Source organism: Pinus tabuliformis, chromosome 6 (assembly GCF_031772625.1).
Source record: "Pinus tabuliformis cultivar Carrire ecotype Pingquan chromosome 6, CPIR1, whole genome shotgun sequence".
In the NCBI taxonomy this organism is placed as follows: domain Eukaryota; kingdom Viridiplantae; phylum Streptophyta; class Pinopsida; order Pinales; family Pinaceae; genus Pinus; species Pinus tabuliformis.
Window position 1 is genome coordinate 315,738,439 of NC_142292.1, and position 72,089 is coordinate 315,810,527.

Genomic DNA, 72,089 nt, shown 5'->3' on the forward strand with positions numbered 1-72,089 from the left:
GTGGAGGTGGAAGTAGACAAGAAGTTCATCAAATATCACCTGTGATGACCTCATAAGTTGATCCATGTAGTTGGGTTATGTCTACATGTTATCATGAACTTATTAATATAAATGGAATCTAATATGAATTAGAAATTAATAAATAATTATGCATAAATTGAAAATAAGAGTTAAAATTTCCGTGTCGCATGTCATAAATGACATCACAATGAATACATGCGTATGTAAAAAGTCGGTCAACCAGTAAACTTGAGAAACACATCATATAAGAGCACTCCTAGGCCATGAGGCAATGGTGGATACATATGTCAAAAGTTAATTAATGAGTAAACTAGCGACAAATACATCGTCAGATAAGATAGGAGCAACGAAGCAATGGCGGTTGTCTCCTATCATCAAATAAGAACAATGAAAAATGGCGGGCTCATGAGGCAATGGTGGTGGTCTCGTAATTGCTCCATCCAATGCAACATATGCATTGTCCAATCACATTCACATGGTGTATGTAATAGTCTCCCTCGTCTCAGGACTAAGTTGCGACAACTCCTCTAACTTTGATTATAATACCAAGCTATGACTGTAATATTCCTTCTCCATAACACCATAACATTTTTTGTTTGTTTTTCATATATATTATATGTATCTAAACATCAAAGTATGCAAGAGCATGAAGTAAAATTTAATTCACCGAGCATGTTAATAGGGTTCTACATATTTACTGTATAGAAACTTCGAATTATGAAAATTGTTAACAATTAATTCTACCCTAGGGGATTAACTATGGGTTACCCAACCTGGATGCGGGTGACATTCAATGCAATTTATGAAGAATAGGATGGATAGCGGCAAGAGGACGGGCCACCTGGCTGATGGTGCTTCACCCCACACTAGCTTGAGCCAAATTCATGACAGACTGCAAGCAACATTTAATGAACGCTCGGGTCGAGAAATGGCTATCATTTGCCTAGAGATGGACTCCCCTCATCTTGTTGTGTCTCCTTCTCCCCTGCTCCACTACAACTGCCCACCCCAAGTTACTGAACCTAGCTCCTACATAGTTACTGGGTGTCGCTGCAGGTTAGCGACCTGCGTTTATTTCAGTAATGGGAATCACCATTCCCTTTCCAGGCTCTGCTAGTTAATCACCACTGAGTCGATCCTTGTTCCCCTACTCAATTCCTCCGCCATTGCTCCCACTGAACACTTGGCCAGGCATTCCGTCATGGTTCGTCATCGCACAAGGAGCCAAAGAGGAGGGACTCGGGGAGGTAGTACCCGCCCTCAGATGACACCGAATCCTAAGCCCGCTGCCTCCTCTCATTCCCCTAAACTTTCTCACCCCCATAGCTGTGTTTTGGAAAGGTATCCCAATACTTGCAGTGGCCAAGGTCGTGCTCTATCTCCAGGTGAAAGTTGCAAAGATTTCATGGTTCACACTACCACTTTCCCTTTGCCCACTTACCTTACTACCCATTCGACCCAATTCAAATTTTGTAGCAACCTGAACAGACCAGTGATTACTGCTACAATCACCATCCTTTTCACTGAACATAATGAGGTGCAAGCTTCTGAGGAAGAAAGTTTTGAAATGTGACAGACGAGGCTCACAGACACATAAATGGTTGTGACATTGGAAAGAATCTGCTAGACGAGGAAAAAGTTGCTCTGCATGGCCAGACCATGGGTGGGGGTCAACATGCTGAGGGTGGTAGTTCTGGCGCCATGCGCTCCCCAGGTGGAAGAGGGATTGAAGGGTTAGCTCTGCAGGCAGTGGCTGGCAGCTACGGTGGCATCCAACCTATGGGTGGGCCACACGACGGGGCGTCGTCGTCAGAGGAGGATGATCAGACGAAGTATGTGTGTCCGGTTGTAGAGGAGCCCATCCCAGACGAGTTCAAATGATAATGCGTGGTTGCCAGGTGTTGCAACTGAGATCTCCTGTACTGACTAGTCTTTTTTGATATGTTTGCTCTACTGGAATTTGTCTGGATTTATTTTTGTCCTCGTGAAACTTCTCTAGTTTTTGTTTTTTCTGGTCTTAAAGACTGATATCCCATTTGGCTTTTTTTCCTCTATGCGCTGGTTTCCCCAATGTTGGGGGAGTCAAGATATTCTCTGATACACTATGTTAAGCACTGCTTAGGCTTGAGCCTCATTATAGATTCTTGTTTCATATTAATAGATTAACTTAACTTAGAAAAAAAAAAGAAACTATGGGTTACCCAACCCAGACCCTCCCAACACTCCAGAATTTCAACTCTTGCGTAACAGCTCTCCCTTGAGATTAGTGGTTCATCCATAGAGGGGGCCTACTTTGGGCTCAGAATCGGATCAACGACAGGTGGCGTTGGGGGTAAATCAACCATAGTAATCTTGGGAAAGGAATTAGACGGTAACTGCATGAATGATAAAACATTTAAATTGCATTTCTTATTAATTTAAAGTTAAAATATAATTTTATTAATTTTATTTAACAATTAAATTTATATACTCGTCATAATTTATAGTTTGACTGGGCCTAATGGTTAAGAGCATGTGTTTCCTCTTAAGAGGTCATAGGTTCAAAACCAAAGGGGTAGAGTATGTATGCCTTCGTAGACTTAGCAGTCAAATCGCTGCATGGATGTGAATCCCTTGTCCCACAAACAAAGGAGTCTCATACACAAAAGGTGGGTCCTTTTTCCTACAAACAAAGAAGTCTCATACACAAATTTAGGTCCCTTGTCCCACAAACAAAGGGGTCTCATACATAGAAGATGGATCCCTTGTCCCACAAACAAAGAAGTCTCATACACAAATTTAGTATCTTACTTTACCATAATCTTAAAAATAGATATTATTATAAAAAAATATTAAAACAATTAAACAAATGTTACACTACACAGAACCATCGTTTGGGAACGAAAGTCATTAGCTAGCAGCATGAGCTACACGCGAATTTATATTCTAAAACACACCACTCGATTTTATATTCTAAAACACTAGTGCTCTCACCTCACGTTTACTAAGGTTGTCGACGTTTTCAAATACCACTATGAATATTCGAATAATATACTTTTTTAAATTCAAACACACACTGAATCAACAACCTTTTATCAATAAAAATGATACTAAAAGTTTATATGGCTTTTTCTAAGTCAGAAAGTTCGGGAAACCAAGCAGTAGCTGAGGGCCCGATTATATTAATATTTGTTCAATACAACATTGAGGTTCCGAGTATTGTACGAGTAATTGTGGCTACGTTGCTTGGGATTTTCCCTCATATTTGAATAAATTACAGCCGAAAAAATGATAGTGCAATGACAGTTGTGCCCAAAGACAGGGACTTATTGTTGTGTAGCTGCTTCCCTTTTTTCTTTTTTTAATAAAGTTTAACTCCCGATAAAGTTAAAAAGAAAATTATATACAAGGACAGAAATATCAGAGAGGTAAAGAGGCTCTCTCTGTTTTGTCCGTTCGCCATAGGAAAAAGAAATGAGCCTTCCGAAAGGGATGCGGTGTCTCTTAATTTAAGTGAAGGGTCAAATTGAGAACTTGAGACTTAAGTGAAGAGCCTTTTTATTTAGTTTATTAATGGATAGGAGTGGATATCATTTTTGGGTTGGTTGCAACGTGATGCATGCACACTAACCTAATAAAGACTTTTCTAATATAAATACACTAAATCTAAAGCTATGTTTTAGATTTATTTTAATATGAATAAAATAAATACAACTATTTTTATTTTAATATAAATACAATAAATTTAAATGAACGCCTTGGATTAATTAACTTTTATGTTTGAATAAAATAATTGTTTTATATGGGAACGATTAATTCTTCTCGTTGGAAGCTTTTCCAATAAAAATGAGACAGAAAGTTAAAGAAGCCAAGCCAGAGCTGAGGGCTCAATTATATTAAGCATTTCTAAATACAACATTGAGGCTCCGAGTAGACACTTATCAACAACATGTTGTCTGAGCAATCGTGTCTGCGCTTTTTCCACACTTCTACTTGGGATTTTCCTTTCTATTTGATTAACCTACAACCGGAAAAATGATAGCGTAATGGCTGCAGTGCCCAAAGACATGGACTTATTGTTGTGTAGTTTTTTTTTTTTTAATAAAATTTTAACTCACAATAATGCTAATACAAAATTTATACAAATAATATTTTCCATTAACCAATGGAAGAACATTACATGGAAAAACATTAAGAAGTCCCATGTTGAATTACAGTAATTGGAGTAATGTTATAAATGGATTATCTTAAAAGTCACTTAATATAAAATTTTGGAATAATAATGTGGCAATAAGATTAGGTTTATTAAAACCTTAGTTAATATAAAATTAAAATTAGTCAATTTGATTAAAAACTGTTTTCCATTTATTTAGGGAAAAAAACAATGTAATAATTTATTTAATAAAAGAATTAAATAATAAAGAAATATTTTTAAGAAATTTTTATTATAATATTGTATTAAAAAATTGTATAAATTTAAATTTATAAATTAATTTTGAAATAATTATAATATGTAGAAGTTTGTTTGGGGTGAGTCAATTGGCATTGGTGGTTGAAATGAAGTATCACCAAACTAGAAGTTGGACATAATGAAGATGTAGTCCTACCAGGCTTACGAAAAAGGGTTATAATATATTTGAAAAACTAAATATACATGGGTGAATGTATGAAGTTTGGTTACACTTTTGGATGAAATATGGCAATGAGCAGTCAAAATTCATATAAGCACTATGAATTTTGATTTCGAGTAAAAATACAAATTGTGCATCTTAAGAGGCATGTGTGTGTTAAGGTAGCATAACTTAGTCTAAAATGTGTAATTTTTAATATATATCATGATGATGATGATGATGATGATGATGGTCAACGTCCCCTGAGACCAAACATTGGTCTATCAAACCTAAAAACAAATTTTTTAATTTGATTTAAGATTTTATTCCTATGCTCAAAAAGCTTGGAGAGAACCCTTCCGAGCTCACTATAATTTTGACATTGTAAAAGGCTAGGAAGGTCGGTATTGTAACAAAGATTGTGAAACTGAGATCTAATGTGGTTGTACACGGGGCACTCTAAGAGGAAGTGGTTTTCATCCTCGATGTTCCTATTCTCACATATATGGCAGATCCTTTCCATCCATGGCATTTTAGGAACTACCCAATGACCTGTTTCACTATGGAGCTCATGAGAATTCGTTCTAATCTTTGCTATATTAATTTTCTTCTTTGAGCTAGTTAAAATAGAGAGATACTTTTGATCTTCTAGGGTGGGGTTGATGACCTTCTTATAATAACTTAATTTTCTTTTAGCCGCTAAATCTTTCTCACACCACATTTTTTCTTTGATATTAGAAATAACAATATCTTTAATGTTATTTATGTCTTGCAATGCATAATCCTCATTGATCTCCCAATAGTTTAACCAGGCCCTTGTGTCTTTATGCCACCCCCGATTGAGCCTTAGGTGGTTTTGGCTAGAATTTAAAGCTAGCTTAGGAAGTCTATGATCGTCTATGTTATTGATTTTGTGCTTGTATAGCAGAAACCTAATCATAGCTAGGCTCTCAATAGGGGAAAGACCTTCTTAGATAAGGAGAATAGGATAGGGTGTATTACTTTTAATTTTCAGGTTATAAGTTATAAAACGCTTCTGGATTTGCTCAATCTTTCTCCATGATTCTCTGGAGATGCTGCAACCCCAAACCTCACAGCCATATAAGATAACATGAGTGACTAAAGTTTCAAAGAGGAACTTATTTTTATCCCACATTACGAGGTTTGCTATTTAACAATTATTTTCAAGACCAAAATAAGCTTTCCACCCCCCATTAATCCTTTTCTCAATGCTATGGTTCCAGTTGAGCTTGTGATGAATATCAATTCCTAGGTACTTGTAAGAATACACTTTCTCCAAGTTATTATTGTCATACATAAAATTAGTGTAAGTATCCTTCTTGGATTTGATAATCATAACTTTTGTTTTGTCAGTGTTAATAGTCATACCCATGGTAGAGAAAAAATCCTTAAGAAGCTTGAGTTGCCTATCAAGATCAGATGGGCACCTTGCCAAAAGAATAATATCGTCAGCATAGAGAAGAAGGATGATGACTATCCCAGCTAAGATCGTGCCATCACATCCTGCTTCCTCTAAGTAGCCTTCAAGCTTATCGATGTAAATGCCAAATAGGGTAGGGGAGAGGGGGCAACCTTGTTTAACACCGATGTTACACTTAATATCTTTTGACCACCCCTCATTGCTCTTTAGCTTGGTAATTACATTCTCGTATAACCTTATAGCGGAAGCTCTTAACTCGAGAGGAACCTTTAGCTCTTCTAATCTATTCCAAAGTTTGTATCTAGGAACCGTATTGAAAGCCTTTCTAAACTCCACAAAGCAACAAAATAAATTGGATTTATCATTACGACATTCCTCTGCAATAATCCTAAGCATAATGAGGTGGTCTGTTGTTGAGTGATGCCTTCTGAAACCTGCTTGGCCTTTAGCCTGCTTACCTTCACTTTCAAGCCATATGCTTAACTTCCTTTCCAAAATACTACCCTATAACTTGGCTAAGAGAGGGCTAATCATAATTGTCCGATAATTAGAAGGGTTATTTGTATCCCCACTTTTAAAAATAGGGATAATGAGGCTCTCAGTCCAAGGTTTAGGGAACTCTTGCTTGACTACTTGATTGAAATTTTTATTATTTTTGGCAGACACTTGTTTGGGTAAGGTATTTTTCAACTATTTGAATAAATTTAAAAGACAAGAGTACCCTTTTGAAGAAGACTATTAAATGAAGATAGTGACATTTTTTGAATTTTTTTCATTCTGTATATTTTATGATAATGCTTTTTTATTCAACTTCTTTAAGTGTTCAAAAAAATTTCAAGTAATATGTTTAAAAGAAATTGGATTGAAATCTCATATGAATTGGAAAATGTTACACTCATATGCCATTGGATAGAGGATTCCTTCATGAATCCAACATGATAAAGTCCACTCCACCACCTAAGGACAAATTTCCCCTAAGTCCCCTACGGTACAAAATGGTCTTGCACGAAATTTTGCACAAGGGGTGCTGGAATTATAGATTTTAGGACTTAAGAGGCTCGATCATGTGCTTAAATTTCAAATCCAAATAACTGGATTGAGTGTTTAAATTTCAAGTCCAAATAACTCATCGATGGTTTAGTAGATTTATTTCAAATCGATCTAGGATATTTATTTCAAATTCAAATAAGTTAATCGATGGATTAGTTAATCATATATCTAGCCATTTGTGTGGCTAGATATAGCTCTATCAAGCCTTTATAAAAATAAATAAATTAGATCCCATAATTTAGATTTTAGAATTAACAAACATTTAAAATTTAAGTTTTTACACATTTTAAAATTACAATTTTTATTATTATTTGTGTTATTATGTCATATACAAATAATATTAAAAATTTATTATTATTATTATTAAATTAAATTATGAAATGTGATATTAATATAAAAAAAAATTATTATTATTATATTTTAATGTTAATATTAAAAATTTTAATTTTAGATTAATATAATATTATTAATTTTAATAATATAAAAAAAAAAAAAAATTATAATATATACTAGCATAATCACTTTAACAAATGTGGATAATATATGTAGTAGGTATCAAAAAAAGAGTAATTAACACAAAAGGAGTAATACAAGTTGACTCAATAAGTTAATTTTATTTAGTTATCTAATTGTTTTATAAATATAACATAATAAAATATATAATATCTTTAAAATTTTGAAGTAATCATAACTTAAAGCTACTTAAGTAAATAAAACCTAAATAATTTCAATTAGAAGACATAAAGTACTCTATATATCTTTAATGAAAATAATTGAAAAACATTTGGAAAAATTTAAATAATATTTTTATGGAAAATTATTGTTTTCCCTCAAGGTCAATGTACAATACACTAAAAAAAATTGTTGTACAACATCAAAATTAAAAAATTGTTTAAACATAATATTTTATAAATACCGTCAAATTAAGAACTTCTGACTTAAGTGAAGTGTCATTTTGTTTAGTTTATTAATGGATAAGATTGGTCAGCATTTTTGTTGGTTGCAATGCGACGCATGCACATTAACCAAATTATGTTTTTCTAATATAAATATCCTAAATCTAAATATATGTTTTAGATTAACTAATTTTTATGTTACAGGTGTGCTTTAGATTAATTAACTTTTATGTTGGATAGATTAATTGTTTTATATCAACACGATTAACCGTTCCCATTGGAAGCTTTTCCAATAAAAATGAGACTAAAATTTTTGTGTGGCATTTTCTAATAGTTAATGTAATTGAGGGGTCAATTTTATTAATCATTGCTCATTACAATATTGAGGCTCTGAGTAAACACATTTTTCAGCACGAAAAAAAGTGGTATGATGATATGTCTTAATAAAAAATATACAAAAACGTGTACAACATTTGTGATATGTCAACAATACTGATAGGAGAATTATGGAACCATAGACTTCATAAAGACGTATATGTGAGTCTAGACCAAGAAAAATGATACATAGAGAGTGTAGACAAAAACAGACCTATCTATGTGAAACATTGGTCCTATATATAGTCAAAAATAACTACAAATAAGAGAGACATAAGTAGGAGGACAAAAATCTTATCTGATTGACATCACAAAATTGTGAAATGTGTACCCGTCATAGTGAAATCTTGGATCTGGCAGATGTAGCTGTCCATAGTAATCTGCAGTCTCCATATGCCTGGCGGCGATGTGAGTCCCTACTTAGACAGAATGTTTGCTCTTTGATTTTTCCTTTTGGGAATATGGGAAATGGTGTAGTCCGTCCTAGTGCGCCACCAATCCACAATCCTGTTTAACTAACCAGAAAGGTGTATATTTCTAATTCGGCTTTTGGACAGAACATGATCGATGGTGACTTTGGAGTCTCCATAAATGTGGAGGTTTTTTATGCCAAGGAAATTAGAGAAAGCAATGAGACCAACCAGGGCCATAATCTCCACTTTGTTGTTTGTACCAGGACCTCCGTTCCAATGGATATCATATGATTGACCTTCTACAGGAATAATGTGAATCCCACAGGCACAAATTTTTCGTTGGGTTGTGCCATCAAAAAAAGTATATGGATAATCATAGTAATCACTGTGCTTCAGGTTCCTTTGTTGTCTGATTGTGGGTTGTTGTGGCTGAGCAATAGCTTGAAATAGTGAAAGGATGGATTCACAGACAAAATAAATTGGGTCCTTTATGGATTCGAAAATTATACGGTTTTGCTATTTCCAGATGGTCCAAATTGTAACCAAAGGTAGCAGCCTCCACATGTAGCGCATGCTACTCCATGAATAAAAGGCATCGCAAATGGAAGAGGCGTTGACCATATCAAAACCAAAATGTGTAGCCAAGAGTTGCCAGGTCCTATTGGATTGTGGACATTGTAGGAAAATGTGTAGGTTATTTTCAAAATTTATTCCACAGAGTGAACAGATAGTAGGCCCATACCACTGACGCTTCTGAAGATTTTCCCAGGTGAGGTTCCTGTCATAAAATACTAGCCAACTAAAAATAATAATTTTTATAGGGCAACCCGATTTCCATAATGCAGGCGAAAATATATTTTCGCTCGAGTCCCAATTCGATTGTAAAATCTGAAGGTATATGGGCCTGGTGTTGACCACAGAATATCCACCAAGACCTCTCCAACTGATACTGTCTTTGTCCATCGATCAATATATTCCAGAGAATTGTAAGGACCAGGCGACGACATTCGATTGTGTTGCAAGAGCTCCGGGGAGATTTAAATCTACAACAGATTTCCATATCGGGGATCCATCGTCCCATCTTTTTATAAAACTAGCCCAGAAAAAAAATCCCTTGTTGTGCAGATGTCTCAGAAGTGGAGGAGAGATATGGATTCGGCCACTCATACCAGCAAATTCATCAATGCTGATGATGATCTTGGATCCCGAATGGAAATTCCAAATCAAGTTTTTCCGGAAAAACGGAATCAATCTTTTGAACCCCCTCCAGATGATAGAACCACTGGTGGCACCGAAAGAGTTTTGTCTGTACCAATAAATGATGTCGTGGCCATACAAATATTTAGCTCTGATAGTTTTACTCCAGAGAGATTCCCCCGAAAGCGCATTCCACATAGTTTTACACAGCAGCGCTCTTCTGAAAGAATGTAAATTCATTAAGCCCCAACCTCCCATGGATTTTGGGCGGGACAACTTTTCAAGTCTACATAGATGGTATTTAGTCTTTTCCTTCTGGCCGCCCCAAATGAAATTTGCTATCATGCTATTTAGACAGTTGATAATAGAAGTCAGGATATAGAATAGAAGAGCCCAGAAGACCATGATTTGGACCAACACGGCTTGGGAAAGAGTGCTACGTCCTCTGATTGACAAAATTTTGGATTCCCATGATGATATTTTCCTGTAGAAACGTTTGCAATCCACGACCAGTTAGTAGCTTTGTAATTCACAGGTTTCAAGTAAAATCCAAGATATTTGATACCTTGTTATAGACATTTTTGGGCACTGCAAACCCAATCATAAATGTCCATAAACCAAGGGCTCTTAAGTCCCTAAAAGTGTTGTTCCGACCCCTAAAATAACAAGGTCAACTAATTACATCTTCTCCCAGAAGTTCTCCATGAAAAACTACTCAGAATTGGTAAAAACTGGATCATTTCACCTGCTCCATGGTCAAAGTGCGTTCCATCCCACCTAATTACACTCAACAGGTGTGATGCATGTTGAAAAGCCCTTCTATGGGGTGTGATGGGTGAGAGTGGACAAATGGCAGGGTCAATCTGCAAGGTGGAGAAGCAAAGAATCTTCTAGAAACTTCTCCTGTGACACTTGCCTCTCTGCATTCGCCCAGGGATGAGTAAGAGATCATCAATCTCCAAGTGGATTCAAGAACTATCAGAGAGAGGACACTAATCAAATCTCAAAAGCTGACTTACCCCCCTTGCAAACATCTATATATGGATCCCTCATCCCAGAGATCCAGAGGCTGGAATTTTGTATCTTGTAAGGAAGTGCTGCTGGTTTCTTGGTGCTACATCATAGTGTTGGGTGATCTAAGCTTTTCATGAGGTGAAGAAAGGCTTCTTGCTGAGAGGATGATGCTGGGTCAGAACAATTGGTTGTAATCCTCTTTTGTCTTTCTTGATTATTAATAAAGCTATTCAAGTTTTCCTCCACATTCTTGTGTAATTGATGTTGTATGCATTTGTGTGGTTAATATACATCTGGTCCTATATTGTTTATGATAATAGATCTATGTTCTCATATAGTGTTATGCTGCTGTGATTCTACAGGTGCTCTTTGAAGCTGGGTATACAAGGAAGCAAGTAGCAAAAGACTATGAGAAGGGAGAGGAATCAAACAAGGAACCAAGCGTAAGACTGAGGTTGGTCTCCTCTATTCTTCTCTCATCTATTTCTCATAAAGGAAAACAAAAGTGGTTTTAGTGTGTTTGTTTCTAAGGTAGTTGTCACCCTTAGTGGGACTAGCAGTTCTGCATAGACACTAGTTTTCCCGATAACAAAATGGCGACTCCGCTGGGGAGCGAATAGATTGTTGGTTTATCTACATTTGTTTACTTCATAAACTTACAGACGGAGCCTGAAGTTGAGCCAGGTAGCCTTCGAACTGCATTTGTTATGCGAATGCAAAGTAGATGAATGCCGCTTCAATCTATCTCTGGGTTTTGTTTATGAATTGAACAATTGATTTACAAGCTCTCTAATTGCCCTTGTGGTGGCTCTAGTAACCTCTTTAGATCTACCCCTGTGAGTGATTTACTGATTACCATTTGCTCAGCCTAAATCCTTGAACTGAACTACAAACTGTGACCCGGAACCCAGTTAAAGTCTCGTCCCTCGTCTAGCGCACTGTTTGTTCTATGAAATTCAAATGCATCGCACTTCCCAAGTGTAGTAGGTGCGCTGCATTTCAATTTCAGTGTGTTAGAGGTGCGCTGATCAGACAAGACCTTGTTCCTAAATTTTTGTTTCTGTGTTCACTCTTTTCAGATCTATTCAAGAGTTTAGCTGCCTGTGTTCAGTACACCTCTGTTGAAACCCCTTTCCTTGCTATTATTCCGCCTCCATTGTGCAAAGAACTGTAAATGTTTTTGTGTATGTTGAGTTGTTTTCAGTTCTCCTTTACAAAGAAGTAGCGTAATTGTACTGTTGTTTCTTGATTTGAAAGTGTCGCAAGTGTCGTTTTCAGTCATAGAAGAGAATCCAATTCTTCTTGATGGTTGATTACACTATTACTCTTGTATCTGATTTGAATTAGTAGTTTTTCAAGTGTCGAAAGCAAGTTTTCAATTTCGAATAGCAAAGTGTCGTCGCTATCCTCATTTTGTCTTGAAAGGAAACTTGTTAGTGATTGTCACTTTGAAAAATAATTCAGATTTGCGCTTAGCTTTCTTTTTATCATTTACACATTAGGAAGGCTAAAAACAAATACATGCATGTGCATTTGCATTTAGACTATTTGTTGGTCTGATTTAGGACAATGCATATAGTGTGTGCTCTTTGCTCTTTGTTGAAAGAACGCCATCTCTCTTTCCTTAGTAGCTAGGATTTTCATTACTGAAAAGAAGATTAAACGATTGTTTATCATCTTAGATTGCATTTTAGGAATTGTACATCTACATCATGCGGTGAACCTGAAAGGAAAATTTCTTAAGCAAGATCAACTATAAAATAAATTTAATGAATCTAAAAACACTTTGGAAACTAACGCAAAACATTTAGAAGTCTAGGCTAGAGACGTGTTCTGGTGATAACTGTTGCTTTCATTGTTGGTTGGGTGATTCCTCCACTTTGAGATGACAAGTGCCAATACGGACTTGTGCTCCCACGTACCATCGAGTATATATTGGGAGACCACAATAGGCTTTATCCTTTATCCATAGGAAGCCGTGTCTACCGCCCTATCAATCGCAATGCACTGAACATAGCATTCGGGAAGATTGACTGTCGTACCATAAAAAGTATTTTGCAGTTTTGCAATTGGTTTGATAATCCCTCTGTCTAGATTTCCAGAGCAGTCCCTTTCGTTCCTTTTCAGACTCCTTAATAGAAAAGGTCCATCTGAGCACTTGTCACTTCAGGCTCATTAAAAATCGAAGGCGACTAGAGTCATCTTTTGTTTTTTCTCAACTCTTAAAAATTAAAAAAACAAGTTGTGTTAAAGCATCTAAAATTTATTTTAAACAGAATAATTATCACCTTTCCTACGTTAGTCTTAAGTTGAAGAGAATGGAGTCCACCAACCAAGGAATTCCCCTTGGAGGATGTCCTAGTCCTTTATCCTCTTCGGGAGATGTTGGTGCACCTCATATGGCCACATTGTCGCTTCCAGGATTGACAATTGGCTTGCCCGTATGGCTCTTCTCAACCTCTATCGTTTAGAACACCGCGATTCCTCAACAATCAAGTCAGTAACTAAACGATACCATAATTACCCCCCAACCCTCTACTTCGTCCGTTTCTTCCTCTCCTCATTCCTCTTCACTTGATGAAGCTGGTAAAGCCAAAAATCAAGTAACGGAGAAAAAGAAAGAGAAGAAGAAGAAAGAGAAAAAGAAGAAGGGGCCAAAAACCAAAAGGAGCAACCAAGCATCGTCTAGCGAAAATCCACACACTGCACTGACCAGGCCTAAATCACCATGTGTCATTTGCAAAGGGGACCACTATCATCGAGATTGTCCTTGCATCCCTCGGATCTTAAGGGATTGGTCTCCTCGTTTGCACAATCCCGTGTTGTCAACCTCTGATGATCAAGTTCAAAGTACACCGTCAACTAGTGAAAGTGAAGCCCCTGGACAAAAAGGAAAATGTAAATTTCCTTGTAAACTGTGTGAAGGAAATCACGCCGTCCACCATTGTCGCTTCTTAGATGAGGCTAAAAGAGTTTTGGACAACATCCAGTTTCACCGTTACGGCTTCCTCTTGGATATAAGAAGCTCTTGCTGAGTCTATCACTAGTTGAAAATTTGGCTGACACCCCCTTGTAGTCGGCTGAAGCATCTATCATTGAGGCTAAACCATCTGAATCCATACCAGACGAAAGGCAAAAGATCGAGGCGGAAGTTAACCCGGTCTTGCCTTCAAGGGATCTATCTTTAGATGATACAGTCACTGAACAGAATCCTTTGAGTGGAATCTACTAGGCAGACCCTATTTACCGGCTAGTGTACCATTTCGAAACATTGCTCAAATATATAGAATGGTTATGGCCGGTACCGTCATAGATGAAGGGGCTTCTATGAGTATCCTTTCCTCGATTGCTTGGAAAGCGCTTGGTTCACCATCGCTTTTGCCTAAGATGAGAAATCTAATAGGCTTTGACAAGGGAACCCATCGACCATTAGGGATCCTTCCTAATGTGCCCATAACATTGAGTGGGAAAACCATTCACATGAACGTAATGGTAGTCTAAGGACCCCTGGATTATAATCTACTCCTTGGACGAGACTATATTTATTGCATGGGAGCCATTGTCTCCTCACTTTTTAGAGTAATGTGTTTTCCGCATGAAGGAAGAGTGGTCAAGCTCGTAGACCAGCTTTCATTTCCTGATTCACACATAGCAAATAATCATATGCCAACTCTTATGGTCTTTTCACACAAGGAATGTTTCATCAAATCCCAGTCCACCCTCCTGATGAACGCAAGTGATTCAGAGGATATGACCGAAACCCAGGGGGCATGCACCCTAGTCTGCTTCGGTAGGAAAACCTTAGGTATAGGGTAGGTTTCCGCAGAAGATATATGACTAGTCTCACACACCCGTCTGTTTCGGAAAATGGGATTAGACCGGAATAAGATACCTCTGTTAAGGTAAGCCTTTCCCGATAGAGCAAATTTTTTGTCTGCAAATTGAGGGGTAACCTGAAAAGGTAGGCCTTTCTCGATAAAGCAAATGTTTTGTCTGACAAATTGAGGGGTAACCTGGAAACTTTATTTCGCTATACCTGGGGGCATGCAAACCTTTCCATGTGCAAGTGAAGAGCAGCTATTTATTTTTTAAAATTGTAAGTCCTCTAACCCTTTAAACCCATAAGGCTAGTCATTTCCTAACTTGCATAAAGAAAGGAGTCAGAGTAAAGCTTCATAAGGTGCAAGCTCCACAAAAATGGCATCTTAGATGAGACATCCATATTTTAGGACTGGATCGAGTAGTTTTAACACGAAATTCAAGCTCGTTAAAAAATAAACATAAGCAATGAGCAAATTTTCCTCCAGAGTTTAAGCTCATTTTAAAATAAAAAATGAACCAAATTCTGGTAAATAACCGCCGTGAATGTATTACTTCAGCCTCTGAAGCCTTGGTCGTGTTCTCATCATCACCTCCACTCTGTATTGGTCGATCATTCACCTCCATTTGATTGTTTACCCTTTTGAGGAACAACTGCGAAGAGTGATCCTGTTAGCCATCCTTGTAACACTGTCATGATTGGAAAATTCCAAACCTTACCTGGAATCAACTGCTACCCGAATCTATCACTCGTTCCTAAAAAACAAGTCTCCTTTAAGCTCTTTTCAACTGACTCGTAAAATATGAAAAGATTGCCGAGCCATTGGCCTCTCCAGCTTGTTAATGCGACCGGGAGTGTTATCCCTCCTTTAGATTTTAATCTTTTTGGACCTCAGGGGTTATTACACAAAAAGATCGAGCACTTATTTTGTTCGGCTCGTTAAAAATACCGAAAATTCATCCCCTTTGTATTGTTTTATACTTTTTCGGACTCAAAGGATTATTTGACAAAGAAGGATTTTTGGAGTTTTCTTTACGTCCCTTTTCAGACTCTCTAGAAATGAAAAGGACTGAGTTATCTTTGTTGTTAAACTCGTTAAAACCGAATAGCGACAAACTTGTCCATAACAGACAAGAACGAGTTTCACTATCGCTAGGCTCGTTAAAACATAGCGATCGGTTTGCCTGAAGGGTGAATTATAGAACAAGAATATGTTATCCTCCCCAAGCTTTACAAAAATAAAGAGGTACTGGTCAGCAATGACTGGGGAAAAATTGGGAAGAAAACTTGAAAAAACTTTGTTGTTAGCAAGTCGCTCTTGAACATGACACTTTCACTCCGCATCCAAGTCGGGTTGGGTTGTTCCATTCACTGGTCACATCACCATGGTTCCATCACACCATCCACATATGGGGTTAATGCTACCAATCCATCATGTCAGTGTCACCGATATGTTCAAGAGAAGTCACTCCGAGAATTCACCTATGTCTCACCCACTGCAATACATTTACGCTCCATTCTTTCATGATCGCCACCATGAACCTTGTATCACCAGATCATTTTTACCTCCATTAAAATCATTTGCTCCGTTCTGTGTCATTGATGTGGGATTCCCTAAGGCCCTCCTATGACAGATCGCTTCTTGTTGACATCAGCCCATTATCCAAGAAGTCGATTTAGGAACAACCCTTTCAGTACTTTGAAGATTGCATGCCTTAATGGCAAGTTTCTCACTTCCGGCGACAGGTTTACATCACTGGCCTTCGACCGAAAGATTTTGCGTGGTGTTCGACACCAAGTCCTTTATTCACACCACGTGAATTGTACTGTAGTACCTTGAGGGTCATCATCATTATCGGTGATTCCTATCGTGCCTGTTAATAGCTTACATCATTGGCTAGTAATCAGGCGATGTCTTTCCATGTTCGACTCCAGAACACCTCTCACATGGATCGACTTGTACTTTGAGTGAAGATCGAACGAGATTGAAGACCCCAGATCTAGTTTCATCCATCTGGGATGTGATATAGATTCAGGAGAATAAAGACATCAGATGTACATCATTGCTGCACAGATAATCATCCAATCTAAGGGATGATGGCTCTACCAGAATCATCAGTCTACACTTAGACGATTGTCTGTCTCATGTACATGAAAATGAATTTATAAAGTTGAGCATGGGAATGACCGCCTCATCTAGATTATGAAGATAATGTATTGTATTGTATCTTATTACAGGTCTTCTTCCAGCTTGAAAGAACTTCAGACCCTCATGAAAAAGCATGTCACCCGACATCAACAAATTAACGACCTCATGCTTTAGGCGGCAACTGTTATAGACATTTTTGGGCAATGCAACCCCAATCATAAATGTCCATAAACCAAGGGCTCTTAAGTCCCTAAAAGTGTTGTTCCGACCCCTAAAATAACAAGGTCAACTGATTACATCTTCACCCAGAAGTTTTCCATGAAAAACTACTCAGAATTGGTCAAAACTAGATCATTTCACCTGCTCCATGGTCAAAGTGCGTTGCATCCCACCTAAGTACACTTAGCAGGTGTGATGCATGTTGAAAAGCCCTTCTATGGGGTGCGATGGGAAAGAGTGGACAAATGGCAGGGTCAATCTGCAAGGTGGAGAAGCAAATAATCTTCTAGAAACTTCTCCTATGACACTTGCCTCTTTGCATTCGCCCAGGGATGAGTAAGAGATCATCAATCTCCAAGTGGATTCAAGAACTATCAGAGAGAGGACACTAATCAAATCTCAAAAGCTGACTCACCCCTCTTGCAAACATCTCTATATGGATCCCTCATCCCAGAGATCCAGAGGCTGGAATTTTGTATCTTGTAAGGAAGTGCTGCTAGTTTCTTGGTGCTACATCATAGTGTTGGGTGATCTAAGCTTTTCATGAGGTAAAGAAGGGCTTCTTACTGAGAGGATGATACTGGGTCAAAACAATTGGTTGTAATCCTCTTTTCTCTTTCTTGATTATTAATAAAGCTATTCAAGTTTTCCTCCACATTCTTGTGTAATTGATGTTGTATGCATTTGTGTGGTTAATATACATTTGGTCCTATATTTTTTATGATAATAGATCTATGTTCTCATATAGTGTTATGCTACTATGATTCTATAGGTGCTCTTTGAAGCTGGGTATTCAAGGAAGCAAGTAGCAAAAGACTATCAGAAGGGAGAAGAATCAAACAAGGAACCAAGCGCAAGACTGAGGTTGTTCTCCTCTATTCTTCTCTCATCTATTTCTCATAAAGGAAAACAAAAGTGGTTTTAGTGTGTTTGTTTCTAAGGTAGCTGTCACCCTTAGTGGGACTAGCAGTTCTACATAGACACTAGTTTTCCCGATAACATACCCTCCTCGATACGAAATGCCTTGATGTGGAATAATTCAACAAGATAAGTGATAACCTCTCCATTTGTATTAGCGACATGGAAAGATGACTTTGTGTCGTTTATGTGTAGGCTTGTGGCTCTCTGGAATCTTGCTAGGATATTGAAAATACATTCCCATGTAGATCTACACAGCATGGCTGACAGGAGGATATCGTCCACAAAAAGGGAGTGTGACATGGAAATCTCCTTGCAAATTGGAAGAGGCAGATATCTCCCTTGCTGGATAGTAATTTTAATATGTAAGCTCAACATTTCCATGATAAGGATGAAGATAAGTGGAGATAGGGAGCAGCCCTGGCGAAGTCCCCTGGCCGATTTGAAAAACGGAGTTGGCACACCGTTAATGAGGACTGCAAAATTTACATCCACTATATAGGCCATGACCCATCGAATGCATTTGACATCAAGTCCTACCTTTGCCAGAAGGCATCTTATAAATTCCCAACTCACACAGTCGTATGCCTTCTTTAAGTCGATCCTTAATAGGGCCACAACAAGTTTCCTGCAATGCATAGAGTGCAGGCATTCCTGGGTATCAACAACTTGTTGTCCGAGTAACCGTGGCTATGTTTTTTTCACACATTTACTTGGGATTTTCCGTTATATCTGGTTAAATTACAACCCAAAAAATGATAGGGCAATGGAAGCAGTTCCAAAAGACAGGCACTTATTGTTATGTAGCTGCTTCTTTTTCCTTCCTTTTTTATCCTTTTTTAAAAAAGTTTTAACTCTCGTCAAAGTTAAAAAGTAAATTATATGAATCATTTTTTCCATTAAACAATGGAATAACAAAACATGGGAAAAAAGCCTCCCGATGCTAAGTTCAATTACACTAATGGGAATAATGTTATAAATTGATTATGCTAAAAGTTATTTAATATAAAATTTATCAATTTGATTCAATATCAATATATATAAATTTGTTTTGAGTAAAAAGATAATCTAATAATTTACTTAGTCAAAATTTTGCTTATTCTAAATTTATTAAAAAAAAAATTGAATCAAAGTATGGCAAATATTATTTTTTTCCAAGAATTAATTTAATGAAATTTCAATTATAATATTGTATAAAAAGAACTATAAATTTAAATTTACAAATTAATTAGAGAATTAATTACAATACTTAGAAAAAACTAAATATACATTAAAATAAAAAAGAATAATCACTACCTTAATTATGGGGCATTCTCATACATCAAGTGGATTATTCCTTTATTAGAAATAATACTCATGTCATAGATTCATCTAGATAATTTTCAACTCTCCTAAACAATGGTTAACCTTATCAACCATAGTTAATCATGGTTTACTAATCAACGCAGGGCACATTGGCCATCTAATAGCTCAAACACATTGATAAAGTGGTTGATGTAGGCCATCAACATAATTTTCCATTTTTTGTATAGCAACCAGTGCTTTTATAAGTGGAAATTACACCAACTGGCATATATCAACCACTTTAGTAATGTGATTGTGCTAGATCCTATATACTTTTATGCTTTTAAGAGTTACTATTTTTCATAATTACTTAATTATTTAAAAAAATTAGTATTAGATTAATTTTAACCGATAAAATTTTAGATATTTTTATTAAAAAAAAAATTATAAGAATTTTATTAAAATAGTAAAAATAAAAAGTTGGAAATATTGAACAAAGCATATTATAATTCATCATTATAAACATATTATAATTCATGTTGAAAATTCAATTAGTAAAACAAAACTATAAAAAGATTGAACATTTCACCATATGGATTGAGATATGACGATAACAAACCCTACAATCCAACAATTTTTTTTATAAGGTGTTCAAATTTTACCACTGTTGATCTATTCAATTATTGCTTATTAACTTGAACTTACCTCATAAGATCATCATATCCTTAATATAATTTTTGAATCGTTATGAAAATTTAATTAAAACTTAGTCTTCCCACCTAGTATTATCCCAAAACATAGTTGAAAATTTTTTGCATGGATTCCATTTTTTCATTGAAAAGTTGTGAGACTCTTTCTATATAATTACATCGTATGGCGTTCCCCTCTGAAATCAACTCCCCTCTTGTCCATCTGTCATAACCATGCCCCGTTAGATTATATGTTAGACGATTGGAAGGCATTTAGCCATTGGATCATGCAAAGGTAGTTTGGAAAGGAGTTGTTAAACCCTAACCCATCACCAAGTTAGTTTGGAAAGGAGTTATTAAAACCTAACCCATCACTCCCGAATGATTTTGACTTCGCGTCTTCGATCACAGGCAATCAAGGCTCATAGGGGATCTTCCATTCCTCCCGAATAGTTTCAACTTCGCGTCATCAGGAACAGTTTCAATTTCGCCTCGTTGATTGCAAGCAGCAGGGGGTGAGGTAAACCCTTTCCACAACAAAGAGCTCAGCAATGCTACCAAAGGATTCAACACGGCTAGAGTTGTGGGTCATTGTGCATTTGGGACAATTTATAAAGGGATTCTGCCTAATGATGGAGCTTTGGTGGCAGTGAAGAGATCTACCTGCAACAATAAAGGGAAATATGAATTTCTTGCAGAGCTCTCAGTTATAGGACGCCTTAGTCATCGAAACCTATTCCATCTGCAAGGATGGTGTCATGAGAAAGGAGAGATTCTTTTGGTCTATGATTACATGTCGAATAGTAGCTTGGATAAGATCATTTTTCAAGAAGGTGGAGGACCGGTGCTGTCACGGGAAAATAGATGCAAGATAGTGATGGGGGTTGCATCTGCATTGACATATTTACATGGCATATGGGAGAAACAGGTGGTTCACAGAGATGTTAAGTCTAGTAATATAATGTTAGATGGAACTTTCAATGCTAGGATATTTTGGGCTTGCTCGGCTTATAGAGAACAATAAGAGCCCTGATGCATCAAGGACTATTCTTGAATGTGATTGATAATCTTTCAGAGTTTAGTTAGTTCATTTTTCATTCCCCTAATTTGTCATCTCTTCTTGCTTTCTTTGGAATACAGAAGTGCATGTATTACAAGAAACTGGGTCACCAATTGCATTAAGAAGCCAGTTTCTCAAAGCTTGATGATATTACTGCATGGATATTCTCCATTCAATACAGTCTCACCTGTTGACTTATTAAGGGTAGCTAATTCCACCTTCATTTGATGATTCCAAAGAGAGATGTAAAGTCTCCATAATCACTGACTCTCAGATATGTGTGCTATGCAAAAATTTTTAACAGATCCGTTTCCCATTTTGACAAATAAAATTTGATTTTATGTATGAAAAAAATGGTTGAATTTCTGAAAAAAGGTTTGTAATGACATTCAGTTGCATTTCTAACAGGACAGTACAACAAAAATAAAAACAAAACCTATCTGCATGCATGTATATTTTGAGTATGTACCACACCAACAGCAGTGGATGCCTTTAACTTCTCAGGAATTAGCTACGCAATTTCATGCACAAATTGTTGAAATTTTATTGGAGGATTTGAATGCCACCTACAAGCAAAGCACATTAGATTTTAATACGTCTGATCCTGAAAATATTATTCACATGTGCTTCGGAACATGATGTCAAAAACTACAGAGACTCTGCCTACTGGATTGTGCTTCTTTCCATTAATACTTGAGTGAAACTGAAAATTATTCATAGCTAAGACCATATTTGCATTTTTTTCGCAGCAAATTATTACTTGAAAAATTTCCGTGATGCGCAAAATTTCTGAGGTCTGTGAAAGGATTGTTCTAGCTTGGAGGAAAAGGATTCGACTGGAACAAAATATTCTTCCTATAAGTAAATTTTGTTCAGGATTAACTGCCCTTCCAATTTCACATGTAAATAATGGTATACATTCCATTTTGTGGGTATAAATCCTGTACACAATGGAAATTATGCTGGTGAGGAAATGTTGTCCCATTTGTTTTGCGATCACTGGTCTTCCAGAGGAATTTTAAAGATTGCAGGAACAGTAATCACAAAAATATTTCCCAGGTTCCTGTATGTGATCAGAAATTTACAATATTATTGGGAAGTCGGTTCTATCTGTTACTAAGAATGTAATGCAAGGCTAGGAGATTTTGGGCTTGCTCGGCTTATAGAGCACAATAAGAGCCGTGATCCAACTTTAACAATAGGAACAATGGGGTACCTTGCTCCTGAGTATTTATTCACGGGAAAGGCCTCAGACAAAACAAATGTCTTCAGCTTTGGGGCAGTCGTTTTGGAAGTTTCTTATAGAAGAAGAGCTATTGAGGTGGATACGCGACCTGGACAGAGCAATTTGGTTGATTGGGTTTGGGGTTTGCATAGAGATGGGAAGCTTCTTGAGGCCTCAGACTTAAGATTGAGAGGAAACTTTGATGAGAACGAAATGAGAAGAATGTTATTAGACCGACAATGATGTAGGTATTGCAGATTTTGAGTGGAGAAGCTCCAGTTCCTCATGTTCCTCGGGGCAAGCCTAACAAGTCATTTCATTCTAACCTTCTTCTGAGTCTTCAAGAGGTTGTCTCTGATTGTGATCAGAGCCAGGTTTCCAGTTCCTCCATGAGCATCAAGGACTATACTTGAATGTGATTGATAATCTTTTAGAGTTCAGTCAATTCATTTTGATGAGAACGAAATGAGAAGAATGCCGCTGGTTGGACTTCTCTGTTCACATCCCGATCCTGGAGCTAGACCGACAATGATGCAGGTACTGCATATTTTGAGTGGAGAATCTCCATTTCCTCATGTTCCTCAGCGCAAGCCTAGCATGTCATTTCATTCTAACCATATTCTGAGTTTACGAGTTCTGTCTATTTCTTGAATGACTTGAGCTCTACGCTATGGCATGTCGATCCGCTTCTGGTCTAATCACTGATCCCAGGTTGAAGTAAGGTTGCATTGTTTATTAGTATGATTCATTTTTCTACATTGTTCTGTTGCTTCGTGGATTATACATGCCCATAACAGGAAATGCATAATGCAACTTCCTCGTGAAAAAAAAAAAATTAGCTGAGAATCTTTTGAAAGAGGTAAATTTCTTTAATTGTATATTGTGGATGCCAATTTGGTTTTTGCAATGTTCCAGGCAGTTCAAAATGGCCATTCATAAGAGGGTTTCTTTCAATGCCAAGAGATTAGGATTCTTATAGCATACCATTTTTGAAAATTGGTAGAGGTTGGTAAGCTTGAGTCTCAATTTGTTTCAGCCATTATTTTACTTTTTTGTTGGAGGTTTGACACAAAAGATTACTATTTGAAATATGTTATCTATTTTACAATTGATGAATGTGATAAAGGTTGGCTTGAACCTTGAACCTTTAAACTGTATTTCTTTTATCTTGGTTTCTATGGGAGATCATGTGCAGAGGAGACACAAGGAAGGACCATCAGTGGAAGAGGTATGCTACCCAATGTAGATGCTTATGATTAATTTGTTGTAGATAGACGTTTATTTTCATTGATCAGTTTACAATTATTTCCTTTGATTAGTAACATTATTTCCCCTCGAGGGAATAAATTGGCCCAATTGGCCAAAAGAGAGGCATTGATATATCCAGAGATATATTTTCCGACCATTTAACATGTACACAATTACATGCTATATCCTCTTCTATCTAGGATATTTTGGCAGGTCCAACATTGTTCAATATGTTTTAGTTCCATCAAATTTTCCTGTTCTATGCACAATGCTTCATGTTTCCCTTGATTGCAATTTTAGTCTCCTTCGCTAGCAGTTCATTTTTGTTGAAGTTCCTCCAGCACTTAAATTTTCATTTATATTATATGCTTCAAAAGTGCTCTAGTCTTGTCCTTTATCTATTATCAGATTACGATCAGATAGGTCACATTACCTTTTATCTTCCACAATGTTGGGCTTGTACAACACCTCTGTTTTCTTTGTAAGGAGACACCACCCAATTGGTATTGAAAAATTCTGACCTTTTGCATTATTGGTTGATGCATCGTAAGCCTAAGGCTATAGTAGTATGTGCTTCTTCTTCCTATGTAATGTTGCATCTTCTTTGTCATTGCACTAAGATAAGTGAGGGGTGTTCTACAGCCCTGTATGAGGGAGATGTGTAATACCAAAATCAATGATCTAACTGCTGGCATAGACAGTGTTATTAAACTATCAATATTTATTGTATGTTTCATGTTATTAATTGCAGTATTTTGTTAGTTGTCAATACACTGATTACAATTTTTTATTTTTGTGTTATAAATTGCAGTATTTTGTCAGTTGACATTACACTGATTACGAATTTTAATTTTTGTGTAGTTCAGTTGTTATTAGTTGTGAGTTCATTGAGAAAGTAACATTGAAGGAGGAGAATTGATTAATGCTAAGGTTATTTATCTTTTATGGATGGGCTTAAATGAAGCAAATTAAATCAGGTGCAAACTAATGATGGTTTATCTTTTGGGATTTGTTTTATCTCAAAGGCCGAATCTAGCCCATGAAAAGGAAGGATATTCTCCGAAAGAGTGCATTTGTCATTGAAGGCTTTCATTTTCCATTCAAAAGAAGTGATCTAGCTGTTGGCATAGACAGTTTTATTAAAATATCCATATCTTTTGCAGGGATTGGATTCATTACAAGTTTGCAAGTCCCATTGGAGAGATTGGCTCTGATTTTGCTTTTACAGGCCCGCTTCTGTGAATGTTAGAGAGGCAACAGGTTCTTGCCGGCAATCAACAGCTTCAGCAAGCCAGCCACCCACTTTTCACCTCAGGTTTGACTGTTTCTTCCTACCTAAGGTCTTGTGTGTGTTGATATATAAAAAGAAACAATCAGGATGCCTTAAGATTTATTTTTCATGTTAATGTGGATCAGTAATTCATTACTAGATAGAATTTACTTCTCATCTACTATGGATCTTGACCTAAATGTGCTTGCAATTCATTGAGTGTAGTGGGCAAGCCCTTATTGTCTATGGGGGATGTGTGCACCTTTGTTTGGGGCATGAGCCAACTCTCATGATTGTGGCTGGTCCCTGCCCAAGATGTCTTAAGATTTGTTTTTCATGTTAATGTGGATCAATAATTATTTATCAGATAGATTTTATTTCTCATCTACTATGCATTTTGACAATAACGCAATTGCAATTATTGAGTGTAGTGGGCAGGGAGCCTGGCAAGGCCTCATTGCCTATGAGGCCTGTGTGTGTCTTCGTCTCCGGGCATGGGCCAGTGGTTGCATGGAAGATCCTAAATTCCTTCATAATGAGTGCATTATTTTGTGTAATTCCTTTGGGTAGGTTATTAACAAAATTTCCTTTGTTGATTTCTTTTAATTGTCATGTAGTTCGGAAAATGCAAATTCTTTCATAATGAAGGTAATACTCTGCATATTATTAAGTAATTGTGTAAATTGAAATGTCTGCAACTTGTATAGACTAGAACAAATACTATTGCAACAAGAGGAAGAATAGTTGAGAAATGATTCTGTAGATGCTACCATGGAAGGAACTACTCCTAAGGCAAAGAAAACTATTGGAAAAATTAAGGTTCAATGTATAGTAGCATCTGGTTCTTTCCATGGTTATTTTGTATTGACTTGATATGGATGCATTAATAATAAGTACAGTTGATTTGTTTTTATTCCTTATTTTCTAAATGGCACATATCTCGTTCTTCTTGAAAGGTAGTGAAAAAGAAACAAATAGATGTAGAGAATAGAGATCTGTTGTGCTGTTATAATTTCCATCAAAATTTCTCCATTAGGTAGGTTTGGGAGCTCTATGGTTGTTTGATTGCACTTGAAATAAAGCAAGTGAATGTAAAATACCTCATGATTCAAAAAGTCTAAACTAAGCTTTCAATACATTATTTTTGATGCAGTGCATAAAGTCAAGTTCATGCCAGATATGCCATCCAAATGCAGTTTTCAAACTTGTAGGTCATTCTTTCTAAATATGGAGTCCCTACGCTCCCGTTCTTCAAATTTACAATCCACAGTTCTGGCTGGATGGGAAGCAGTGAGAAAATTTTGCGTTATACCCCATCCTCCTCTGCATGCCACATATTCTCAGCGTGATCTTGTTTATGTGTAAGCTAGTGTAGAATACATACGAGAGGTGTCTACCCTTATAAAATCAGGGGCGACATCACTTCGCAACAGCACATCAAATGAAATGATACAAGGTGTGACTTATCTTCTATAACATTGTAGAGGTTTTAGACCATCTTTGTCCATGTTTGGCTATTAAGAAAAAATATTCAGTCACATAGCACAATTTGAACCTGTCTATTACAGGGGTGTAGGTTATTAATAAAATTGTGTTTGTTGATTTCTTTTGATTGTCATGTAGTTCGGAAAATGTAAATTATTTCACAATGAAGGTAATACTCTGCATATTATTAAGTAATTGTGTAAATTGAAATGTGTGCAACTTGTATAGACTACAGCAAATACTGTTGCAACCAGAGGAAGAACTGTTGAGAAATGATTCTGCAGATGCTGCCCTGGAAGGAACTGCTCCTAAGCCAAAGAAAACTATTGGAAAAATTAAGGTTCAAGGTATAGTAGCATCTGATTCTTTTCATGGTTATTTTGTATTATAAAAATGTTTATAATGTACAAACACATATCAAAAACTTAAAAAACAATGAGAATTTTGGTTCTTGAAATTGCTTTCCAGGATTGCTTCAGATTGGCATGTTCCAAACTTCTCAATTTTGCCAAGGCTGGTACAACAAATCCTTCCACTTTATACCAAGCAAGGACTTCAACAAAAACTTTCCAAACCCTAAATAAGGCATTCACAATCACTATAAACATTAACTAACAAGGCATAGCAAAGCATCCCAATGAAGTGTCTCCCCAAAAAACAACAATCTGTCATCACATCAATTGTCCAACCCACAATTCATCTGTCACAAGTAATCTGCTCAAAAAGGAGACTGAATCAAGGTTCCAGTAGTCTGTTCCAAGGAACTATGGTAGGACTATTCTTCGTACTATAAAAAAACTGAACTCACACTAGGTAACAAATCTGCTCCTGACTTGGCAGAGGCTCTGTTCCAAGCTCTGTACAAGCTTATCTAGAGAAAAAGAGTTCAGAGGTCAGAGGTATATTTATGTGATATATGAGCTTCCTAAAAAACTACTTCTCTGAAGAATGTGAGCTACAGGAAAACCATAATTTCAGTGAAAAATGTGAGCTACAGGAAAACCATAATTTCAGTGAAAAATGTGAGCTACAAGGTATAGTAGCATCTGATTCTTTTCATGGTTATTTTGTATTGACTTGATATGGATGCATCAATAATAAGTACAGTTGATTTGTTTTTATTCCTTATTTTCTAAATGGCACATATTTGTGATGTTATAATTTCCATCAAAAATTTTCCATTAGGTATGTTTGGGAGTCTATGGTTGTTTGATTTCACTTGAAATAAAGCAAGTGAATGTAAAACACTACATGATTCAAAAATTTTACAGTGAGCTTTCAATACCTTATTTTTGATGTAGTGCGTAAAGTCAAGATCATGTCAGATATGCCACCTAGATGCAGTTTTCAGTCTTGTAGGTCATCCTTTCTAAATATGGAGTCCCTACACTCCCAATCTTCAAATTTACAGTCCAAAGTTTTGGTTGGATGGGAAGTAGTGAGAAAAATTTGTGTTAGACCGCATCCTCCTCTGCGTGCTACATATTCTTAGTGTGGTCTTGCTTATGTGCAAGCTAGTGCAGAATATATATGAGAGGTGTCTATCCTTATAAAAGCAGGGGCGACATCACTTTGCAACAGCACATCAAATGAAATGACACAAGGTGTGAATTATATTCTATAAATTTGTAGAGGTCTTAGACAATATTTGTCCATGTCTGGCTATTAAGAAAAAATATTCAATCACATAGCAAAATTTCAACCTCTTTGTTACAGGGATGTAGGTTATTAACAAAATTATGATTGTTGATTTCTTTTAATTGTCAAGTAGTTCAGAAAATGCAAATTCTTTCAAAATGAAGGTAATACTCTACATATTATTAATTAATTGTGTAAATTGAAATGTTTACAACTTGTATAGACTACAACAAATACTGTTTCAACCAAAGGAAGAATTGTTGAGAAATGATTCTATAGATGCTGCCCTGGACGGAACTGTTCCTAAGCCAATGAAAACTATTGGAAAAATCAAGGTTCAAGGTATAGTAGCATCTAATTCTTTTCATGGTTATTTTGTATTATAAAATGTTTATAATGTACAAACACATATCAAAAACTTAAAAAACAATGAGAATTTTGGTTCTTGAAATTGCTTTCCAGGATTGCTTCAGATTGGCATGTTCCAAACTTCTCAATTTTGCCAAGGTTGGTACAACAAATCCTTCCACTTTATACCAAGCAAGGACTTCAACAAAAACTTTCCAAACCATAAATAAGGCATTCACAATCACTATAAACATTAACTAACAAGGCATAGCAAGGCATCCCAATTAAGTGTCTCCCCAAAAAACAACAATTTGTCATCACATCAATTGTCCAACCCACAATTCATCTGTCACAAGTAATCTGCTCAGAAAAGAGATTGAATCAAGGTTCCAGTAGTCTATTCCATGGAACTGTGGTAGGACTATTCTTCGTACTATAAAAAAACTGAACTCACACTAGGTAACAAATCTGCTCCTGACTTGGCAGAGGCTCTGTTCCAAGCTCTGTACAAGCTTATCTAGAGAAAAAGAGTTCAGAGGTCAGAGGTATATTTATGTGATATATGAGCTTCCTAAAAGACTACTTCTCTGAAGAATGTGAGCTACAGGAAAACCATAATTTCAGTGAAAAATGTGAGCTACAGGAAAACCATAATTTTAGTGAAAAATGTGAGTTAAAAGGTAGAGTAGCGTCTGATTCTTTTCATGGTTATTTTGTATTGACTTGATATGGATGCATTAATAATAAGTACAGTTGATTTGTTTTTATTCCTTATTTTCTAAATGGCACATATCTCATTCTTCTTGAAAGGTAGTGAAAAAGAAACAAATAGATGTAGAGAATAGAGATCTGTTGTGCTGTTATAATTTCCATCAAAATTTTTCCATTAGGTAGGTTTGGGAGTCTATGGTTGTTTGATTGCACTTGAAATAAAGCAAGTGAATGTAAAACACCTCATGATTCAGCAAGTTTAAATTGAGCTTTCAATACTTTACTTTTGATGCAATGCGTAAAGTCAAGATCATGCCAAATTTGCCATCTAGATTTAGTTTTCAGTCTTGTAGGTCATCCTTTCTAGATATGGAGTCCATATGCTCCCGATCTTCAAATTTACAGTCCACAGTTTTGGCTGGATGGGAAGCAGTAAGAAAAATTCGTGTTAGACCCCATCCTCTTCTACGTGCCACATATTCTCAGAATGGTCTTGCTTATGTGCAAGCTGGTGCAGAATACATATGAGAGGTGTCTACCCTTATAAAAGCAGGGGTGAAATCACTTCGCAACAGCACATCAAATGAAAAGACACAAGGTGTGAGTTATCTTCTATAACTTTGTAGAGGTTTTAGACCATCTTTGTCCATGTCTGGCTATTAAGAAAAAATATTCAGTCACATAGCACAATTTGAACCTCTCTATTACAGGGATGTAGGTTATTAACAAAATTGTGTTTGTTGATTTCTTTCAATTGTCATGTAGTTCGGAAAATGTAAATTCTCCCACAATGAAGGTAATACTCTGCATATTATTAAGTAATTGTGTAAATTGAAATGTCTGCAACTTGTATAGACTACAACAAATACTATTGCAACCAGAGGAAGAACTGTTGAGTAATGATTCTACAAATGCTGCCCTAGAAGGAACTACTCCTAAGCCAAAGAAAACTATTGGAAAAATTAAGGTTCAAGGTATAGTAGCATCTGATTCTTTTCATGGTTATTTTGTATTATAAAAATGTTTATAATGTACAAACACATATCAAAAACTTAAAAAACAATGAGAATTTTGGTTCTTGAAATTGCTTTCCAGGATTGCTTCAGATTGGCATGTTCCAAACTTCTCAATTTTTCCAAGGCTGGTACAACAAATCCTTCCACTTTATACCAAGCAAGGACTTCAACAAAAACTTTCCAAACCCTAAATAAGGCATTCACAATCACTATAAACATTAACTAACAAGGCATAGCAAAGCATCCCAATGAAGTGTCTCCCCAAAAAACAACAATCTGTCATCACATCAATTGTCCAACCCACAATTCATTTGTCACAAGTAATCTACTCAAAAAGGAGACTGATTCAAGGTTTTAGTAGTCCGTTCCAAGGAACTATGGTAGGACTATTCTTCGTACTATAAAAACTGAACTCACACTAGGTAACAAATCTTCTCCTGACTTCAAAAAGGCTCTGTTCCAAGCTCTATATAGGCTAATCTAGAGAAAAAGAGTTCAGAGGTCAAAGGTATATTTATGTGATATATGAGCTTCCTAAAAGACTACTTCTATAAAGAATGTGAGCTACAGGAAAACCATAATTTCAGTGAAAAATGTGAGCTACAAAAGGCCCATAATCTCTGTGAAAAATGTGAGCTACAAAAGAACCATAATCTCTATGAAAAAAACCGAGCAAAAGAAAAGCCATAATCTCTGTGTGATGCGAATTAAGCTTTGTACAGGCTTACCTAGAGAAAAAGAGTTCAGAGGTCCAAGGTATATTTATGTGATATATGAGCTTCCTAAAAGACTACTTCTCTGAAGAATGTGAGCTACAGAAAAACCATAATTTCAGTGAAAAATGTGAGCTACAAAAGAACCATAATCTCTGAAAAATGCGTGCTACAGAAGAACCATAATCTCTATGAACAATGTGAGCTACAGAAAAACCATAATCGTTGTGTGATGTGAGTTAGTAAGATGCTGAAATCTGCTCTAGGCACAATGAAAATCACAGAAATCTTGTTTTAAGTGTCATGGAAAATCACAAAATCCAAGCTCAAAGTTCTGTATTATCAATCCCAAGATAGCTACCGAAGTTTAGCCAGCAACAGTTTGTTGTTTATTTATACTTCCAGCCTATAGTTGAAGGACTGTTGTCATCCAACACTCATTTTTGTCCCATTAAAGGACAATTATGGTAATGGCTGTCAATCTCCCCCTTTTATGATTGTGATCATAGAAACAAAGTTGTCGGTGCTAGAAAGTATGAAATAGGAAATCCTATATAGCCTATATTTCAAAAAGATCAACAGTATTCTGTTGTCAATATGCTCAAGACACATGAAATGTAACTCAATTTTCATCTCATACTAGAGTAACAATTTTTTTCATCTCAAAGAAAGCAGCAGTTTTATCCTTGAAAATAAAAGATGAGTTTAGGTTGAATTTAAAAATAAACGATTCCATAACAAATGGATCGTATATCATTATAATATAAAAACAAGTTATTACTTTAAGACGTGAAAACAATAAATGAATGCCTAAAATGATACGATATGATGCATAACCACATAACAATCATGACCATGATGTAAGATATACTAACTAGTGTCAACATTAATGCAACTGGTGACGTTCACTACACTAACCTGCAGTAATTCATTACCAGATAGAATGTACTTCTCATCTGCTCTGGATATTGACCTGAATGTGCTTGCAATTCATTGAGTGTAGTGGGCAAGCCCTTATTGACTATGGGGGATGTGTGCACCTTTGTTTCTGGGAATGAGCCAGCTGTCATGATTGTGGCTGGTCCATGCCCAGGATGTCTTAACATTTGTTTTTCATGTTAATGTTGATCAATAATTATTTATTAGATAGATTTTATTTCTCATCTGCTATGCATTTTGAAAATAATGTGCTTGCAATTATTGAGTGTAGTGGGCAGGGACCCTGGCAAGCCCTCACTGCCTATGAGGCCTATGTGCGTCTTTGTCTCCGGGAATGGGCCAGTGGTTGCATGGAAGCTCTTGAATTCCTTCACAATGAGTGCATTGTTTTGTGTAATTCCTTTGGGTAGGTTATTAACAAAATTGTCTTTGTTGATTTCTTTTAATTGTCATCTAGTTTGGAAAATGCAAATTCTTTCACAATGAAGATAATACTCTACATATTATTAAGTAATTGTGTAAATTGAAATGTATTCAACTTGTATAGACTACAACAAATACTGTTGCAACCAGAGGAAGAACCGTTGAGAAATGATTCTGCAGATGTTGCCCTGGAAGGAACTGCTCCTAAGCCAAAGAAAACTATAGGAAAAATTAAGGTTCAAGGTATAGTAGCATATGATTCTTTTCATGGTTATTTTTTATTGACTTGACATGGATGCATCAATAATAAGTATAGTTGATTTGTTTTTATTCCTTTTTTTCTAAATGGCACATATCTCGTTCTTCTTGAAAGTAGTGAAAAAGAAACAAATGTATGTAGTGAATAGAGATCTATTGTGTTGTTATAATTTCCATCAAAAATTTCCCATTAGGTGGGTTTGGGAGTCTGTGGTTGTTTGATTACACTTGAAATAAAGCAAGTGAATGTAAAACACCTCATGATTCAGAAAGTTTAAACTCAACTTTCAATACATTCTTTTTGATGCACTGCATAAAGTCAAGATCATGCCAGATATGCCATCCAAATGCAGTTTTTGGTCTTGTAGGTCATCCTTTTTAAATATGGAGTCCCTACGCTCCCGATCTTCAAATTTATAGTCCATAGTTTTCGCTGAATGGGAAGCAGATAGAAAAATTCGTGTTAGACCCCATCCTCCTCTGTGTGCCACATATTCTCAGTGTAGTTTTCAGAATACATACGAGAGATGTCTACCCTTATAAAAGCAGGGATGACATCACTTCGCAACAGCACATCAAATGAAATGACACAAGGTGTGACTTATCTTCTATAACTTTGTAGAGGTTTTAGACCATATTTGTCCATGTCTACTATTAAGAAAAAATATTCAGTCATATAGCACAATTTGAACCTCTCTGTTACAGGGATGTAGGTTATTAACAAAATTGTGTTTGTTGATTTATTTTAATTTTCATGTAGTTTGGAAAATGAAAATTCTTTCACAATGAAGGTAATACTCTCCATATTATTAAGTAACTGTGTAAATTGAAATACCTGCAACTTGTATAGACTACAACAAATATTGTTGTAACCAGAGGAAGAACTGTTGAGAAATGATTCTATAGATGCTGCCTTGGTAGGAGCTGCTCCTCAGCCAAAGAAAGCTATTGGAAAAATTAAGGTTCAAGGTATGGTAGCATCTGATTCTTTTCATGTTTATTTTGTATTATAAAAATGTTTATAATGTACAAAAACATATCAAAAACTTAAAAACAATGAGAATTTTGGTTCTTGAAATTGCTTTCCAGGATTGCTTCAGATTGGCATGTTCCAAACTTTTCAATTTTTCCAAGGCTGGTACAAAAAATCATTCCACTTTATACCAAGCAAGGACTTCCACAAAAACTTTCCAAACCCTAAATAAGGCATTCATAATCACTATAAACATTAACTAACAAGGCATAGCAAAGAATCCCATTGAGGTGTCTCCCCAAAAAACAACAATTTGTCATCACATCGATTTTCCAACCCACAATTCATCTGTCACAAGTAATCTACTCAAAAAGGATACTGAATCAAGGTTCCAGTAGTCTGTTCAAAGGAACTATGGTAGGACTATTCTTCATACTATAAAAAAATTGAACTCACACTAGGTAACAAATCTGCTCCTGACTTAGAAGAGGCTTTGTCCCAAGCTCTGTACAGGCTTATCTAGAGAAAAAGAGTTCAGAGGTCAGAGGTATATTTATGTGATATATGAGCTTCCTAAAAGACTACTTCTCTGAAGAATGTAAGCTACAGGAAAACCATAATTTCTATGAAAAATGTGAGCTACGAAAGGCCCATAATCTCTGTGAAAAGTGTGAGCTACAAAAGAACCATAATCTCTATGAAAAAACTGCACAAAAGAAAAGCCATAATCTCTGAGTGATGCGAATTAAGCTTTGTACAGGCTTACCTAGACAAAAGGAGTTCAGAAGTCCAAGGTATATTTATGTGATATATGAGCTTCCTAAAAGACTACTTCTCTGAAGAATGTGAGCTATAGAAAAGCCATAATTTCAATGAAAAACGTGAGCTACAAAAGAACCATAATCTCTGAAAAATGCGTGCTACAGAAGAACCATAATCTCTATGAACAATGTGAGCTACAGAAAAACCATAATCGCTGCATGATGTGAGTTAGTAAGATGCTGAAATCTGCTCCAGGTGCAACGAAAATCACAGAAATCTTGTTTTAAGTGTCATGGAAAATCACAAAATCCAAGCTCAAAGTTCTGTATTATCAATCCCAAGATAGCTACCGAAGTTTAGCCAACAACAGTTTGATGTTTATTTGTACTTCCAACATATAGTTGAAGGATTACTTTCATGAATTATATGTGAGATTTATTTATGAACACATAACAAACATAACACCATCATGACATGACACCCATCCTACTTATTGGAGCTTTATAACATAGATGATCGTGGTATTTACATATGTTGGTCACTTTAATTGCTTATTGAATTAAACAACAAAGTGCGACACTAATTGTCAACCCAGAGAAGTCTTGTTATTTCAAAGGCAACTGCGTATTGTATCTACTCAATTTTAAAAGCAACAAAAGTTATAGTACAAACAAATCATGCCTTAAATTAACAAATTGAAGCTCCACTCTGCATTACAAAAATTACACTCTGCTGCAGATAGCTATCATAAAAACGCTTAATTCCACGCAAAGAAATAGAAAGATTCAATCTGCAAAAGAAAAAAATGGTTTTGCTGTAACAACCCTATCCCAGGAGTGGGAATCTCTAGCACTTGCCTCTGATTAACTTAGCTTTCCAATTCACTCTATAACTTAATCACCAGTGAAACACTCATACAACAATTAATTGGGAAAGAAACAGAGTTTCAACAAAGGTATTATAAACAATGTTCAGTAGACAGTACTGTTAACAAGGCATGAATAAAAGACACACTTAACACACTGCAGAAATCTAATGGGTGAATCTTGTGATGAAGATGGGCCCTGTCCTTCTCACAAGATTCCCCAGGAAACAATAACTAGAAAAAGATGTTCAGAAGAAAAATTTATTCATCCATCAATATGTCATATTACAAAAAGAGTTCCAGTCCTATTCCTTCAGCTAAACCCTTTTCCACAGTCTGTTCATCCCCCCTCTCATGTAGATGTCTCCTCTTCATAAAGAGGAGGCATCTATTACAAAATATTTACATTGTTTTAACCCATTATACAAAAATAGGGAAATCAATTCCTTGTCAATGAAATGATTTTACAGTAATACTGTCTTTAGATATAAGCATTACATCCAGTGTAATAGCTTCCTCGGTGATCAGTTCTGGTTCCTTTGTTGCTATCAAATTTATAACACGAATCTCAATTGTTTCAGCATCATGATTCGCGTGTCGTTTCTGCTATTTCAGCAACTACAAAAATAGTCTTCCAGGCTGTTTCAGCATCACAGACTGCACATCATCCTTTAACTGTTTAGCACTTAATAATTCAAAGATTAACTATGAAGATGTTGTGATTATATGCTAAATAATTAAATGTATAGTGATGAGAAGAATCATTACATACCTTTTAGATAATTGGGTTAAAATACTAACAAAGGTTTTTAAATATAAGTTTGAAAGGGATGGTATCATAACAAAATATATGGTCAAAAAGGGACAATATGAGGTCCTAACATTCCCCCTAATTGAAGTAGTTGCATGTCCCCATGCAACATCTACTTTGAATCTGAATCGGAATACTGGGATGTAGAGTGTAAATTACTTATACAGTAAGTATAAAAGGTGGTATCAGTCGAATCTCTGAAACCCTGGACACACTGTAATCTCTGCCATGTTGCAAGCTCCTCCTTTTTGGACACCTTGAAGTAGGGCTTATATTGCTGTACTGGCAACCAGAGAAGGGGGAAGTGAAAATGATAACCCAACCATTTGTTACCACATCGCTGAACACATTTAACATAATTAGGCACTCATGAAATTGCTGCATGAAGATTGAAAGGGTTAAAATGATGGTATTCCCTTCTCTCCTTAGGGCAATGTTCCCAGAACAAATCGTTTCCCTGCATGGCAAGAGATCCTTTCTTCTTGATATACTGCTGACATTCTTCTAATACTGCTACCTGTAATTCCCTGATATGCTCAGTCATTCCTGGTTCTTTTATGACCCTATGATGTTCAACAATGAAAATAGCAGCATTCTGTGGTTCAGCTCGGATCCACAGAAGGTGATTTTCTTCGTTATGTTTTGTTGAAAGAAAAGCGTTTTGCCATGTGAGCTGATTGGCCATAAAAGAGACCAAGGCTCTAATTTGAATGTCACCAGCCACAGGATTCAAATTAAACTTTCTATCTTCCAGCATGGCCTCATTATGGAGATAAAGTTCACATAAAGGTTTTGTTCGCTGACTGACGCTGCTGCAAAAGTTTCAATAAACTGCTGGGGTGTAGACACTTCAGGAGGTCATCCATCTCTGACTGCTTTTATCTGAAGGAATGCTAGATGTTCTTCTAGGAACACGGAATAATTAAAAGATGCTTTCCTAGTAGCCAGAAGTCTTTGAACTAATTCAAAGATAAGAGAAAATCTAGTTTTTAACTTTTTATTTTCCTTTTTCTATGCATGGAACTGTTCCAAGACTTCCCAATTTCTATATGGATGATTCTGCCATACTAATTTTTGTGCCTGAAATGGCCTTTCTTGCGACAAAGCATACCCTTTCTTCCATATATCATTGAGTTCTTGAAAGCTTAAAGTTTTAGTAAAGACAGTCTCTGCATAAAGAGGCTCAATCTGGGTAAATATTGTCTCTACAAACTTTGGTGCAGGATTCTCAGCTTTAACAACTGGGGTAGGTCGGGGTACTTGCGGTTTCTCTTCTTCTTCAGAAATCTTTGAAGGCCCTGCTCATTCTTTTGTAACAGTAGGGCGTTCCTTTTTAACTACAATAGGAGTAACTGTAGGAGTAGGTCCAGACAATGGAACTTCGACTACCTTATAACCAACTCGAGAATAGAGGTCACCACATTGGCTACACATGTATTCCTCATACCAATCCTTATCTGCACTTTTCTCAGCTGGAGATGCTACCTAGGCTAAAGTGTACAGATTAAATTCTCTTTCATAAGCTTCCCTTGCTATTATTAACTCCTGCTTATAAGCCTCAATCTCGGCTTTCAGAAACTCATTCTCTTGTTGAAGGGAAGCTATTGTGAGAGGGCCTTCTGTAGCAGTTGCAGTCTCTATGGTTGGTTCAAGTGGATGGGAGGATGGTTGTTTGGTGGAAGCTTCATTATTTATTTCTCCAGTAGGTGATTCTTGTGTGACAACTACTGGGCCATCGGCCAGTTTTGTAACAGCAATATCCTCATGAACATGCAAATTCTGCATATCAAGCAACTGAGTGACTAGTTCTTCTGTAGCAGTAGTATCCTGGATATCTATAATTTTCTCGTTGGCCAGTGGCTCTTGTGTATCAGCTGTTGAGTCAGTAACAGCTAGGTCTTGCTCTATTTTCTGATCACGGTCATCAGTAGGTGGTTCTTGTGTGACACTTGCTGAGACAGTAGCTGATTCAGTTGTATGTTGATTACCCGTTTCCTGTTTATCAGCAGGTGGTTCTTGTGTAACACCTGATGAATCAGTAGCTGCTATGTCCTGATGTGTTTCCAGATCATGATCGTTAGTAGGTGGTTCTTGTGTAACACCTGCTGGACTAGTACCTGGTTCCTGTGGGACAGCTACCTCTAGGTTGTCTATTTTCAGCTCCTCAGCGGGTGGTTCTTGTGTAACACCTGTCGAGTCGGTAGCTGGTTCTTGTGTAACAACTACATGTTGTACATCATCTAGGGTGTCTACTTTTGATAAGTTAGCAGCTGGTTCTTTTGGAGCAGCTACGTCTTCTGAGAGGAATAATGTCACAAAATCCTGGATGTTTTGCATTTCGGTACCCGAGGGTGAGGAAGGTAGGCATTCGAGGTTTGGTGAGGTATGGGGTTTTGATGCAAGAGCATCAAGACCATTTTTTCATTTGTAAATATGTGATTAAAGGGGGTGTGACAATTTTTAGTATTTTATTAATTTATTTATTATTTTTAATAAAATAGGAGAAAGTGAGGATTTTGTAAATATTCTTTTGATTAAAAAGAATATGAGAGAAAATAGAGTTGAATAGAAATTTTAGGAAGTAGAAATGCTATGTATGGGACTTAGTAGAGTCCACAGCTAAAATCTATTTAAATTAGATTTAGTTGCAAAACTTTAGGGATAAATCTAGATTCTAGGGGTGTTGAGTTATTTAAGGAGATTTGAGTCTAAATTAGTTTAATTAATTTGTATAAATTATCAAGCCTCAAAGGCATTGTTAGGGAGTGAAACTTGAATAGTTGGAGTGTAAGAGTGATTGAGAGTAGGCTTGAACAGCCAAGGCTGTAAGCCTCTGGCAAGTTTGTAGAGGGCCAATTGTTGAATATCTGGCCATGCACAAAGGGTTTTGAAATTGATTGCATTTGTTTATACAATGAGGAATTTGTTCTGGAATTTTGTGTGTGTTTCTAGTCGAATTGGTAGAAGGAGGTTAGAGTTCTTAAATTCAGTCATATGATAAGCTTTGTAGACAAGCTCTGCACATAAGTTAAGAATTGATATTAATGATGAATCTGAATGCTTTTATGTTGATTTGTAGTAAGGGCGCACTGTGAAATTGTGTTTATAGAACTGAACGAAATTACCTTGAAGGAAAGTTGTTAATTGAAAATCAAATGCAGAATTAAATGAAGCATGGCGTAGAGTTCTGTTTTGATGTTAAACGCAGAGTTCTGTCAATTGTAACAGATTTTTAATGACTGGACATTCTGTCCATTTGTAAACCAAACTATGATTGATTGAGATGCGGTGTAAAGAATTTGTGATTGAAATTAATTTGCAGTGAATTTGGAAGGCGATCTGTCATCTGAATGGGCAGAGGGATTTTATTTTATGTCAGCAAGGCTCGATCTCATGGTTAATTCCAGAGATATGATAAGTCGGAAAACACTCAGGTATTTGGTTTCTGCGTGGACTTTTTCTAAAATTTCTCTTGCAAGTGGATTGGTAAATCCTTACGAATCAAATGAACATTGTACAAATTGTTGATTTAAATCCTGCTTGCGCAATGATTGTTCCAATTGAGTCTACAAGTTTTATCTATTGGCGTATGCTGTCATTAGAATATTCTGGAATGAATGCATAAGTGTTAATTGAACACTGTTGGTGGTGGCTCAAGTGTAAAAGGGCGTAGGTTTATACACTGTGTAAATTCAGAAATAAATGACATGCGTTCTTAGAAACAGGGGAGCGCAATAACAAGATAGAAAATTGTTGTATTGGTAGTTCGATTGATGGCTAAGTACATAGCCCAATCGATCTGTTGAGATGTAGAACCAGAATTGAATCTGGTAATTGAGAATCGACTTAATAATTGTATGAGGGATGCTTTAAAAGAAATCTGAATGTATGAATGGTGTGTCAGATATATTACAAACTGTAGTGTATAGGTATGTACAGCGTTGAAATATGAGAGAGAGCGTTTCAAATTGTTAGGCAATGCTTGATTGATATTGATTTATTTATTAGCATTCGACTTTGAAGAGAAATTTCGGTTGGTTGCCATATCAGAAAACTATTTGCAGAAGTGTGTGAACAAAGTTGAACGCAAGGTGATAGAGGAATTCAACGTATGGCAGTTGTGTGAACATTTTCTGATGGATGGAACTTTGAATAAGGTGAGGTGCAATGAATTGAAGATCAATTGCAATGATGTAGCGGGCACAGTAAAGATTGATGAAAGCGCTGGCAATCGATACATATGTTGAGTTTGATGAATGCGTTGGCAAAATCGAGCTACAGTGATGAGAAGTGCGTAGTAAGGAGTTGAAGAGTAGAATCATGGAAAGGGTAAGCCTGAACAGAGGTAAGTTAAGTTGCCAGGTTCGAGTTTTTAAAATCTAGTTTGAATTTGTAAGTTGAATTTTTAAAGAGGGCAGAATTGCATACGATGAGGGCGCACATAATATTGGACATCTACGATGTAAATGATTGGTTGGGAATTTAGATCAATGGGGTTTTTAAATGGGAAGATGCTTAAATCTAAGTTGAATGGTTTGAGTTTGATAATTATGGTTTTATAACCAAAGATTGAAAGAGAAGCTTATGCAAATACAGAGTTTGAATTTTATGTTTTGATAAGTTTCAATTCAAGGAGAAACTTTTGTATGAAAATGGTTGGTTCTGGTTGTGAACCATATGATAGCTTTTGATTGGGGAAAAAGCTGAGATGCATTCTTATATGCATGGTTACTAAAGATCTTGGGTATTGCAGGCCCTAGCCTGCATCATTTTGGTATCAGAGCTTAGCTCTGTTGAAATTAAAGAATGTTTGTTTTTGTCTCTGAATAAATGAAAGAAGGTTTTGTTGAAGAACTGAAAGGAAGATCAATGATTGAAAGGAAGATCAGATTTTTGAATTTGATATGCAAGCTACACAATTGCAAGTGAACAGGATGGCAGAAGTGAAATGAGAACAAGATCATGCAAGATCTTAAAGGTGAGATGATTTCCTAATTTGAAATTTATGAATTCAAGTTTATGGTTGCAGAGAAGATGATGGCAGTGAACCTGACATTCAGCTAAAGGCTGAATAGAGAGGAAAATTGTAGTGTCCTGAAGAAGAAGGTGAGTTGAAGAGATAGCCTAGAGAGTGAGTAGAGGAGAGTGCTCAAGAGGTTCCAGAGGCAATGAACCAGTGCTTGCCAAAAGACTAAGTGAGGAGAGCTTGGTGAGGTAAGCAGTGGCAACAGAGGAGATTGTTGTTACAGAGGCTAGTGCAACTCATGATGAGTGATAAACTCATAGAGAAGATGATCATAGAGGATCAGAGAAGAGGTTTAGGGGAATGCCATAGAGGTGAGATGACTGCAGAAGTCCGAGCGAGAGAGATTGCAGTAATGAAGATACAATTGCAGGTTCTAGAGGAATGGCTGCAAGAGCAGGAAAATCAGAATAGAGGATGGATCTTTCCACTGAAGGGAAAGAGAGTGATTTGACAACAATTGTAGGTGAAGTTGAGGCAAAGTGTGATTGCCTTATTGAAGAAAGGACTTAGAGTTCTTGAGCCAGAGTTGGAATTTGAAAATTCCACATGCAGATCTATTCAGAAGGAAGTATTGGAGGAAGCAGTTGAGACTGAAAAGTCTTGTGGTTTTAAAACTAATGAGTTGTGTATGTTTGCAAGTACAGTACAGGGAGATGAGCAAGCTTTAGAGTTTGTTCAGGAGAGAGAAGAGTTGAGTCTGAAGGTTGTTCAGATTGATGCTGAGATAGCAAGATCTCAGAAGGGAATGAAGACAGAGGAAGCAGAAAATGATAAGTACTCTGGAAAAGAAAGCAGTGATGCTTTTACTGTTACAGTACAAGAGAAAATTCTTGTGGATGTTGAAGAAGAGAAGCAGTCTGAAGCGCAGATAAGGGAAGTAACAGCTGATACTGTTGAACATTTTGTGCAAACTGAAAGTTTATGTATGAATGCAGGTGATGATGATATTCTTAAGCAATGCTATAGAGAAATTGAATTGTTGGAATATTTGTTGATAAATTCAGAGTATGATAGAAAGGTTGCAGCAGACGAAAGAGTTCAGTATAGTGAACGAGAGCAGAACAACATCTTGGAGACAGATGGAAAGAAGGCGAGACTAGCTGACAGTCTCATGGTGAATGCAAATTAGCATACTGATATGCTGACAGAGAAGTTGGGAAGGAACTCAGAGCAGCATACGGAAGTGTTGCCAGAGAAAGATGAGGAGAAAGCCAGTAAAGATTTTTTTAGAACCGTAGAGAGGAAACTTGGTAATGTAGAAGATAGTCCATCATTTGGAATTGTTTTGGAAGAAGGAGAATTGTTGCAGAAAGAAGATGAGACTGTGATGTCTCATAAGCAGAGACTTGTTACCATGGGTGATAGGAAAAAGTTGGCTTGTCTATATAGCCAAGAGAAGATAGGTGGACAAAATTTTGGAGCTGCTACAGTGACCGAGGATGAAGCTACAGTGTTTGAAGAACTTGATTTGATTGCGAGAATCAATCAAGATAATGATGAACAATTACTGAAGATTGTCGAAGAAGAAGATGGAGGTTATGCAGGAGTTAAATTGCAGCATGTTGATGAAATGTTGAAATGTTTGCTAAATACATTTGAAACAGAGAAAGAAGTTATAGTTGAAATTGCATGTGACAAGCAAAGGAATGTTGTAGAGGGACATGAAGTTTGGGAGGCCGCAACATCCATACTGACAGCTAGAGCAACATGTGGGGCGACATTTATGGTGACAGTTGAGGCAACACTAACAACAGTAACATCTAAGGGGGCGGTGAAGCCTTATGGTTTTTATTCTAACAATTGTTTTGTGAGTACAGGTATTATTGAAGATGCTGGAGAAAATCTGTTAGACAAAGAAATTGAACTGATGAGGCGGATGATGATGAAAGTATCCTGGAAGAGGCCAACAGCAGTAAAACAAAAGGAAAGCAGCAAAAGAAAGACAACAGAAGATTGTGAAAGCCTAGTCAGTGGAGCGATGCAGCATAAAGTGTGGAAACCTGGAGAAGAACATCAGAAAGAAGCAGTGGCAAGTGGAAAGTTACAACACAAGATATGGGATCCAGGCATACACAGATCCGAACACATGATCAGGCGATCATGTTTAGTTTCAACGTTGGGAGTCTGATGCAGGAGCATCAAGACCATTTTTTCATTTGTAAATATGTGATTAAAGGGGGTGTGACAATTTTTAATATTTTATTAATTAATTTATTATTTTTAATAAAATAGGAGAAAGTGAGGATTTTGTAAATATTCTTTTGATTAAAAAAAATATGAGAAAAAATAGAGTTAGATAGAAATTTTAGGAAGTAGAAATGCTATGTACGGGACTTAGTTGAGTCCACACCTAAAATCTATTTAAATTAGATTTAGTTGTAAAACTTTAGGGATAAATCTAGATTCTAGGGGTGTTGAGTTATTTAAGGAGATTTGAGTCTAAATTGGTTTAATCAATTTGTATAAATTATCAAGCCTCAAAGGCATTGTTAGGGAGTGAGACTTGAATAGTTGGAGTGTAAGAGTGATTGAGAGCAGGCTTGAACAGCTAAGGCTGTAAGCCTCTGGCAAGTTTGTAGAGGGCCAATTGTTGAATATCTGGCCATGCACAAAGGGTTTTGAAATTGATTGCATTTGTTTATACAATGAGGAATTTGTTCTAGAATTTTGTGTGTGTTTCTGGTCGAATTGGTAGAAGGAGGTTAGAGTTCTTAAATTCAGTCATATGATAAGCTTTGTAGACAAGCTCTACACATAAGTTAAGAATCGATATTAATGATGAATCTGAATGCTTTTATGTCGATTTGTAGTAAGGGCGCACTGTGAAATTGTGTTTATAGAACTGAACGAAATTACCTTGAAGGAAAGTTGTTAATTGAAAATCAAATGCAGAATTAAATGAAGCATGGCGCAGAGTTCTATTTTGATGTTAAACGCAGAGTTCTGTCAATTGTAACAGATTTTTAATGACCGGACATTCTGTCCATTTGTAAACCAAACTATGATTGATTGAGATGCGGTGTGAAGAATTTGTGATTGAAATTAATTTGCAGTGAATTTGGAAGGCGATCTGTCATCTGAATGGGCAGAGGGATTTTATTTTATGTCAGCAAGGCTCGATCTCATGGCTAATTCCAGAGATATGATAAGTCGGAAAACACTCAGGTATTTGGTTTCTGCGTGGACTTTTTCTAAAATTTCTCTTGCAAGTGGATTGGTAAATCCTTACGAATCAAATGAACGTTGTACAAATTGTTGATTTAAATCCTGCTTGCGCAATGATTGTTCCAATTGAGTCTACAAGTTTTATCTATTGGCGTATGCTGTCATTAGAATATTCCGGAATGAATGCATAAGTGTTAATTGAATGCTGTTGGTGGTGGCTCAAGTGTAAAAGGGCATAGGTTTATACACTGTGTAAATTCAGAAATAAATGACATGCGTTCTTAGAAACAGGGGAGTGCAATAACAAGATAGAAAATTGTTGTATTGGTAGTTTGATTGATGGCTAAGTACATAGCCCAATCGATCTGTTGAGATGTAGAACCAGAATTGAATCTGGTAATTGAGAATCGACTTAATAATTGTATGAGGGATGCTTTAAAAGAAATCTGAACGTATGAATGGTGTGTCAGATATATTACAAACTGTAGTGTATGGGTATGTACAGCGTTGAAATCTGAGAGAGAGTGTTTCAAATTGTTAGGCAATGCTTGATTGATATTGATTTATTTATTAGCATTCGACTTTGAAGAGAAATTTCGGTTGGTTGCCATATCAGAAAACTATTTGCAGAAGTGTGTGAACAAAGTTGAACGCAAGGTGATAGAGGAATTCAATGTATGGCAGCTGTGTGAACATTTTCTGATGGATGGAACTTTGAATAAGGTGAGGCGCAGTGAATTGAAGATCAGTTGCAATGATGTAGCGGGCACAGTAAAGATTGAAGAAAGCGCTGGCAATCGATACATATGTTGAGTTTAATGAATGTGTTGGCAAAATCGAGCTACAGTGATGAGAAGTGCGCAGTAAGGAGTTGAAGAGCAGAATCATGGAAAGGGTAAGCCTGAACAGAGGTAAGTTAAGTTGCCAGGTTCGAGTTTTTAAAATCTGGTTTGAATTTGTAAGTTGAATTTTTAAAGAGGGCAGAATTGCATACAGTGAGGGTGCACATAATATTGGACATCTATGATGTAAATGATTGGTTGGGAATTTAGATCAATGGGGTTTTTAAATGGGAAGATGCTTAAATCTGAGTTGAATGGTTTGAGTTTGATAATTATGGTTTTATAACCAAAGATTGAAAGAGAAGCTTACACAAATACAGAGTTTGAATTTTATGTTTTGATAAGTTTCAATTCAAGGAGAAACTTTTGTATGAAAATGGTTGGTTCTGGTTGTGAACCATATGATAGCTTTTGATTGGGGAAAAAGCTGAGATGCATTCTTATATGCATGGTTACTGAAGATCCTGGGTATTGCAGGCCCTAGCCTGTGTCAGGTTTTAGGATAATGGGTGGGGAATTTAGGGTACGGGTCTCTGTTGCTGCTGTAGAAGACGTCCTCCTTCATCTTCGAGGTAAGGAGGTAGGAAAAACAATGGTTTTTCTTTTATGAATGGCCTTCTCTGGGGTAGGAGGAACATCAAAGATAGTAGCTTGTTTCATTGAGGCCCTTGTTCATCTTTTTTATGAAGGGACAACCGTTTCTTGCATTTTTCCTTTCCTTCTCAGCCTAGCTAGGGGAATTTCATCGTCTGAATCACCACTGGAGATATGGACAGTGGGAATGGATGATTCAGGTAAATTATGGGATGGGGTTGATACACTAGCGGGGTCAATTGGACTGGTTGTCATGGATGGCTGAGGAATTTTAGCATTCACTTGGGACGTCTCAGTTGCCGCCTGAGAAGTTTCAGCAGTTTCTTGAGGGATTACAATAGCTTTCCGGGGTGGGTTGTTAAGGGGGGAAGGCTTCTGCAGGGCAAAGCCCCTGAGGATTAAGAGGTGAACCAGGCTATGGTGAGTAATGGAGAGGAGTGGGTACTTTGCATCCTTGGAATAATGTGACATATTCTTTAGACACCCAAGTAGATAGTACAACATATTTAATAAACGACCATGTCTTAAATGATTCAACAATACAAAGTCATGCTGGTACACTACCTGGTAACGTCCTTCGCAAGTAAGATAGTGCTTGACAAACTCTGCAACCTTTGGCCATGGAGGTGGTAATGAACGCAGTGCAACACCTCTGCCTTTAGGTTCGACCCGCTCCCCATGTAGAAGAAAATCTTATTGTGCATTCAAAATTATGTGTTTACGGCTAAGCCAGTGGATGCCATTGGCCGGTAATCTTGAAACATGTGCTATATGCTCCTCTGTTACTGGAATTCACACTTCCCGAATAGTAGAATAATCTTCCTTTAAATTAAGTGCGAGTTCCAGGACTTGGTGAGAATCAAATTCCTGGAGTCTTCGGAAGTAATCCAACCAGCCCGCTTGCAGAAAAATTTGATATGATTCTGGGTAAGGTTCCAATAGAGCCGTTGAACCAGGTTCATTTCAGACAGTGTGACCTCCCATAGTTACTAGTTCGGTAAAATGTACAATACAGAGCCGAGTTACCGTAGCGAAGACAGAGTAATACATTGCAAATGGGGTTATGACATAATAAAATAGAGGTGGGGTGACGAGACGCGATCGTGTTAAAAAAAAAGACGGTGATTGGCATATCGGGTAATGATTGCAAAATTTTGATATTCCCCCCAACTCCGCTAAAATGATAAGTTTTGAGTGTACGGCGATTTCAGCAATCATATCGTGATCTTCTCATTAACTATAGTTTAATATTTACACATAAACATGCATACCTCACATTTTACCTTCAATTGCTGAGCTGAAAGTATATTTTTGTCGTTTAGTGGATCGCTAATGGTTATTGGAAAGGGTTATAAGATATCAGGATATTTATATAAAAGGCTTGCTCTCTTCATAGGAGGTAATGGCGAAGGAACTTAATTATCAGGATAAGTGGCTAATTCTTTGAAAATGGATAATGTTATGTATTGATTTTTTTTTAGAGAAGTTGATGACTCAATTACGGAAAAAATGGGAAAATTGACACCTTTTCAGAAAAAATGGGAAAAAGTCGGTGTTTTAGCAATGGAGACAATGAGAAAAAATTGGTGTTTCAGCAACAGTAGAAACTGATGTTTTAACAACGGCCGAAACTGGTGTTTCAGCAATAGGAAAAGAGATGTTGTTGTTAAAGAGAATAGGAAAATGTTGCTGATGGATAATGGTTTGGAATGGAATGGCCATGTTTCCCAACTTGAAACCTGATCCTACTTGTAATGCAATTGTTCCTTCAACCAGCGTCTGAATTAAGACCTACAAAATAAATTGTAATATGGCAGCCCTTGACAGGGATTATTAGTTAAGTAATCTAATCTAATACTAATACAAAAATAATGCAGAGATTAAGTGCATTGAGGGGCAAGAGGCTCCCCTAAAAAGATGTAGTGTGAATCTGCCATACAAGTGGCCTTAAAATCCTCCTTAGAAATTGGTTGTTGGTACGGATGAAGCTGATACCCATTTACTAGCAATGGAGTTCTAGAACCATCAATTGTTAGGAGCCTTATTATTCCATTGGGAAAAACAATATCTATTTCATAAGGTCCCAACCACCTTGTTCGTAGTTTTCCTTGAAAATTTTCAAACCTGGAATCATATAGTAAAGCCCAATTACCTTTTTGGATCTGCTTATGTTTAATAGTTTTGTCATGCCACCTGGTTCTTTGCTGCTAAATCATAGTTGTTTGATGGATGGCATCCAACCTTTTTTCATCGAATTCCTACAGCTGCTGCGACCTGGCTGTCTATGCATTAGTCAAATCAAGGTTAATAGCTAAAGCCGTTCTTAAAGTGTTAATTTCAAATTCCACAGGGAAAACAACACTTTTACCATAAACTAATTCATAGGGTGAAAAACCTGTAGTGTTCTTCCAAGTAGTTCTATAAGCCCATAATGCCTCAGGAAGTCTTTGAGACCAATCTTTCCTATTCTCCTTCACAGTTTTTGTTAAAATAACTTCTATGACTTTATTTGTACTTTCCACCTGACCATTAGCTTGGGGGTGGTAAGGTGTAGTCATTTTATGATTGATATGATATTTTTGAAGCATATCTTTGAAACCATGCGAATTGAAATGAGGTCCTCCATCTGTGACTAATTCTCTAGGCACCCCAAATCTAATGAAGATTTCTTCAAATAAAAAGGTTAAAATAGATTCTTCATTAGCTTTGATTAGTGCTTTAGCTTCCACCCATTTAGTCATATAATCTGTACAAACCAATATATAAACTCTTTGGTTGGATGGAGGGTTGATGGGCCCTACAAAATCTAGAGCCCATCTTTCAAAGGGTTCAAGTATTACCTGAGGGTTCAGTGGCATTTCATCTCTATGGTTGGGTTGTCTCATTCTCTGACATTTATCACAGGCTCTGAAATATTTCTTTGCATCCTTGAAAAGTGAGGGCGAATAATAACCCATCCTGAGAATTTTATGTGATGTTCTCTTGTCAGCGAAATTCCCACCACAAGGGCCATCCTGACAAGCCTTCAATATGTCATAAACCTCATCTTCTCTAATGCATCTTTGGATCTCCTGATCAAGTCTTGTATGAAAAAGACACCCATTTATCCAGCTGTACCTAGCACTTTGTTGAATGATCCTTCTTTTCTTCCTATGTGATAGGTGTGATGCTAACTTCCCTACAACCAAATAATTGGCAATGTCTGCATACCGTGGTGAGTGAGAGCAAAAAAATATTCATCAGGAAAGGAATCATCTACTGGAGTATTATCATCAGTTTTTATTCAAGAAATGAAATCAGCAACTAAATTTTCTTTACCTGGTCGATCCACAATTGTAATATCAAATTCTTGTAATAACAATAACCACCTGGTAACTCGAGCATTTGTAACAGATTTATTCATTAAATACTTGATATATGAGTGGTCAGTATGAACAAAATTAGGATAACCAGTAATATAATGTGGAAATTTATTAATAGCATAAATAACTACTAAAAATTATTTCTCAGTCACTGCGTAATTAAGTTCAGCAGGGGTCATATTCTTACTAATGAAGTAGATAGCATAAGGAAGATTGTTTTCTTCTTGACCCAAGACAGCTCCAATTGCAGTATCCGAAGCATCAGAGGATATGTGAAAGGGAAGTACCCAATTAGGTCCCCTCAGAATATGAGATGTAGACAACTGATACTTAAGTTAATCAAATGCTTTCTGACAGGCATCAGTCCACTTAAATTCAGCATTTTTCATAAGTAACACAAACAAAGGAGAAGATATTTTAGAGAAATTTTTGATAAATCTTCCGTAATATCCAACATATCCTAAAAAGCTTCTTACATCAGTTTCTGTTTTAGGAATAGGAAGGGCCTGAATTACCTGTACTTTGGATGGATCCACCTGAATCCCAAGGAATGAAATGAAGTGCCCTAGTATAATTCCTTCGTTCGTCATCATATGACATTTTTCAGTACTCAAGGAAATATTAGCTTGTATGCATCATTTAAGTACTTTCTCAAGGTTTTGTAGCGTAACTTCAAAAGTCACCCCATAGGTGTCAGGCGGATAAGTCATTCTTGCGGACAAGATCACCCTCCCTAGTATCTAATGATATCTAGTGACAAGCAAACCAAACAAATTTTATCTTTCTCTAAATATGCAATCTATAAATAAAGGAAAAAAAGTGTTTTAGGCCTACCTTGGGTCCAGTGCAAGTTTGTAGAAGCCATGCTCCATTGATCCAAATGACCTTCCTTGTAAAGAAAATGCAGACACAAACAAGCACACACATTAAATAGCACCTGAAAAGCCAATATAACAAAGCATATTTATCATAATGATCAAGGAATTTATGAAGCAAACCATATAGGACAATTTGTTGAGAAAAATGAATCTGATTGTATTAACTTTAATCAAAGAATAACTTTACAACCTTGGTGCCTTCATGCTGTACAAGCTCCTCCCAGGGTCCAGCAAGAATCTCCTCTACTTTGAACAAGTTTCACTCTCTTCCCAATGAAGCCAAAATGTATGTAATCTCTCCTCTCAAGCTTAACTAGGAAGTCTCAATTCCACCAACATTTACCCTTAAAAATGTTCAGCTTCTAACCTCTCTAGCAACCAACCCAATGCCTTAATTTATAGTGCAATGGAGGGAAGTTACTAGGTCCACCTTCAAAGGGATAAGCTTCTCCTTCAAAGGGATAAGTTCCTCGTATCATGGGATTAGCTCCTTTAGTTTTGGGATGTATGAACCACCTAGGAACAAACCATCCACGTTAAGTATCCTTCTAGAAGCCCCCAGGATTAACCACAAGTGAGTTTTTAAGAATAAACTTGCGCCTTTTTGACTTTCACAGGGGTCCGCACCCACTCCTTTAGAGACAGAGCGGGCAGGTCCATAGGTAACATGAACAAGGGGTGCGGGACCGCAGGTAACAGTAAGAGAAAGTGTGGAACCAGAGATTTGTTGATTTTTAAGGACTTCCTCTCATTTTTAAAGCTTGACATGAAGAGATAAGGTTTGAGACTTGCCATGGAGGATAGTATGAATGATGATAGACCCATACTGACTGTAAATAGTCGTGGTGACAATATTTTGTGTAAATGATTGCCCCCTAAAGTTCGAAGTTTGTAGTAGATGAGGGTTTCATTTATCATCTAAGAAGAGTGAAGTACTTTATCATTTCAAGGATCATCTTGTGGAGAGCCCGGTTGGAACCTGTAAAGACATTCAATACAAAATATATATATGAGATCATATCATCGCTGAGGTAGGCATTCCCATACTCAGATCAAACTGACTAGAAAACTAACTAAACTTCTCTGATGTAGGAATGATCTTGTAATACATCACAAGTATAGACACATATAGACATAGTATGGATGCAGCCATCTGTTTATGAATAGTCCACTGTATAATGAATACAAAATTCCTCACAGCCTGGATGGTGGAAACTAGATCCAGGGTCTTGATTTCTACTTCCTAAAATAGTACGATTCTATCCATGTGAATGAATTTGTCGAAGTCGAACATGGTAGAAACCACTTGATTACCAGTCAATGATGTAAACTATTAACAAGTGTGAGAGAAACCACCAGTAATGTCAATGGCTCTCAAAGTACTCAGTATAATCCATGATATGTGAATAGATGTGATGATGTCGAACACGTCACGGAATCCTTTGATCAAAGGTCAATGATGCAACCTGTCGTCGAAGGCAGGAAACCTACCATTGAGGCATGCAGATCCCAAGGTACTGATGATTTCTAGATCATCTTTCTAGATAATAAGCTGAATTCGATAGAAAGCGATCCGTTGTAGGCAATCCCACAACACGAAATCATAGATCAAGTTTGAAGAAATATAGTGCAAGGACTGACTTAGGGATGGTCCAGATGAATGCCTAATATTTTCCAGATGAATGGTTTATTTGCACTGACCTCTTGAACACATAATGACACAACAGATGGTTTGGTGACAATTGACCCAAATTTAATACCTAGAAACTAGCTTAAGACTTTCAATATGGTTTGATCAACTGTTAGGAAAAGGATTTCCCAACCCAGGTGAGTAAAAAGTGTCGTGTTCAAGAGCGGTTAAATGTTTTTCTAAGACATAAAGTATGACAAACAGGCTCATTTTCCTTTCTTTTCCCCCACCATTTTTGGCAAGTACCTCTTTATTTTTAACAAGCTTGGGGAGGATAACATTTTCTTGATTATAAACTCATCCTTCAGATGAGTCCAATTTAGTTTAAATTCGAACCCTAAGAAGGAGTGGTCCGTTCTTGTTTGTAATTGAACAGGTTCTTTACTGTTAAATTTTAACGAGTCCAGTATAGGAGGAACTCAACGTTTTTCAATTTTAGAGAGTCTGAAAAAACTTAAGAAAACTCCATGGTCATCCTTTTTCATAAATTTGTGTCTCCTAAGCCTGAAAAAGTATAAAATAATACTTGAGAGAACCGCTTGATCATTACGACCAAGGAGTAATTTTCATAATTAGTGTCTCTGATCCGAAAAAGTAAAAAGCGATCAATGAGACGTTGTTTTATAACCAATATCAAATTTGAAACGACAAAAATCCAGCAATCTTTTCATGTTTTTACGGTTAGAAAAGGGCTGTAAGTGGAGCGTCTTTTTAGTTCTGTTTTAACGAGCTTAAGAAGAAAAACTCAGCGATCTTTTCATGTTTGAGGAGTCAAAAAAGAGCTTAAAGGTAACTCTAATGTTTTTCGTCAAAAATGATCAAATTTTCTTGAAAAATCTGTTATCCTACACAAAAACTCAAACATTACTCATACTGGATTAAAAATAGATAAAAATGCTTCAACAGTTACCTCTTTAAAGTGAAAAAGAAACAAATTAATAATTCATTTATTCAAAAAAGCTTATAAAAAGGGCTTTTGTAAATTCATTTTTACCGTTTGATTTAAGTATGAGAAAGAGGGCTTTTGGTCAAAAACTTCCCATGAAGATTGCGGAAAATCCGTCCATTGAAATCAAACGCTATCTCCTCCAGGTAATCCACATCATCCTACTCATTCATTTCATCGATTTCAAATTTAATTCTAGGGTTTTATTTTTGTTTTTTAGGAACTTTTTAGGTTAACAACCCGCGTGGGGGGGTCCGCAGGCATAGAATAGGAAACCCGTGGACCCTGACTTTTTCGTAAAAGGAAAAAAGTCAGGGGTCCGCACCTGCCCTTAAGGCAGCGTGCGGACCCATGCACTGTCTCTAACACAGAGGGTGTGCACCCTGCAACAAAGGTTTTTAAACTTAAAAAATTCAAATTTCACCTAAAAATTTTGATTTTAAATATTCTAATCCACCTTTTTATTGAATGTAGGGTATACATCATGCTTGATTGGCGGGAACGGAGCATGAGGACATGGATCTCGCCATGATTAATCATCAACCTTCAATTGATGCATTGAAAGCATGCGGTTTATACAAATTCTAGGCCATACCTAGCATGAGGGCCCAGGTGGAGATTTTGCAGTGGCTGGTAGATAGGTCGAACATACAGGATTAGTGCTTCTTTATCGATTGCCACCAGCTCGAAATGGAGCTGAAAGACATTTAATTTTTGACTGGTTTGCCTAAGAGAGGTGAACATTTGACTCTATTCGTGACTAGGCCAGGTGGCCAGTCTGTTGATAACCTTCAGCTAGAGTTCTATAATGACCAAACTAGAGACAAAGGGATAGATATCAAGACCATATCCCGTCCTAAACTCAAGGTGATTTCATTTACTATTACCAGGCTCTACGAGAGTGTAGCACTACATGTGGCCACTGGATCCCAGATGTGGATGGTAGTAGACTGCTTTCGAGGCACCATCTTCAACTGGTGCGAGGCTGTGTTGGCTAATATAAAAGGCCAACTGACTAGAGCAAAGAACGGACAACTGAAGACCTTTCGATATGGTGCTTTAGTTGTGAGCTTTGGTCTAGAGAGGGTCCCAATGTTGGTCCCGCAGCATCTTACCGTTGGATTTGGGCTTCCTTGAGAGCCCAAACTGATGTGATGGGTTGCAGTTATGGCCCGTCATCCTGAGGAGGGAACATAAGTCATTCGATTTACTCTTGAGTATTTTCTTTGGTTAGAGAACCAAGTATTTGTTATTCAGGATTTTCCTTATGCTGGGGTAGATTATCGTGGTGACCCAGACATGGCTCTTCCACCAGGAGAGCAATGGGTTGAATAAGGTAAAATCATTTTTAACATTTCCTAATTTAATAATTTTTTTGTTTTTATTTCGTCCCCAAATTGATAGTAAGAAGTTTCAAATGCAGATGTAGGTCCACGGCGACCAGCCACTCTCCAGCCTTATGAGAGAAAACAACCAGCTGTAGTAGCACCAGCCCCACAAGACAAATCCACAGAGACTTTGGCCAATTGGAGAGCCATCTAGAGCGATTGACAGAAGACATTTCAGAGACCAGCATAGATGACATTCCTCTTAGGCTACAACGTTATGTGATTGGGGTCCCATGACCTTTTAGGAGGTTTCTTTGTAGGGTGGCCCGTACAGTGGTTTCTTATCGTGATGATCAACAGTGATAGGATGATCGCTTGTTGTAGACTCATATGACATTTTTTGCTTTTTGTACTATCATTTTTGCTGATCATAAGGTGTTTCTCAACCTATGATCGAAGACGATTTATATTTAACATACTTCTATGGTATACTATATCATTATTACCGGCTTATCTTGTAAAACATGTTATGGAATGTTTTTAAATTTACTTGTATGATTATTGCAAATGTCTACATAACATTCGAGAAGCAATTGCATCTGCTCATGTATTTAAATATCTTGGAATATGCTGATATTCAATATAGTCAAATTCATGTTCCAAGAGACGAACTCTCAAAAATAATCTCAATAATACTAGATTTCTAATGGCATATACTCTATTAAGCTGTAATATAACGAGTTCAGAATCTAACCTCACAATCAAACTTCGAATCCCAAATGAGATGGATTGAGATAATAGCTCAATCACTGTACTATACTCTGTAATGTTATTCGTTGTTTGACCAAGGCTTACCCCATGCATAGATACCAACTCATCAGAGGGTGAATAGATAACCCAAGCTGTGAAAGAAATGTTCCGTGTATTACGACAAGTGCCATCAGCAAAACTAATGTATGTTTGGAGAGACGTCGACATCTACAATATTAAGAGTAAAATCAAGATAAGAAGGAATGACGACAAAAAACACTCTCTAAGCTAAGCACACTTTTTAATCTAAAACACACCAGCTACAAGGAAAACCAACCTAACTAAAATCTCCACACCCAGATTTAAGCATAATATCTCTTCAAGTAAAGACCATTTCTGGTTTTACCTAAAGAGACCCCGTCAAAGTCTACCAATTCATAGGCCCCTTTTGCCAACTTTCGCTTAATGACATAAGGACCATGCCACATGGGTACGAATTTTCCAGTGCCTAATTTATCATTCTCTTGATAGTACAATAAGACTAGGTCTCCTTCCGAAAAATTTCGAGGGGTCACATTTCGATCATACTGAGCTTTAATACGTTTGGCATGAGTTTCGATTGCTAGTGCAACATCACGTCGATTATCATCTAGCTGAGCCAAGTACAACAAATGTTTCTCCTCTTCGGAAGTAGCTGGAAGTAATTCTATGGCCATTTACAATGATGGGATTTTGCATTCAATGGGTAACCAGCTTCCAAACCGTAAACTAGTTGGAAAGGAGTGAAATCGATTCATGTTTTTACTAAGGTTCGATACAGTCAAAGTGCTGAAAATAGCATTTTATGCCAATTCGACCTATGAATCCCAATGATTCGTCAGATCATGATAACTAGAACTTTGTTGATGGCTTCAACTAGACCATTAGCCTATGGATAATATGGAGTTGAACTATCATGATGCAAGCCAAGTTGGTCTGTAAGTTCAGTCATCATAATATTTCGAAAATGACGCCCATGATCAGTGATAATCGCTTATGGAACACCAAACCTAGCAATTATATGATTGAACACGAAAATCGTAGCAGTTTTTCCGTTTGCCTCAAATGTAGGCATCGCCTCGGCCCACTTGGTAAAATAATCTACCGCGAGGATGATATATGCATGCCCCCTGACCGAGTGAGGGTTACATGTAATAAAAACAATACCCCAATTCGCAAAAGGACCAATGGCAATTATAGGGTGGAGAGGATCAGGTGGAGTGCGCATCTTCAGGTAAAAAATTTGGCAGTTGTTGTATTTTCGAACCACGTTAATACAATATTTAAACAAAGACGGCCAGAAATAGCCAGCGCGCAATATATTTTGGGCCGTGGCAAACCCAGACATATGACCACCACACGCTCCAGAGTGACAGTCATTTAGAACACTTTCAGCTTTCTCATGAGTTAAACAACATTGGAAAACAGAGTCCGCCCCACGACGATAAAGTGTATCTCCAATAATTTTGAATTGTTCGGACTGGAATCGTATTTTTCGATGCTTTCATCTTGAAATTTCAGGCCGAAAGGATTGGGTTTGGAGATAAGCTATGATATCCCCATAATGTTGGCATTATGTTTCTGGTATGGCTCTATGATTCATATGTTGTACTTGATGGCAACTCATACAGGTGGCAATGCTCTGATCAGGCTCTCAAAATGTTGGAAATTAATAGGTACGCAGGAGAATAGTTCAAAAGGTGCGTACCCGCAGGTACGCCGGCCAGGAAGTGCGTTCATACCCGCAGGTGACCCGTTCATGGGGTGTGTATCCCCACTTCACTTACTTCAAGGCAGAGAATCGCGCTCACGTGGGGTTTCTTATGTTTGGCTCGTGGTATTAAGCCCGTCGTTCTTGTTTCTATGGTTTTGGGCCCGTGGTATAGGATCTAATTTGACTATAAGTAGGGAAGGAGATCACTTGGCCAAGGTATCTTTTGCAAATTGAATATCTTAAGATCTGAAATATTGGGTTATCAGTTTAAAAGCTTGATCTATATAAAAGTGAAGTTGAAAGTGAATCTATGAAGTGTGATCTCTCTGGCGCATGATCAGATTTGGGCATCTGGCTATCGCTGGCACACTGGGGGATTGCCAATTCGGCCCTAACCAGAGGTACGCAGGTGATTAACAGTGCAAGTGCGTGGGTACGCAGAGCAGAAGAAGGCGCACTGTGTGAGTACGCAGAGCTGAAGAAGAAGCAGTGCGTGGGTACGCAGCGCATCAGAGGTTCAGGTGCGTAGGCATAGTGAAAGTACGCGGCGCTTCAGAAGTTGCAGGTGCGTAGGTATGCAGCGCGATAGCATCTGTGGGTGCGTGGCTACAGTAGCAGTATGCAGCGTGATAGCATTTGTGGGTGTGTGCCTACAGTAATAGTACGCGGCGTGATTGAAGAAATAGTGCGTGGGTACACGGTGCAGCAGAAGGCTCTTTGCCGGTATACGCAGGGGAGCAGAAGGTGAAGTGTGGAGCTACGCAGGCTAGATAAAGAAAAAATGCAGATCTGTCTTAAGACCTTTTGTTGGCTAAATTTTTCTGTTGATAAGGTGTTCTGGGTTTAGTTTACTGTTACTGTTGATCTGGTTACTATAGTTGACTAGGTGATTTACTTGTACTTGATGATCTCTTGATGTTTATGGATCCAGTTTGAAAATTTATGAAAAGTGGTCCTTGAAAGAAAGGAAGTAGGGGGTTGTAGCTCCCTTCCAGGAGAGATTGGAAAACGAGAGAGAGTTGTAGCTCTCTACAGGTTGCAGCCTGCGTACTGGTAAAGGACTGCACCAGTGCAAAACCATTGTAAAAGGTGTTCCTAATTTGAAAGAAGATAGACACATATTGCAGCAAGTGGTTTTCACCCACTTTGGGTTTCCACCTTACATCTGGTGTTCTTTGGTGTGACTATCTTCTTTGTTCATGCTCATTATTTTATGGTACTGACATGCAAAAATAATTCAAAGTATAAATAAGGAAGATTTATTAAAAGAACTTGATAATACTGATTCACCCCACCTCTCAGTATTATTTCCAACAATTGGTATCAGAGCCAGGTTCTTCAGAGAAGCTTGATCGCTTGAAGGAAGATCATTCATCATGAGCAACTACGAGAGGGAAGCATCAATCAAGCCACCAATTTTTGATGGGACAAACTTCAATTATTGGAAGGTAAGAGTTACTGCCTATCTTCAATCTCTTGGTACAGAAGTTTGGGATATCATAGATACAGGCTACACTTTTCCTTCAGCTACTCCTACAGATACGGCCGAGAAAAAGAAATATGAAACAAATGCTAAAGCAGTTAATACTCTGCTGGGATGCTTATATCAAATAGAATTCGTAAAGGTTATGCAATATAAATCTGCAAAGGAAATATGGGACAAGATTGTCTTGAGCTACGAAGGAGATGAACAGGTAAAGCGTGCTAAACTTCAAACCCTCAGGATTCAGTATGAAACTATCAGAATGTATAATGATGAAAGTGTGGCTAACTATTTTCTTCAGGTAGATGAGATTGTTAATTGCATGAAAAACTTGGGTGAAGAAATAAAAGAGGCTATTGTGGTTGAAAAAGTTTTAAGATCATTGTCCCCCAAGTTTGAATCTAAAGTGTCTGCAATAGAAGAAAAGGAAAATCTACGAATTCTTACTATGTCTCAGCTACACGGAATTCTAATTGCTTATGAAATGAGAAAGGGAGGTCCATCAGACAGGAGAGAAGCTGCTTTCAAGGCTTCAGGCAAAGGAGACTACTATGAAGCAAGTCACGTGCCAGAAGAAGAAGAAGAATCAAATTTTGTCAGAAATCTTCAATGGGGTACTGGAAGGTTCAGAGGTAAGTTACCTTTTAAATGTTTTGCTTGTGGAAGAGTAGGCCATTATGCTGCGAAATGTCCGCATAAGGATAAGATTGAGAAGGGAAAGGAACCTGCTAGATGGTACAAGAAACATAATGCAAATAAGAAAAGCTACTATACTCATGAAGATAGTGATGGCCTATCAAATAGTGATGAAGATGAACGAGGTAATGACTATAAACTTTTAATGGCATTTGAAGATGATGATTACATGGATGCTATAGATGTGGATAGCTTTTATGAAGAAATCTCTAGACTCAAGACATGTATAGAAGAAAAGAATATGATCATTGATACCCTACAATCTCAAATTGATGAAAAAGAAAAATATCTTGAAAAATTAGAAGGTGAAATTGTTGGTCTTAGAAAAGAGATTGAGAAAACAAAGGCTATTAATATTAAGTTTGTCAAAGGATCTAAAACTCTGGAAGAGATCATCAATATACAACGTTCTCCTCTAAATAAGACAGGTCTGGGCTATAATGGAGAAACTTCTCAACCATCCACCTCAAAGAGTTATCTTGATGCATCAAGAAGGAATGAGCAAAAGCACAATGAAGATCACCAGGTAAAGCAGGGACAAATTACATCAAACAAAGACTATCAAGTAAAGCAGGGACGAATTACATCAAACAAAGACTATCAGGTAAACCAGGGGCAATCCGTCCTAAGGATGAACCAACCACAATCCTCTCAATTTTCTTCAAGAATGGATGACAATAGAAATTACAATCATTTGGCCGGAAGATTTAATAACCGCAGAAGTTTCTTCAATGGACAATGCTTCTCTTGCCATAATTTTGGTCACAAAGCAGCTCAATGTGCTGCATATAAAACAATCATGACTAGAGAAGCCCAAAAACAAAGAAGTATGACTGGGATTACAAAAAGGACCTATAACAACTTTTCGGTTCTTGAAAATGAAGTTGAATGTTCTATTTGCAATAACTTTGGTCATGAAGATTCTGAATGCAGGAGCAGGTTTCAGCAGACAAAGAAACAAGCGTCAAGCACCAAAACATGGAGAATAAAGGAACCACAAACAAAAAGATGTGGGATAGCATTTTATGCAGAGGGATAGGAAAATCTATGGTACATTGACAGTGGATGTTAGAAGCATATGATAGGTGATAAAGAAAAACTTGAATCATATTCTGCTTTAGAAAAGGGAAAGAAAGTTTCTTTTGGAAATGATACTCCTGCAGTTATAAAAGGAAAAGGCACTGCTTAGTTAAAAGAAAAGGTCAAAGCTGGAAATGTTTTGTATGTTGATGGATTGAAGAATAATCTTCTGAGTGTCAGCCAGATGTGTGATCAAGGAACCGAGGTGATATTTAGATCAAATGGATGTCTTGTTCGTGATCTTGATACAGGTAAAACGGTGATCAAAGGTAAAAGAACTCCAAATAATCTATACATATTTGAAGAAGGACAACAACAATGCTATCTAAGCAAGGATGATGAACACTGGTTATGGCACCGGAGGTTGGGGCATCTAAGCTTTTCACAAATAAGGAAAGCATGCAAATATCAGGCAGTTCGCGGTCTTCCAGATATCAAAATTCCAGACAACACCATATGAAAATCATGTCAGTTTGGAAAGCAAACCAGAACTAACTTTCCAGAGAAGGAAGGATCAGCTAGCATGCCTCTTGAGCTTGTACATACAGATGTCTGTGGACCATTCAGGAAAAGGACACCTCGAGGAGAAGAATACTTGATATTATTCATTGACGATTTCTCCAGGTTTGTCTGGTTAGGACTTATGAAGCACAAAGATGAAGCATTCGAAAAATTCAAATCCTTTAAAGCCTTGGTTGAAAATGAATCAGGATACAAAATTAAGTGCCTCAGATCCGACAGAGGTGGGGAGTGTACCTCAAATGAATTTTTTGATTTCTGTGAAGAAAATGGGATAAGAAGAGAATTCTCTACAGCTAGAACTCCTCAACAAAACGGAGTAGTGGAAATAATGAACAGAACAGTCCAACAAATGGCTCCTGCTATGCTTGATGAGTCTGGAACTCCCGCAACTTTCTGGGGTGAAGCTGCATATGCTGCGGTTGTTATTCTCAAAAAAACAAATGTCCGGGTGAACAGCACTCAAACTCCTCATGAGCTCTGGTATGGTGAGACTCCTTCGGTAAAGCACTTCAAAATCTTTCGGAGCAAATGCTATATTAAGAATACTGATGAGCAACTTGGCAAACTTGAACCTAGAGCAGATGAAGGCATTCTTCTTTGTTATTCTCGACACAGCAAAGCATACAAGTGCTACAATAAAAGACTTGGAAGAATTGTTGACAGCATTGATGTAGTGGTCGATGAGAAGGGATACATTCCTAGGCAAGTAAATCATGAAGATATCGAAGAAGATGAAGACTACCCACAAAGACAAAATAATGAAGAAGAAGAACCTCAAGAAGAACCAGAGGAGCAGATAAGGATAGAAGAGGAGACTCCATCCAGATATGTTCAGAAGAATCATCCAGAATCTCGGATTTTGGGGCAGAAAGAAGCAGGTGTACAAACAAGAAGAACAGTTGCAGAAGCTTCAAGCTATTTGGCATTACTCTCTTCCACTGAACCACAAAATGTGAAAGAGGCATGCAAAGATGAATGTTGGGTCAAAGCAATGGATGAAGAACTTGAGCAGATCGAAAAGAACAACACTTGGGAGCTGGTTCCTAGACCAAAGGATAAGAATGTTATAGGGACAAAATGGGTCTTCAAAAATAAATTGAATGAAAATGGTGAAGTAATTAGAAACAAGGCCACACTTGTTTGTAAAGGGTATGCGCAGCAAGAAGGAATAGATTTTGAGGAAACCTTTGCTCCTGTTGCAAGACTTGAGGCCATCCGAATGTTCCTTGCTCTCTCAAGCTTTCAAAACTTCAAAGTATTTCAAATGGATGTGAAATCAGCCTTTCTGAATGGAGACTTGGAAGAAGAAGTATACATTGAGCAGCCAGATGGTTTCAGTCTTGGAAATGATCCAACTCTTGTGTGCAGATTGAAAAAGGCTCTCTATGGTCTCAAACAAGCTCCAAGGGCTTGGTACTATCGCTTGGACAAATATCTTCATCAACAAGGTTTTTCAAAAGGATCAGCAGATAGCAATCTTTATATAAAAGTTGAAAACAACAAATTGCTAATACTTGTTGTGTATGTAGATGACATTATGTTTGGGAGCAATGAAGAAGCTATGAGTCAAAGCTTTGCCTTGGTAATGCAGAAAGAATTCGAAATGTCCTTGCTGGGAGAAATGACATATTTTCTTGGTTTGCAAATCCAACAAAAAGAAGAAGGGATCTTTTTGTCTCAAACCAAGTATCTTAAGCAGATTTTGAAGAAATATGGCATGGAAGATGCAAAACCAGTATGTACACCCACGGTCACAGGATGTAGCCTCAGTGCAAATGATGAATCAGCAGCAGTGCATCAACCAACCTACAAATCTATGATTAGAAGTTTACTTTATTTGATAGGTACCCGATTAGACATAATGCATGCAGTAGGAATAGTTGGAAGATTTCAGGAAAATCCAAAGGAAACTCATCTTCAGGCAGTAAAGAGAATCTTCAAATATCTTCAAGGAAATCAAAACTATGGCTTATGGTATCCTAGAGATACAGATCTCACACTTCATGCCTATACAGATGCAGATTGGGCCGGAAGCGTGGATGACAGGAAGAGCACAAGTGGTGGTGCATTCATTATGGGTTCCAGATTAGTATCTTGGTTCAGCAAGAAACAGAGTTCGATTGCCTTGTCTACAGCTGAAGCAGAATATGTTGCTGCTGCATCCTGCTGCACTCAACTCCTTTGGATGATGCAGTCCTTGCAGGATTTTCAAATCACTTGTATACCACCCATCTCCATCTTATGTGATAATATAAGTGCAATCAGCATTTCAAAGAACCCAATCATGCATTCAAAGACCAAGTGATGAGCCCCAAAAATGTACAATTATTTGGGCTCATTCAACCTCCTAATTTGGCTTAGTCCACCATTCTCATTTGTTTATTGCATGTTTTTTATTATTTTTATGTTAATAGAGTGAATTTGGTTAGTCATTATGCCAACAAGTCTAATGGGTGCTTTGTGTAGCCTTTTTGGTCAACTTGGAGACAAAATTGAAGGTCTTAATGAGCACTTGGCAGCCAAATTCGTGGGAGAACAAGCTAGAGGATTTGTAGGAAGGTGTCCCCCTCATTTATGGACCCTTACCTCGAATTCTCCACCATCAGCTTGGAGTTCAAGGACCACCAAATCAATCAGCTCAAGGGCAGCCAAGCAAGTCAACTTGGATTGCTGTTAACTACAAGTCTTGGGCAGCCAAGTCCCTAACTTTTAGGAGGACTGTTGGGTCCTCAAATTGTATAAATAAGAAGGCTTGGGGCCTCATTTTGGTTAGCTAGTGGTTAGTCATTTTTGTAGCCAGTTAGTCATTTTGTTTTAGCCATTAGTTAGCTAGTTTGTAGTTCGATTTTTATGCAATAGACTAGCTTTGCTTTCAGCTCATGTTCAAGTTCTTCTTGTGGACAGTTTTGATGTAACTCTTCATTCTTGTTTAATAAAGATGAATCCAGCTTTACACCAGCTCTAAATCTCTCTTGGGAGGCTGTAGCTCTTGGGTTTGGGCCCATCTCAAGTGCCCAGTACCTCCCTTGTTTATCTTTATATGTGTTTGCTGCGTTCTTCAATTGAAATCTGCTCTTTAGATCTTGCTTTGTTATTTTGGTTGTTTTTGATGGTTAAAGTAGCTTTTTATGGTTAGAATCGATTGATAGGAGTTTGTCATGCATTTAGATCTTTTTGAATGTTCTTACTCACATGATGTACATGGTTCTCTTTCCAAACAAAGCTGTTGTTTATTCATTTCATTGACAGTTGGATTAAGTTAGCTAGGACTTGGTTTGTTTGCAAGGATTCATTGATTCGTTTGAATGAGCATTGTGCAGGGCATCTCTATCACCTTCATCACTTCCTCTTTCATCTGAGCCTCATCCAGATCAGCTCCTCCATCACCAAGTTTGTTTCCTCATCTCCCATCTGCTCTTTTGCCACGTAATCCTACCTTCTTGCTTTTCCATTGCCTAAACCTTCGTTGATGCAAGTCAGCCTTCCACATCATCTCACCACTCCATCCATCAGTTCCTGGGTCACTTCAGACCCCCATCCTACCTCCATAACCATCCATGCATCTTCCATCAACCATCCATCCTCGAACATCCCAATTCAAAACATCCTGTAGAAGAATTGCAGAACTTCCTGTAGAAATCCTTGAGTTTCCTGTAGAATCCCCTGCAGACATCCTGTAGAAGCCTGCAAACTCGGTTTCCAAGCACCTGAACGTTGTGGACTTCTATGGACTGATGCTAGGGATCCTCTGGGACCTCTCCTAGCCCCCCTGACCTTTCCCATGCTTTCCTTCCCTTCGAACCGCTCCTGCACAGTCAAACCCTAATCAAAAGCACCATCACAATAAATCCAACCACTTAATGAAAAAATACAAAAACATGTCTTTTCAGATGCAAGTAGCTTAGATTCATGCATTTCAACTCACTGCAAGTAATGGCATCATTGGTAGAAGTTTCATTCACATTTTTTGCATTGTAAGGGTCAAGCTAGTCAAATTAGGGTTTCTTAGGGTTTCCATGCTTTGTTGGCTTTCAGTTTCCTTTTTGCAAAGTAGGTTAGCTTCCTTCGAGATAGCTTTCATCCATCACTCATAAAAGCTTCTTCTGAGAGCATATAGAAGTTGGCTTGAGCCCTAGCGGACTTGTGCCAGCTGACCAAGTGACAGCTGCGACAAGAGCTAGTACTTGTGCATACAGCACCGTCACTTCCAAGTTTATACGAACTACTGGGTTGATAAAATTAGAGATAGGAAGCCCCAGGAGTTGTAGCATTATTGCTACAATACTGGAGCCCACCATCTTTTTGGCGCCGTTGCCGGGGAAGCGGCAGGGTATTGGTGATTGTTGCTATTCTTCTATTTTCTACTACAACCTTTTGCTAAGTAGTTTATTTCATTTCCATTATGCAATTTCATTTATGCAAAAGTAGATTAGCATTTCTTGCTTTCGTAGATTAGCATTTCAATTCCGCAATTTCATTTCTGCAAGCATAGATTAGCATTTCAATTTCGCAAGCGTAGCCTAGCATTTCATTCCTGCAATTTCATTTGAGCAAAATAGATTAGTCCTTTCCTGCTTTCATTTCAATTCCACATTTTCATTTTAGCAAGATAGTGAGTTGCAGTTCAATTTATTTCAATTTTGCAAGTAGAAGTAGAAAAAAGAAAAAATCAACCAAAAAGATTTCATGCTTTGTAGGAGTAGAGATAAGTTAGAAAAATGATTGCACAACACCCCCACTGCTTCACACAGCCAACGTTCTTCTTCGATGGCTGTGATGAAAGAACCCCTTGGTGGACATCAGGACATATCTGAAGAACCTCTAGGGGAGAAGAAGAAGAAACATTCCTCTGAAGCAAATGGCTACAAGCATAAATGTTGGGAGCAGTCCCTTGTCCAAAGATGAATTTGCAAATCAGATCGAAGATTTCAAGAGTGATATGAGGCAGTTTCTTGCCATGCAACTGGATACCTTGCGGATCCAAAAGAAGCAAGAAGAAGCCAAGAGGGCTTTGGCCATTTTTTGTCCTAGGTGCACTAGAAAGCATCCTAGGAACGAATGTCCAATGCACCCTCTAGAAGTGTGTTTCATCTGTGAAGAATACCATCCTATAGATCAGTGCCCTTCCTTGCCCAGAATCAAAGCTACATATCAAAGAGCTAAGGGAGCCACTGAATCACTCTGTTATATGAACCAAAGGAGGCCACATGTGTTGGAAATAATACTGAGAGGGGGGGTGAATCAGTATTATCAAGGAATTTACCAAATCTTCCTTATTTGATCTTTTGAATTATTCTTGCATATCAGTACCATAAAATAATGAGCATGAATAAAGAAAATAGACAGTCACACCAAAGAACACAAGATGTAAGGTGGAAACCCAATGCGGGAGAAAACCACCTGTTGCAATATGTCTCTATCTTCTTTCAAGAAAATCCTTTTACAATGATTTTGTACTGGTGCAGTCCTTTACCAGCACGCAGGCTGCAACCTGCAGAGAGCTACAACTCTCTCTCGTTTTCCAGTCTCTCCTGGAAGGGAGCTACAACCCCCTACTTCTTTTCATGAACAATCAAATGATCAACAAGTATACAACAGATACAGTCCACTACAGATATCAGATCAGTAATTACAGAAATAACCCAGAACACCTTATGAACAGAAATATACAGTCAACAGATCATCTTAAGACAGGGACGCATATTTTCTTTCTGTGGCCTGCGACTGGACGCAGTCTACCTTCTTCTGTTCTGCGTGCAGACGCACTGTTCTTCTAAGATTTTGCGCGACCGACGCACCCAGTAGCACTATTGCGCCGCGTCTTTCGCTTCAGAGACGCACCCAATAACACAGTCACGCCGCGTCCTTTGCCTCAGAGACGCACCCAATAACACAGTCGCGCCGCGTCCTTTGCCTCAGAGACGCACCTGAGCTTTTACTTCACTGCGTCCCGGCGCACTTGCTCTTCGCTGAACCTGCGTCCCTTCAGATATAAGAAATATGAGGACTTCAGAACCAACGCAAACACTCAGATCCACAGATCTGATCATGCGCCATAGAGATCATAGTCCATTAGAAGATTCGCCCTTATAGATCTAGACTAGATCTCACCAAGAGATGTTCAACCAAGATGATGCACAATCCAAATGAACTCCTTTGCTTTATATAGGCAAGCTTCTCCCCAAAACATGGAACAATACCACGAGCCGACACCATAGAAACACAAAACCGTCGGCTAGATACCACACAGGAAACCCCCACGTGCATTTCTCTGCCTTGAAATGTGTGCACTGGGCGGACGCACCTCCTGAACGGCTGGCCTGCGTCCCTGGACGCGGGTTCTGTATGGTGTACCTGCGGGGACGCACGTGCTGAACATATTTCCTGCGTCCTTCTTGATTTATCACCTGAATGGGTTTGCCATCAAGGACAACACCTGAATCATAATGCCAACAATCTCCCCCTTTGGACTTGATGGCAACCACATAATCTTCAGCTTCATTCTCCCCCTTTGACATCAAGGGCAAAGGGTATGCTCCCCCTATGCTCATGCATCTCCAGATTTGTAACCAGAAATCCATCATGAAGGAGATAGAGACATATTGCAGCTATTTCCAAGATCTCCTTCTCCATAATGCCAAAAATGCATTATGTGCTCCCCCTGAGCCTATACCACCAATAGGAAGATGATCAACAGTAGGATGATGCATCAACAACCCCCAGCTTTTGCCTGAGGTATTCAAAAGTGTCCCTGGGCAATGGTTTGGTGAAAATATCAGCAACTTGTTCCTTAGAAGGAACATACTCCAACTTGACCTTCTGTTCAAGTACTTGTTCCCGGAGAAAATGGTACTTGATTGGTATGTGCTTGGTTTTTGAATGCATAACCGGATTCTTTGAGATGCTGATTGCACTTGTGTTGTCACATAAGATAGGAATAGGAGGTGTACAAGTGATGTGATAATCCTGCAAATTCTGCATCATCCAAAGAAGTTGGGTGCAACAAGATGCAGCAGCAACATATTCCGCTTCAGCTGTAGACAAGGCAATTGAACTCTGTTTCTTGCTGAACCAAGATACCAGTCTGGAGCCCATAAAGAATGCACCGCCACTTGTGCTTTTCCTGTCATCCACGCTTCCGGCCCAATCTGCATCTGTGTAAGCATGAAGAGTGAGATCTGTATCTCTAGGATACCATAAGCCATAATTTTGAGTCCCTTGAAGATATTTGAAAATTCTCTTCACTGCTTGAAGATGAGTCTCCTTTGGATTTGCCTGAAATCTTCCAACTATTCCAACTGCATGCATGATGTCTGGTCGGGTACCTGTCAAATATAGTAAACTTCCAATCATAGATCTGTAGGTTGGTTGATGTACTGCTGCAGATTCATCATTGGCACTGAGACTACATCCTGTGACCATGGGTGTACATACTGGTTTTGCATCTTCCATGCCATATTTCTTCAAAATTTGCTTGAGATACTTGGTTTGAGATAAAAATATTCCTCCTTCCTTCTGTTGGATTTGCAAACCAAGGAAATATGTCAGTTCTCCTAGCAAGGACATTTCAAATTCTTTCTGCATGACTGAGGCAAAGCTTTGACTCATAGCTTCTTCATTGCTGCCAAAAATAATGTCATCTACATACACAACAAGTATTAGCAATTTGTCATTTTCAACTTTTATATACAGATTGCTATCTGCTGAACCTTTTAAGAAACCTTGTTGATGAAGATATTTGTCCAACCGGTAGTACCAAGCCCTTGGAGCTTGTTTGAGACCATAGAGAGCCTTTTTCAATCGGCATACAAGATTTGGATCATTTCCAAGAATGAACCCATCTGGCTGTTCAATGTACACTTCTTCTTCCAAGTCTCCATTCAAAAAGGTTGATTTCACATCCATTTGAAATACTTTGAAGTTCTGAAAACTTGAGAGAGCAAGGAACATTCGGATGGCCTCAAGTCTTGCAACAGGAGCAAAAGTTTCTTCAAAGTCTATTCCTTCTTGCTGCGCATACCCTTTACAAACGAGTCTGGCTTTGTTTCTAATTACTTCTCCATTTTCATTCAATTTATTTTTGAAGACCCATTTTGTTCCAATAACATTCTTATCTTTTGGTCTAGGAACCAGCTCCCAAGTGTTGTTCTTTTCGATTTGCTCAAGTTCTTCATCCATTGCTTTCACCCAACATTCATCTTTGCATGCCTCTTTCACATTTTGTGGTTCGGTGGAGGAAAGTAATGCCAAATAGCTTGAAGCTTCTGCTACTGTTCTTCTAGTTTGTATACCTGCTTCTTTTTGTCCCATGATCTGAGATTCTGGATGGTTCTTCTGAACATATCTGGATGGAGTCTTTTCTTCTATTCTTGTCTGTTCTTCTGCTTCTTCGTGAGGTTCTTCTTGAGATTCTTCTTGAGGTTCTTCTTCTTCATTATTCTATCTTTGAGGGTAGCTCTCATCTTCTTCGATGTCTTCACGATGTATTTGCCTAGGAATATATCCCTTTTCATCAACCACTACATCAATGCTGTCAACAATTCTGCCAAGTCTTTTATTATAGCATTTGTATGCTTTGCTATGTGGAGAATAGCCAAGAAGAATGCCTTCATCTGCTCTAGGATCAAGTTTGCCAAGCTGCTCCTCAGTATTCTTGATATAGCATTTGCTCCCAAATATTTTGAAGTGCTTTACCGAAGGAGTTTTACCACTCCAGAGCTCATGAGGGTTTGAGTGCTGTTCACCCGGACATTTGTCTTGTTGAGAATAATAACCGCAGTATGTGCAGCCTCACCCCAGAAGGTTGCGGGGGTTCCTGATTCATCAAGCATAGCACGAGCCATTTGTTGGATTGTTCTGTTCATTCTTTCAACAACTCCATTTTGCTGAGGCGTTCTAGCTGTAGAGAATTCTCTCCTTATCCCATGTTCATCACAGAAATCAAAAAATTCATTTGAAGTAAATTCCCCACCTCTATCAGATCTGAGGCACTTAATTTTGTGACCTGATTCATTTTCAGCCAAGGCTTTGAAGGTTTTGAATTTTTCGAATGCTTCATCTTTGTACTTCATAAGCCCTAACCAAACAAACCTGGAGAAATCGTCAATAAATAATATCAAGTATTCCTCTCCTCTAGGTGTTCTTTTCCTGAATGGCCCACATACATCTGTATGTACTAGCTCAAGAGGCATGCTAGCTGATCCTTCTTTCTCTGGAAAGTTAGTCCTGGTTTGTTTTCCAAACTGACATGATCTGCATATGGTGTTGTCAGGAATTTTGATATCTGGAAGATCGCGAACTGCCTGATATTTACAAGCTTTCCTTATTTGTGAGAAGCTTAGATGTCCCAACCTTCGATGCCATAACCAGTGCTCTTCATCCTTGCTTAGATAGCATTGTTGTTGTCCTTCTTCAAATATGTACAGATTATTTGGAGTTCTTTTCCCTTTGAGAACTGTTTTCCCTGTATCAAGATCACGAACAAGACATCCATTTGATCTGAATATAACCTCGGTTCTTTGATCACACATCTGGCTGACACTTAGTAGATTATGCTTCAATCCATCAACAAATAAAACATTTCCAGCCTTAACATCTTCTTTTAAAGGAGCAATACCTTTTCCTTTTATAGTTGCAGGAGTATCATTTCCAAAAGAGACTTTCTTTCCCTTTTCTAAATTAGAATAAGACTCAAGTTTTTCTTTATCACCTGTCATATGCTTCGAACATCCACTGTCAATGTACCATAGATTTTCTTGTCCTTCTGCATAAAATGCTATCCCACATCTTTCTGTTTGAGGTTCCTTTATTCTCCATGTTTTGGCGCCTGAGGCTTGTTCCTTTTTCTGCTCTTGTACCTTTCTTTCCGGAAACCTGCTTCTGCATTCAAAGTCTTTATGTCCAAAATTATTGCAAATAGAACATTCAACTTCATTTTCAAGAGCTGAAAAGTTGTTATAGGTCCTTTTTGTAATCCCTGTCATACTTCTTTGTTTTTGAGCTTCCCTAGTCATGATTGTTTTATACGCAACACATTGAGCTGCTTTGTGACCAAAGTTATGGCAAGAAAAGCATTGTCCATTGAAGAAGCTTCTGCGATTATTGGATCTACCAGCCAACTGATTGTAATTTCTATTTTCATCTATTCTTGAACCAAATTGAGAAGATTTTACCTGTGGCTGGTTGTGGCTTTTGTTCACCCTTGAGCTGGATTGCCCTTGATAGTTTCTGTTTGACATTTGTCCCTGCTTTACCTGATGATCTTCCTTGTGCTCTTGCTCATTTCTTCTTGCTGCATCAAGATAACTTTTTGAAGTGGATGCTTGAGAAGTTTCTCCATTATAGCCCAAACCTGTCTTATTTAGTGGAGACCGCTGCACACTGATAATCTCATCCAAAGTTTCAGATCCTTTGACAAACTTGAGATTAATAGTTTTTGTTTTCTCAATTTCTTTTCTAAGACCAACAATTTCACCTTCTAATTTTTCAAGATGTTTTTCTTTTTCATCAATTTGGAATTGTAGAGTATCAATAATCATGTTCTTTTCTTCTATGCATCTCTTGAGTCTAGTAATTTCATCATAAAGGTTATCCACATCTACAGCATCCTCATAATCATCATCTTCAAATGTCATTAACAACCTATATTTATTACCTTGTTCATCTTCATCACTGTTTGATAAGCCATCACTATCTTCATGGGTGTAGTAGCTTTTCTTATTTGCACTCTGTTTCTTGTTCCATCTAACTGGTTCCTTTCCTTTATCCTTATAAGAGCATTTTGCAGCATAATGACCTACTCTTCCACAAGCAAAGCATTTGAAAGGTAGCTTACCTCTGAACCTTCCAGAACCCCTTTGAAGATTTCTGACAAAATTTGATTCTTCTTCCTCTTCTTCTGGAACATGACTTACTTCATAGTGATCTTCTTTGCCTGATGCTTTAAAAGCAGCTTCCCTTCTGTCTGATGGACCTCCCTTTCTCATTTCATAAGCAGTTAGAATTCCATGCAGCTGAGACATGGTGAGGACACGGAGATTTTCCTTTTCTTCTACTGCAGATACTTTAGATTCAAACTTGGGGGATAATGATCTTAGAATCTTTTGAACTACTATAGTCTCTTTTATTTCTTCACCCAAATTTTTCATACAATTAACAATCTCATCTACCCGAATAAAATAATTAGCCACACTTTCATCATTGTACATCTTGAGAGTCTCATATTGAATCCCGAGAGTTTGAAGTTTAGCTTCTTTTACCTGTTCATCTCCTTCATAGCTAGTGATCATTTTGTCCCATATCTCTTTTGCTGATTTGAAGTGCATGACCTTCATGAACTCTGTTTGGGATATACTTCCTAATAGAGTACTGACTGCTTTTGCATTTGTTTCATACTGCTTTTTCTCAGCTAGATCTGTAGGAGTAACTGAAGGAAAGGCATAACCTATTTCTACAATGTTCCAAACTTCTGTACCAAGAGATTGAAGATATGCAGTAATTCTTACCTTCCAATAATTAAAGTTTGTGCCATCGAAGACGGGTGGCCTGATTGATGCTTCTCTCTCGTAGTTGCTCATGATGAACGATCTACCTTCAAGCGATCAAGCTTTTCTGAAGGACCTGCTCTGATACCAATTGTTGGAAATAATACTGAGAGGGGGGGTGAATCAGTATTATCAAGCAATTTACCAAATCTTCCTTATTTGATCTTTTGAATTATTCTTGCATATCAGTACCATAAAATAATGAGCATGAATAAAGAAAATAGACAGTCACACCAAAGAACACAAGATGTAAGGTGGAAACCCAATGCGGGAGAAAACCACCTGCTGCAATATGTCTCTATCTTCTTTCAAGAAAATCCTTTTACAATGATTTTGTACTGGTGCAGTCCTTTACCAGCACGCAGGCTGCAACCTGCAGAGAGCTACAACTCTCTCTCGTTTTCCAGTCTCTCCTGGAAGGGAGCTACAACCCCCTACTTCTTTTCATGAACAATCAAATGATCAACAAGTATACAACAGATACAGTCCACTACAGATATCAGATCAGTAATTACAGAAATAACCCAGAACACCTTATGAACAGAAATATACAGTCAACAGATCATCTTAAGACAGGGACGCATATTTTCTTTCTGTGGCCTGCGACTGGA